The sequence below is a fragment of the Pezoporus occidentalis genome, unplaced genomic scaffold, assembly GCF_034315485.1.
Source record: "Pezoporus occidentalis ecotype Australia unplaced genomic scaffold, CSIRO_AGI_Poc_V1 ctg68, whole genome shotgun sequence".
In the NCBI taxonomy this organism is placed as follows: Eukaryota; Metazoa; Chordata; class Aves; order Psittaciformes; family Psittacidae; genus Pezoporus; species Pezoporus occidentalis.
This window is the reverse complement of record NW_026916030.1, coordinates 3628765-3689712: the sequence shown is the minus strand read 5'-3', so window position 1 is coordinate 3689712 and position 60948 is coordinate 3628765. Positions and strand designations below refer to the sequence as shown.

At 47.7% G+C, this 60948-nt stretch overlaps 2 long non-coding RNA genes across 3 annotated transcripts; one reads left to right on the top strand and one right to left on the bottom strand.

The window, feature by feature from the left end:
• Positions 1-13637: 13637 nt before the first annotated feature.
• Positions 13638-31916, bottom strand: LOC134175325 (uncharacterized). Of its 2 annotated transcripts, none has more exons than XR_009968974.1 (3): positions 31830-31916; positions 16970-17123; positions 13638-14538 (listed from the first exon to the last, which is right to left on the bottom strand). It is a non-coding gene; the product is annotated as an uncharacterized LOC134175325 (long non-coding RNA). The 2 variants fall into 2 exon arrangements; XR_009968973.1 differs by lacking the exons at positions 13638-14538; positions 16970-17123 and adding exons at positions 18833-19597; positions 24867-25136.
• A 133-nt stretch (positions 31917-32049) lies between these two features.
• Positions 32050-47896, top strand: LOC134175347 (uncharacterized). The gene is made up of 2 exons (XR_009968980.1): positions 32050-32087; positions 47522-47896. It is a non-coding gene; the product is annotated as an uncharacterized LOC134175347 (long non-coding RNA).
• The last annotated feature ends 13052 nt before the right edge of the window (positions 47897-60948 follow it).

Below are 60948 nucleotides of genomic sequence, written 5' to 3'. Positions count from 1 at the left end.
GAAAGCCATCAGACTATCCCTGATCTGGTGTGGCACCATCCTGGGACACGGTGACCGGCTGGGGCTGAGCAACTCTTCACGCACAGATGTTCTCAGAGATGTGTCATACCTGTGTGTCAGAGCAGCAGAAATAAAGCAAAGGATGTTTGGTGACGTGGAGGAGGTCTAGCGATGACTGCAGCTCTGCTATCAGCAGGGACAGAGGTCACAGCCGCTTCGGGTATTAGCTCATCATCTCTATTACTGTTGAGTTATTATACTGAAATGGTTAAGTACGTCATGGGACATAACTGTTGAAAAAGAGCAATTTAGTCCTTTGGTGGATGAAAAATAAGTTGAGGAAAACCATATTTAATCTGAGGAATTCTGGGGGTTTTATGAATCCAGAGACCAGGATTTATTTGCATACAGATTCGCACCCATTACATGAAAGCAGCCATTCCAACTGGATACTGGGAGCAGTTTGACATCCCTTCTTGGGGTAGTCCAAGAGCAGTTCAAGAGATTCAACCCTGGACTGGTTACACCCCCCTGAGCACAGGCACGTGGCTGCAGGCTGCTGCCAAAACGATGAGCTTTCCCAATAAGCCTTCCTTTTCCTCCACTGCCCATCCAGCACACTCTGGGATGCACGGCACAGCCCTGCCCAGTGCCAGGGAGGGAGGTGTGGGACCGGCCAGGCATGCACCAGAAGTGTTTTGGATTTGGCATGATGGAATGCCACCACCTTCCCTCCCTCCCTCCCTCCCTCAATCTGTTCCCTGGCTTCTCAGCTTCCTGCGCCGGTCCCTGATGTTCTGTCACAGGCTCCCAGTGGGAGCTGGAAGCAGTAATGCTGCTGCCACTCGCGACGGCTAAGCCTGCTCGTGTTCCAGCTGGTAAGTCATAAAGAAATGGTAAAACACAACCCCCTCAGGGCTGCTGGGAGCCGGATCGAGTTTTTCCATCTCTCCCCAGGGACGGCTCTTTATGCTCACACTGACAAAACTAACGGCCTCACCGGGTCCGACAGTGACAAAGCAGCCGATGGCATTGGCCCCACCAGTGCGGTATCACACGCGATGGGGCTGGACCCCCATCCTGGCCTGGGGTTGCTTCTCTGCCCGAGTCCCACTTGTGCTGATTGAGGCCCAGGCTTCTCACAGCTAAAGATCATGTTTCCAGATAAATATTTAATTTTAAAGAATTAAATCTTAATTACTACACCAGGTTTCACAGCGAGGCTGTAACACAGGCATCCTCCCCATGCTTGGGCATGCAGTTGGGTGCCCTGCACTCACCACAGCATCCCCACACCGCTCAGTGCTGTGTATTTGGGGTCTGCAGCGTGGAGGTCCAAGAAGAGCCAAGCATGTGCCTGTTGCTGCTAAGGGAGGCACTGCCACCACCATAACCATTGCCATCGCCACCACCACTGCCTTGCGTGTCACCTCTTGAGGTTTCCTGCACCCATCAGGTTCATGCCAGTGGCACTCAGTGAAGCTGGGCAGGTGGATGCCTGCACACGGAGGCTCCTCCATCATTTAGTCTGGAGTGATGCATATAGAAATTTAGATCAGGCAGCTTGACATTCCTGACTGCTGAGGCTGTGAATCGATGGCCTCTCTACTCCCTGCAGGGGAGATCGATTCCCCAAGCACAATGGATTGGTTTCATCACTTTGGTTTCACCTTGTCAAAGTCATGTCTGATTTACTTTAGTCTGGAGGGCAGATTTTAAGTATTTCATTGCATTTTGTAATCTCGCTGCGTGTCTTGCTAATTGCCCTGTCCTCTGTCTGGCCAGAGTGTGCCTGGCACCAGGGATGGACAACAAACACCCCCCAGATGGTGCTTCCAGAGGGTGCTTCCCCCTTTCCCACACAGCACACGCTTTCCCTGCACCTCTGTGATGCTCCTGGCTTAGGGCACTTGGCTGAGCCAGCGCTGTGGCTGCAGGACCTGCCTTACCTGTGGGCAGTGCTGGGGGTGCCCCACAGCTGCCCTACAGCACAGACCCCACTGCTCAGCTGTGAGGGCAGTGTTTGGTCCATGCATGGGTTCTGGCTGTGGTGGGGCAGATGCTCTGCTGCAAACTGGGCTTGATCTCAGAGTGCACTTCCCATATGGATGAGCAAGGAGCAAACATCTCGGTCCAGGTCAGAGCATCCCTGAGAGTCAGAAACATTACCAGGACTCAGAAGCAGCTGGGAAATGTCCCTGGAACTGGCATGAGGAGTCCTGGGGCTGTCCCGAATGGGAGGATGCTCAGTCCAGCCAGAGTGTTCAATCTGGTCAGAAACCCAAAGGTTCAGATCCTTCACCAGGAGGAATGACAATAAAAGCATTACTGCAGCGAGCATGGCTGTAAGCTCACCTGGGATGGATGGTGCCAGTCCTGCGAGCTTCCTGATGGCTTGTTGTTAGCAAAATTATTTTCCCAGTGCTCGGTTTGGCCCAAATTCTGCTTTGTCCAATTATACTCCTGGGTGAGTTTCCTGAATGTAAGTATTGATCACTCTTCAGACAGGTTTTCTGCCTGTTCTGTACATTACCTCTGCTCTTCTTCAGGTAATCAATTATATTTTTATAGCTACGGGTATTAGTCAATATACAGTAGCTGTCTTAATTGATTTGTCTAAGGCCTTCAATCTGCAGCCCATCCGTTACCCAGGGCTGCCTGTGCAAGCAGAGTGGGGTGATGTGAAGCGGGTGCAGGAGAGCGCCTGCCCCAGGCCGCTTCCGAACGCCTCCATCACATTCCTCCCGTGGTCCCTGCCGGCCATTGACGCTCTGACTCCTTCCCTGCTGCTCATTATCATTATTTATCTGTTACAGCTGTATCTGGAGGCCACAGGAAGGGTCAGGGAACATCCGTATGGAGAATTAGCAGTAATATTTCAGGGGGGAAATATATATCTCCTGCTTTAAAGGGAGCAAGGAGGGGAAAGTGGGCTGGGAGCGGAGCCTGAGCATCCTGATCCTCCCTCCACCTGGTCCATCTGTCACCCTGCGGCTGTCCCTGCACCATGCACTCCAGGTGACATGCACCTCATGCTGCTGGCGCTTGTATTGATGCCAGTGAAATGGATGGCTTAAAGTTTTGATGCCCACATGGACAGCAGTGAATATTTGTGCTGGGGAATGAGCCTCGTGGTGCTTCCATGTCCCAGGGTGACGGGAGAAGGCACCTTTTGGAAGCGCAGTAGTCCCGGCGTTCTGCCCACAGGGACCCCAGCCCCTAGAGCTGGGCATGAGCCCCATGGCACCGGCCTGGGCAAGAGGTGGGGCTGGACCCCACGGGCATGCGAGGGTTAATTTGGGAAGATCTGTGTTGATAATAAAGCTGCTTTTTTCCTGGCGATGATATGATCGGAGAGGGGTTGCTATGGCAACGGTGGCTCTAGAAACCCCCGACCGATGGCGGCGGCTGCCGGGTGCTCCCAGGCCGGGATGTGCCCATCCCACCATCCCCTGTCCACACCAACATCCCCTGCCTGTCCCACCCACCCCCTGCCCACTGCTCCATCCTCTGGGTGCTTCCCCATGTCACACCTACCCCCCCATCCTGCACCACTGACCCATCCCCTGCCCACCACCCTGGCCCATACTCACCACCCCAGGCTCATGGGATGGGCTCTGGGACCAAGCCCCGGGATGCTGCCTGGCTGCTCTGGGACAGGCAGCTCTACCCTGCTCCTGTCCCCCAGGCTGCTGTCAGGGCATGGCCATTCCCCATCCCCAGAGCATCCACGTCACTGTGTCACCCACCCCACAGACACTGCAGGCAGGGAGTCCACCGGGTCAGCCCTGGTTACCCTTTGCTTGGCAGATGGGAGCTGGCCATGACCCCTGATGCCACCACAGCACGATGCTCCTGCATGTGGATGGTGGCAGTGCCAAACCGCAGGACACCGTGGGCCAGGCTGTCCCCGTGGGATCTGTGCCCCACTCCTGCCTCAGTGGCTGTGGCCACCCCCGGGTCCGGCTGTTGCTGGTGCTGACACGGCACGTGATGCGCTGCTCACTAAATCACTCACCCTCCTCCCTCCCTCCCTCGCCCATTAATGAAATGAAATAAATTTTCCGTTTTTAAACATGAAGTTTTATCAAAAGAAAAAAAAAAAGCTGCAGTTCTGCGCACAAGCAATTCCCACCGGGAGGGGAGAGCGAGGAGCGCGGGGCCCGTGTGCTAAATACAGAACAAAGCCTTCTGTCTGAAAATACCTACGAGGAGCTAACAAATGCTAATGACAAAATAATGTATGGGGGGTTTAACGCTGGATGCTTTTTATCAGCAAATTAGCACAGTTATTATGCTGTAAATGCATTTAACAATAATTTGTTTCAATAACTGTAGAACTGGTATTTTAAAAAATATACACCATATTTAGAGCACTTCATCCATGAAGGACCATTATTGTTTTTTTCCTCCCAAGAGAGTTATAAAGGTCTCTCTTACAAGTGAAAGAAATACAATCATCACCCTTCACAGTTCAGTTATTCTCCTTTATTTTATTCAGAGCCATTTAAAGTTTGTGTTTTTAAAGGAAAAAGAGAGAATGTCTTTAAAGGGTCAAGGCTGGAGAGGGCCTGGGGACCTGTGCACTGTGCTTGGGTTTAAATGGCATTGCTGGGGCCAGTGAATGGGGTGAGCCAGCAGTACTGCATGAGCAGGATGCTGGCACGGGGTCTGGGTCAGCCAAACCTCACCAGGTCTCCAGGGCCCTGGAGCAGGACTGGAGCATGCAGAGGTTTCTGAGCAGGGCATATAGATACACACTGCTGCCCACACTTTGACATGCCGGGACTCACTGGCCATGGGTTCAAGGCAGGGCTCTAGCAGGACGTGTGGCCAGGTCCCCATTGAGGGGACATGTGCCTGAGGTCACTTCCTGCAGCCCCCAGAGGCAGGAGGCACATCCCCCAGAAGGAGTGCATGGAGGAGCAGAGCAGCTTGACTGCAGACATGAGGTTTTATGAACTCTTTGCTATAAAGAGCACTAAATCACAAAGTCAGCCCCTAGATCCCTTATTCCAGGGGTTGTGCAGGTAGGCAAGTCACCGGGATGATGCATATGGGATGCTGGGATGTTCCCTCTGCCAGCAGAAGAGCAGGATATCCCAGCTAATACAGCCCCTTACAGATCACTGAGGATGAAGAAGTGCCTTTTGTTATTGAGCCAGTGCCGATGGCCCAGCAGCCCTCACCTCAATCAGTGTGTCCCAACACCAGCCCTATCCCAGCGTGGATGCACTCAGCAGTCAGCCAGCCCTGGTACCCTGATGTGCCCTCTGCCCGCAGGGTGGTCCAGCAGTGCTGCTCTGCACTGGAGCTGCTTGTTTACAGCCCAGCTCTTCAGTCACAAGCCATTAAGGAAGAGAAACAGCTACATAGACACTCACGAGAAATAGATTCCTGTGTAAATCAGCTGCTTTTAAAATTTCACTGAGCATGAAAGTTCACCTTTAAAATCTACATAAACCACAGCTGTTCCCAGGGCATCCGAGGCATAACCCCGCGCGGGAGAGGAAGCATTTACATGCTTAACACAAGAACAGGGTTGTCAGAAAGCTGAGCCTGCATCCACATCTTTAAAACCTTTTCTTGCACCAGGTAGGTCAAGAGCCAGTGCTGGTCACAGCACCCAGCACCCAGCACTGGGCAGCCACTGCTCCACTGTGCTGGCTGGCAGAGCATGGGGAGACTGAACCGTGATATGGAAGCAGGTCAGAAAGGATGCAGAGTTTGGTTTTGGGGGAGATATGAGCAGCACCTTTGTCTCCGTTGCTGGCACCACTGGCAGAATGAATGCTCATTGAGGCTGTGCTGGGAATTCCCAAGAAACATGACCCTAGATATACATGGCACTTTCTGAGGCCTTGGGCTGAGCTTTGGCTGTGTTTTGGCTGCAGAGCCAGCTCACCCTCACAAACACTGCTGATTTACAAAACCAAACAATAACTTTTAGGACAGTCTACTCACACCATAAACATCTGAAAGAAAATCCATCTCTTCTCCATGCAAAACCACTGATGAGTTCACGAACTGCACTGTGCAATAAATCACTTTTGCTTGTGCAGGAGAGCTGAGGTTTTTTAGGTTCCTAATAGGCACTCTGACAATGTGATTGCTCCATATTTCTTTGTAGCTGTCACCTTTGCAGGCCTGTCAATGCTCCTAATCTTTTTTCATTGCGATGTCAAGTTTTGGTAAGTGAAGAGGTGGGAGGTGGGATGGGATGTGTGATACTGGGACCACTTCCCAGAGTCGCTCCTGAAGCCCTGTCCCTTCTGTCAGGAGCCCATCCATGTGGAAGGGCCTTGGGGCGGCTGCAGCACCCCGGCAAAGTGTCATCATGGGTCTGACATGTTGGGATGGACACCGGCTCCAAGCTCCCTTCCTGCTTCCCATCATCTTTCCTTCCTCCCTGTCCTTATCAAACCCATCCTCCTTCTTCTCCCCCTCCCACCAAACCCACAGAAGTGCTGTTCCCGTGACGAGACAGCCAGCACTGAGCTACTAATGCATACAAGAAAACATACTTTTAATATTCAGCATCTGGATAGACAATAAAAACTGGGACAAATAATCTAGTTGAGGCAATTACCTTAGCATAAATGTATATATTATTTATAAATGGCTTTGAATATATAAATAATATTGATCAAATTTGCATGAGTAAAAAAGAGACATAATTACCAAATGACGCCTCAGAGCAGTGGATCCTGCTGGCTGTTTGCTGCCCTCATTCTCACTGTGGGGGATTCTGCCCAACCCTCAGTACACAACATACACATCGAACTGAGCTAAAAAAACAGATCCTAATCCAAGTAAACCAGTGTAGAGGGCTGGGCAGCAGGAGCTATGGGCTCCTACCACTTCCCAGCCTTTGCCAAGACCCACGAGGAGCTTTAGTAAAGTTAAATCCACCAGCAAAGGGAGCAGAGGCACGAGCCCAGCCCTTGGCTGCTCTGCGAGCCGCCGCTAGATGAAGTTGTCTGCGCCTGGCGCGTCCCACACACCACACGCAGCTCTTTAATAAAACTGGCTGAGATTTGTTGATAAGCCTGAAGCAAAGTCAATGTGAAGTGTCAATCCCGCGTTCGCGGGAGCCTTCGGGGGTCAAGCTGCTTCCTCGGTATGATCGCCGTATCAAAGATATGTCAGCCGCGTGTTAACTGCTTTCTTATGAATCGCGCTCGAGATCAGACACGAGGCGCAGATAAACCAAAGCAAAGGGGCTGCAGATGAGTTGTGCTTTGCCAGCCAAAGCTCATGGTGGCCTATGGGGTCTCTGCAGTCCCCAGCCTGCACCCACACCGGACAGGCCAGGGCAGCAAGGGGCAGCTGGTGGCACAGGGGCATGCGGGGATGATGAAGCGTGGGGACACAGCCGCTACATCCCATTTAACCCCATGGGTGCCACTGTGTGTGCCAGGCTGCTCTTTGTGGGATGAGCACCTAATGGCTGTGCAGTCCTCACTAAGTGAAGCTGAAAGACAAGAAATCAAAAGAAGTGGGGTTTAATTAAGTATCAACCAAGATTTATGCAACTTTCTCTCCCCGCCATAAATATTAATAAGGACCAAGCAGTGGCTCCGTGTGGCAGGCACTGTCGAGCCATGAAGGGATGTTAATTCCAAGCTCTTTGAGATGGACTAAGCATGACACAGAGCCTCTTTGATTTGGAATATTCCTTGGGTTTAAAAGTTAAATAACATGAAGGGGGATTTAGTGGGTAGTAAACCATTAGTGAGCCCGGGATTTAAACTCCAGCACGCATGTAGTGTATTTCACGAGTGCCAAACTGATTAATGGAAGTGTTGCCGGAGCTCCCTCGCCGATGCCGGGCACATGCTGGTGGCAGGGCCTTCATTTCCAGGCTGGTGGCAGTGGGATATGAGCCACAGGGGTGCCTGTGCCATGGGGGGCAATGGATGGGATGGGGAGCAGGAGCTGAGGCACCCAGGGCCATCCCCATCCTTGTATGCCCTGCAGGCAGGCAGTTATTAAAGGTGACACAGCCAGCCGAAGTGAGGACTCGCAGAGCCCACTAAATCTCTAGCCATCCCTTAAATAAAACTTTATGCTGGCTAATAAATTTTAATGCCACTTGTCAGCACTTGATAACTGCAATCATTTAAAGGAGGAGGAGAAACCCCAGTGCTGGAATGAAGCGGCTGTGCCGTGCGCAGTGCCCGTGGTGCTGCCCCTCTGTGCTGCTGCTTGCCGTGTCCATCCTGCCAATCCATCCATCCCAGCAGCATCCCCATTCCTGGTGAGCACTGAGCAACAGGCATCTTCTAGGGCTGGAAAACAGCCACGGCCCGAGGAGAGGAGCAAAGGAGCAGGTGACGTTCACACTGAAGCTTAATGACAGCAACGCCAGTGTGACACAGCTCAGTGTTCCTCAATGCACCGCGTCTGCTCAGTTGATGTCTTGATTTCCTCATCCTCTGAATGTACTGCCTGGTTATGAAGCCTGCTGGCAGCCCTGACCATCACACAGCACAAACCCATGATTTCAACACCAGCTGAGATTAAGAAGTGTAAGAAGTGTGTCTGTGAGGGTGAAGTCTGTCCCCTGGCATAACATGCACAGTGGGGCTCTGGCCCTTGGCTGCAGCTGCTCAGCTACACTGCAATAATCAATAATGATAATAATTATTACAGGAGCAGCATGAATTTCCTATCAAATTAAATCACACAATGAATAATTTTCATGTTTTATTAAACAAAAGCCTCTCTCTGGAGAGGTTTGATGGTGCCGCAGTGTCTTGGGTTTGCTGCAGCAGGGTATCATGACAGAGCTGAACACAAGACTGCTCTGAAGGGATGGGGGCAAGTGCAATCCAGGTCTCAGCATGGCTTTAACCCAGTCAGAATTAGCACGGCTTTAATCCACTCATCCTCTGGCCAGCTATTCTTAGGAAATATATAAAGCTTGGAATACAAATACCCCTATGTGGCCTCCAAGCTCAGCCACCAACATGGGAGCGCCAGCTCCTCTCTGTGAAGGTCTCACAGCATGTGGCTGTGGGACAGGGGGATAAAGATCATGGATGGGTGGCTGGTAGTGACTTGCCCTGGTCCTGAGCTGTGCTAAATTGGTGCTTGAGCCCAGCCATTGACCTGGGCAAATAATTGTGCTATTTTCTAATTTGATGGTTGAAGAGGGAGTAAAGAGTGTGAAAAGCAGTTTATGCAACCTCAAACTGGGAATTTTCAGTGTGTTTGGGGACAGAAAATAAAAGCATTTCTTTTTGGAAGAATGGAATTTCATGTTTGGGATTTGGGGGGAAATTTAAAGAATAATCAAAAAAGTTTTCAATTTTCAGAAGACCGCTTTTGAGGCCAACAAATCTGTTGGATTCCACAGAAAAATGCACCAGTCCCAGAACAGTGTTTTTAATCACTAATTCAAAACACTCTCCCAGCTTTACTCAGGACCCTGGGCCTGGGTTAACGCTAGAGTTTATCCAACTGCAGCATCTCCCAGCTTCCTGCCATGGGTGCCAGAGACTGTCAGGACCTGGCTGCTTGGCCAAGGTGGCAACTGCTCCTGGGAATGGCAAGTCTGACCCCATCCCCATTCTAAATGGGTATTCTTGCTCACGGGGTATTTGATTTTTCTGTCCTTATGGTACAATACAGCAATGGTTATGGCTGCCCAGCAAAACCCAGTGAGAGGAATCACCTTGGAAGGTGGCATGTGTGAACAGATTAGATTTAACTTGCTGGACAGAGAAGCATCACACAGGCAGCAGATACATGTGGAAAGGATCAGCTCGCTTTGCATAATAGCATTTCCTTCCTCCGCTCGCCTCGCATGCTGCCTTGCAGCACGGCTGCACACTGAGATTTCATGTAATTTTGTTTTAGTGCAGAATTTAATGTTAAGTTTAAATATGTAATTATCTTTAATTGAAATTACATCCATGCTTTTCATTAACAAGATGCAAAGAGTGAGCAGTATAACGCAGAGAGATGTGAGATCCAGGCTGCACGGCGCACCCGGACCCGGCTGAGGAGAAGACATGGGTGAAGTCCCATTAACTCTCCTAAGAAGTTCCTCAGATGGGTCCTGGTGCAGGGGGCTGGTGGAGCCCCTCTCCCTGGCCACAGCCTTGGATATACCCCAGCACTAATCCCTGTGTGTACAGTGGCTTGTGCCCCCCTCCTGCTGCACCCACTGCAGCCACAGGGATCCCAGCTCGGTCTCTCCCTTTGCCCCACCAGAGGATGAAGCACAAGGACACACACTGCAGCTGCTCTGGGGGTTGGTGGGACACTGGTCCTTCCAGTGAACTCATTGGTCATGGCAAGGAAAAGCCCATGGGGACATTGCTTAGTGTTACTCTGCATGTGTACCCACACATCTCCAGTGCCTAAAGGGGCCAACAAGAAACCTGGAGAGGGGCTTTTGACAAGGGCCTGTAAGGATAGAACGAGGGGAAATGGCTTTAAACTGAAAGAGGGGAGATTGAGATGAGCTCTTAGGCAGAAGCTCTTCCCTGGGAGGGTGCTGAGGCACTGGCACAGGGTGCCCAGAGGACCTGTGGCTGCCCCATCCCTGGCAGTGTTCAAGGCCAGGTTGGACACAGGGGCTTGGAGCAAGCTGCTCCAGTGGAAGGTGTCCCTGCCCGTGGCAGGGGTTGGGACTGGATGAGCTTTAAGGTCTGTTCCAACTCAAACCATTCCATGGTTCTATGAAATGTCACAACTGAAAAGGAAATGCATTGCAGGATGTATTGCGTTTATTACACCTGCCCACCTGTAATCGCTATCCTCAAAATCCACCATAGAATCAGAGAATGGTTCGGGCTAGAAAGGACCTTAAAGCTCATCCAGTTCCAATCCATCTTCTCATGTGTAAGAGATTAAACCAAACCCAAACCCAAACTCTGGTTGCAGAAGCTGCTTTGCCACCCTCATCCACGCCATGTAAACCTCCTCGAGAAAAAATCCCTGCCGACTGAAGGGCTCCTCTGTGCCTATGGAGTTTGTTCACAAGTTCCTCGTGTTACCTGCAGAGCACGCACCCTTGAGCGGCAGGGCACAGCGAAGCCTGCTTCCCTTCGAGCTCTGCGACGAGCTCCGGGTCACCCCCCGGCTGCGAGGGAGCCTGCGGAGCGGCGCGGAGCAGCGCGGCGGCTGCGGTCACCAGGGGGTAGCATTGGTTCGGCGCTGCGCTCCTGCCGCGGCTGCGGCGGCTCCGGCGGCCCCTCTGGGAGCGGTGCGTTTGCGGAGCCGGTCCTTCCCAGACCTTGAGGTCAGCGATTCCAGCGGGCGCTGAACGAGCCCAGCCCGACGGCGCTGTTACAATCGTCTGGTGGCTCTTCTGCAAACCAGCGGGTCCTTTCAGAGCCTCGTACTTCCTTCAGAGCCGCGCTCCTGGAGGCTTTGCTCCCCCGGGGCATGCACCAGCGCACCTAAACCCGAGAGTGGTCCATGTTGTATTTATTCTGCACTTTTACAGGTCCAATGTGGTAATCCAGGTCCTCACCCTGGCGCTGGCTGAAGGGGGATGCAGGGGAACCAGTCTCTAGCCCAGTGCTGGCTGTTATCACTTGGGAGCCCTGGTTTCTGTGAAGAAAAGGCTTGTCAGAGTGTATCTCAGCAGCCAGTGCTTGCCACAGACCTTGGTTCAGGCTGGGAAAAGCATTCTACATTTTTGATGTAATGTTTCCTAATGTTTCACCCAACAACCCATAAATTTCCCAAGAACAAGCTATAAAGGGTTTGTTTGAGGAGAAAAGGACAGATTGCTACAGGCTGTAACTGCGGAGTGAAAGAGAGGCCTTTAAAGAAGCTCTTGACAAACAGCAAAAGAAGTGATGCACGCACACAGAACTGCTCATCCTCTCCCCACCCCTGCATCCAAACCTGTCCCCTCTCCCAGAGGCCATGGGGATTGACCCTGGGTCTGCGCCAGTCCCTCTGACAGCGACAGCGCTTGGACATATTCAAGGTACAAATCAGGGCATGAACACTTGAGAGTAGCTTCCTGAGCATAGAGCACAGCACCTTGCTGGGGCAGTGGAGCCAAGGACACTTCTTACTCCACCTAAGCAGCTACATTTAAATTCCCCTAAACAATTACTTTAAAAGCAAGGAGAAGGACCTTGCTGTGTGCGAATGATTGCATTGCTCGCTGACCGTGCTCCGTGAACTCAGGCCTTTGTTGCCACCAAAGCAGTTTCTATACCTTTTTGCACGCATAGTTCCTGTGGATTTATACTAAATGCTCTTCAGACTTGTTAGTAACAGTCAGCAAGACAATCAGCACATGCTAAAGTCCTGCTCTGACAGTGCAATCAATTAAATATCAATTAATCAGTTAATCAGTATAGAGGATACAGAGAACAATGCTGGTGATGGCTAGTTTCTAACACTGAGTATTTCATGCTAGTTCCACACATGTAGCTGACAGGTACATTATTTTGGGGGGATGGACTTTCAGGCAGTGGGATTTCCAGTCTGCAGGGCAAATGCTTCCCCAGACGTGCTCATTAGAACAGCTCAATAACTCCCTTCCTCCACATCCCCTGTGTTTGCATCTTCTGCCATGGTCATTTTCAGCCAATATCCTCGCAAGGGAAATTTAGTAATGCTCCTGAAAAGCACTTCTTAAACTCAAATGCTCAAATATCCCCAATAACTGCATAAAAGATCATCAGTATAAAGCTGATACTCAGATGTATAATTACTATGCTCTCTCCTTGTTGCTACCTATATGAGATAGGAGGAATGAGAAACAAACCATGCATCCCGCATAACTCAACACCAGTCAGGAATTCCCACTGCTGACCTCAGGCTTTCCTGCCCTGTAGAGCCAAGGCTTTATCAGAGCAGAACATCACAGAGAGAAAAAATATGTTCAAGAATTTAGGGATTTGCTTCTAAATAGGAAGAAACTAAATTAGCCGTGGAAGCTGTCAGAAATTCCTTTTCCAGCTGTGGAGATAGGAAAGATGCCAGGATCCTGGCGTACCAGAGGTCGGCAATCTCCAGGACTCTGGCTGATACGTGTTTCCCACATGCTCTGCAGAGCTGAAGGGATCCAGCAACCTCCATCACAGCCACCCCAGCATCCCGCTGCCCTTTTCCTCTTGGAGATGCACTCTGGCCCTGGGAGAAGCTACCCCAGGGGTCAGTGCTGCATCTCCCTCTGCCCTTGGGAGCCTGGTGCCAGTGGTTATGTGAAGCGGGTCCTTGGCACTGACATTTGCAGCACCGGTGCTTCGGCGCTGAGGAAGCTGCTTGAACAGTTCTATTTCTAGAGCGCTCCTTACTGCTCCTCCTTCCTTTCTCCTCTGGTCTGTTGCCCCATCTGCACCCTTTTGCCCTATGAATCCCCAATACTTCTCATGGTAAAGCCAGGATAGGTGGCCCCAGAGACCTTTTCACCTTGGGGACGTCCTGCCTATGCCTTAACCTGATTTGGATGTGTCTGTGATGTGAGTGATACACCTACCCAGAGCCCGAGACCTCCAGAAGCCACTGCTCGTTTCCATAGACCCCCATAAATGGATAACTGGCTCTTTTAATCTTGTTACTAAATTGTAATGGAATTATCCCTCTAATCCTTTGGAGCAAGAGCAGAACTCAGCCACCAATATAAAATTAAAAAAAACCCAACCCTGCAGTAAGCATAGATTTTAAAAGTATTTATTTTGTGCCGCTCTCAGATAGGCTGTGTATAAAATTTTATTTCAGAGGAATAATGCCACGTAGTGCACTTTGTGGCTGCTCTGTGATTAAGTCCTTTTTAATCTGCTGTGTAGGGTGAGGTGCAGCGCTTTCCCAGCACAGCTCCCTCCATGCCAGACTCTCTATTAATGGGGTTACCGGCTTATCGGAAAGAGGCGGAATTACCCAGCTACAGGAGGTTTTTACTCTGATCTGCTTAGAAACCCGGGCCATGTCAGGGCAGGGAGGGCTCAGGGGAGTTAAGCCTGTTTCTTCCTCGGGACCATGTGCCCCTCACTGCTCTATTTTTCTTGCAAGGAACTTTCTAGCTGGTAAATCTGTTTAGAGCAATTGGTTCCTGCTGCTGCTCTGTCTGTCTGCCTCACAATGGGCAGCAATGGGATGCTGCCAGGACGAGCAGCTCACCCTGCTGACTCTGGGATGGGAAGGCAAAGACAGAGCCAGCAGACAGGTCAGCAAGTGCCCAGTACCTGAGGCTGACAGGACACAGTTGTAGTGAGCACAGAAAAAGCATCTTTGATGGAATTAATCACTGGCAATAGGATGGGCAAATGCAGTTGGCTCTGGAGCCCCGGGTACCTGGTGCCATCAGGAAAAGGCAGCTGGTGCTGCCACGGTGCAGTGCACGAAGCCATCCTGCTTGTAACCCCGCTGCAGCATCCTCCTCCTAGCCAGCAGTTTGCAGTAACAGGTCCTGTTCCTTCCTTTTCAACCACAGCTCCCAACTCTTGACTCTCAGAGGTGGTGGTGTAGCAGGGATGGGGACTGGGGCAGCAGAGGCTGCGCCCAGGACAAGCAGAGCATGGCAAGATGGGCTTTTCTTCACGCAGGACAAGCCCAAAGCTGTGGGGGCACAAGGAAAATAATTTGGCTGATGCAAAAGCATCCTCTGGAAACAGATGGTGTTATGGACAGAAACAGGTCCCTGCCTGTGCAGGGGCTCGTAGCAGCGTTTGTATGATGTAAAGGAAGAAACGTCAGCACGAGGGACCTGAGGTCCTGGTTTGCTGCGCGCCTGGCGCGTGGGGTGAGGCAGGGAGCGGGTTAGGGATGCGCTAGCATCTTGTCACAAAGCATTTGCTGACCTTTCCGTAAATATTTCTCAGAAAAGGCTAAAAGCCCGGGTCAGTTCAGAGGGTGCTGTGCTGTGATCAGCACTTTGCCTGGGGCCGCGGCCACGGCTGCCTCTGACAAATAGCACTTGACCCGAGCCACTGCGGGCGCAGGCAGCCACACGGCGCGGGGCAAGCGCGGCTCCACAGCACATCGCCAGCTTCACCGTGCCTGCTGCTTAACGCCGTCCCTTCCTGCAGCAGGCAGATGATGGGTTAGGGAATAGAATGCAGTTTTCTCCTTAATAAAGTGAACGCTGCAGAACACAAGACATGTACAAAAGACTGCTTCTCACCTGATGACTTTGCCTGGAGTTTGTACCCCCAGATTAAAGTGGCTTCATCCATTCACTTCCAAATAGCAAATATGAAGTGGAAAGAGCTTCGCGTAAGGTTGTATCGTCTGACTTAAAGCAACATTACAGGAGGGCAAAAAGAGGAAGGGTTTCACAAGGATGTTTCTAAATGTGAAGCGTAGTCCTTTTGTTGTTTGATGGCAAAAACCACTGCATGGAAATTAAAGCAGTGAAGTCTCACAGACCAGACCCCTGCAAATACTGTACTGCTAAATACAAAAAACACCCCACAAACACCATTTGCTGAAGGAGGCACTGTGACTGGCAAGCTGCTTTATCAGTTCTACCAGTCCATGCCTGGTTTCTTACATTGATGTAATTCTGGATCACATTGGACCAGCTTGCACTGAGGAAAAGGAAACCGATGCGATGGAACCTGGTAGCAAATGTTCACAACAGCGCTTGAGCTGCACTAGACCAGTTGCGCCACGTCTGTGAGGGGGCAGTCCAGGGGCAAGGAGACGAGGGGAAGACTTGCTGCACATCCAGCCTTCAACATGCTTTCCTTTGCATGCCAAGTACCTGGCATGCCAGTGCTTTCCTGAGCTATCTTCTGTTCCCACTCTGACCCAAATGCTGCCTGCACTGTGCATGACTGCTCCCTGCTCGTGCCCACCTCCGGCACAATCACTGCCCGCTGACATCCTCCCCCTGCTTCCCAGAGACACAGAGAGGGAATCTGCTGAAGGTGATGTCAGACGTTCAACACCCCCGTGGCATCCAAACGCTTGGGAGGCTGGCATGAGCATCGAGGGCTCGGCATGCCCCCATGCACCGACACAGACAGCCCCGCGCGCGGCGCTTGTTCCATTACGCGTGTGCACAGGAATGTGTGTGCATGTGTGCGTGGGAATGCCTGAGGCCCCCAGCCTGCAAAGATTTATGTACATGCTTAACTCTTAGCAGATGAGAAATCCCACTGAGACTATGCATGTGCTACAGGTTAAAGACAGGCATAAAGCTTTGAAGAGTCTAAATCTTAGATTATAAAGATTATAAATTTTAGGAGGACGAGGACAGCCTGTGTCTGTGCAGCTTGCCCTGCAGTCAAGGGGTGAGCTTCTGCCTGCAGTTGCCCTACCTCACCTTAGTCCTGTTGGTTGGTATCAGCACAAAAGGAGTGGAATGGTGTGCAGCCCCTCTGAGTGCCGAGCATGGCTTGGGGAGGATCTGGCAGGCCAGTGGTCATGGTGTGGGCATCAGGGGAACACATTTCTCAATGCACTAGCTCCAACAGTTCAAAAGAAGAGAATGCGATGAGAAACAGATGATACATCCATTCTTCTTTCGGCACCAGAGCTCCTACACTCATCAACAGCACCATGGAGTGAGTCACAGGCTGCTGGCAATGCTTGCACAAGGAAACCAGCGGATCCAGGGGCTCCTCATGAGCATCAGCCCCTCTTCTGCCTTAGCAAGACCTTGAGGAGCTGATGCAGGAAGAGCCAAGTACAGAAAATGGGGATGTCTGAGCCTTGTCAGGGCATCCACACTGGTGATGGGCAGCAGAGCCTCTAGTGCAGGTCTAGGGGTCCGGGGGTCCTTGCTTACCCCATCACAGGGAACAATGCAGCACGCAGGTGGCACCAGCCATCCAGCTTTACTTGGTGTAATTGCAAAGGGACAGGGCAAGAGGAAGCTACTTCCTGCTACTCTGTATTTTTAATTCATATTTTCACAGCTCTGCCTGCCCTAAATCCCAAGCAGATGGTGCAGCTCAGCCCATCTCCTGCAGCAAGGATGATCCCCGGGGCCTCCCTGCAGAGAGTGTACATTTCAAAGGATAATTCCATGAGCACTTCTTACCCTGATCCGGAGCCTTCTGAGCATCCATATAGTTCATCACTCTTCACACAGGTCTGCCCCTGCCGCGTGCCAGCTCGCACTGGTGGTTCCTTTTCCCCATTGAAAGGTGAGCAGAGTCACAAGGACTCAGATGTGGCCTTGGAAGCAAAGGGAGCTGTGAAATGCAAAAGGCACAAGTGAGAAACGGGAAGGAAAACAAAGAGAAAATAAGGAAAATTTTGGTATTATTTCTTTGATTTACACTACAAAAATAGGAACCATCCCCACACCTTCCACATGTGGAGGCGACCCCAACTCGGCTGAAGCAGCAGCAAGGGAAACCCCTTTACAAAGCAGCCCCTTCCCTGCAGCACCTTTTTGTGCTCGGGAAGCATTTCTGCACTAACAAATCCCCTTTGATAATTGTGTTGCAAAAGCCTCACTCTGAATATTTAATAGAATTATTGCTAGTTATCAGCACAAGTAGGCGATAAATCACAGGCCGCCTTTACCCAACAGCAGGCAGAGCCATTAGGGGGTTTCGATCACAGTTCCCACCATGCCCCCTGTGTCAGAATGACCATGAATTAAAAGGGAAAACAAACAAACAACATCCCCCCCCAAAGGAAGGGTTCAATTCCTTCGACAGACACAGCAGCTCTTTCAAGCTGTGGCCTGAGCCCCACTGTCCCTATTGCCACAAGCCCAACTTTCGGGTGCCACCTCTGCAGCAGAACCCTCTGGCTCTGCCCCCCCCTTTGCCGTGTAGGAACGAGGTGATCTTTTAGCTGCCCTTTGTCTTGGAAAAAGAATTAATTCTCATTTGCATTACCTCAACTAAATGTCACCCACCGATATTTTGTTAGACATTAGCAGCGCTGGCAGAGAGGGGCACGGGATAATTGCGTTCTGCCTAGCGCTGGGATTTACATAATTTCAGACAGCAATTAAAGAATCCCTGGGAATTATTTTTTTCCCCCCCCTTCCTCCCTCTTCCAACCTCTCCTACAAAGAAAGTGTTCGTTTACATTAAGCACTCAGCTCCTCGCTGTTCATTTGCATAAAATTAAAGGTTTTTGTGCTCGGGAACAGCAGGGTAACATTTAAAATTCCCTTTCAAAAAGCTCACCTTAGAATAATAAAACGTTAATATCATTTCACGGGCTGGAGAAGGTTGCCAGCTGCCTTTCACTTCAAACTTTTACCCAATACTAACTGTTTGGGTGGGTAAAGCGAGGATGGTTTTGCTTGGTGGGGTTAAGATATAAACTTTGTTGAAGAAGTGCAGGGATGGAAATGTGCTCACCGATGGGTCTCTGCAGGGCTACTCCGGAGCAGAATGTTTGTTTACTCCATAGTTTTTTAATTAAAAAATCATGCAAAAGAGCAGCAGCGGAATATTACCGGCTTTAATGTGCCGACATACTCCAGGCTGCGAGAGGAAATGCAATTTGGATCACACCCCTTTCATTTGCTTTCATGGAGATGGAAGCAACGCTCCAGCACAAGTCTGCAACGTGAGATAACTTCCACTCTGAGACTGCATTTCCATGCCCAGAGCAGGGTATGGTGCAGGCAGGGAGGCAGGAGGAACAGGCAGCAAAGGTGGCATCACCCAAGGCTGAAGCTCTCCCAGCCATCAGCTGCCTTTATTCTGAGCTCTCTATCAGCACTGAATAATAAAAAATGACATTTCCATTTGAGGATGACACTGCTGAGGGTCCCTGAATGACCTTTCTTATATCACCAGGGTCCCTCGTGCTTGGGAAGAGTTGTCAGCAGCATTGTCCATCCCATGTGCTAAGGGCAGAGCCCCCAGGATGGGGAGGACAGGCTCTGCAGGTATCCGACACGGCTGCAGCCAGGTGAGGAACAACCCTCCTGGGATCCAAGCATCCTCCAGGTCACCAGGATAGGGTCCTGTGTGGCACTGGGGGGAGGCAAACTAACCCAGGGCAGAGATGCCCCCTGCTTGAAGGCAGGGCGTCCAAAGTACCCTCTTAGTCTCTGCCCGGACCCCTGGGTGCCAGCCTGAGTGCAGGACCACAGCAGACAGAGGGTGAGAGGCATGGGGCTGCCCTGTCCTCTGGCTTTTGTGGGGTCCTCACAGCACCCACCCTCTCCCTTCCTCAGCTTTATGTTGCTCACCAGTACTGACACTGCTCCTCTGCAGCCGCCACCAGCCCTCACCCCATCCCACAGCATCCCTCCCCACTGCCCCTATCACTATTGCACCTCACAGCCATGGTTAGGGGGCTCCCCTTACAGAGGGGTTCATGAAGCAGCCGAGGCAGGAGGAGCTCTTCCACCTGGCAGTCCTCTTATCTGCCACCATTTGGGGCTGCTGTAGGATTGTTGCAAAAAGTATGTCATTAAAAATGAATCTGGATCCCAGCCGTTGTGTTATCTGACTGGTTCACAGGCGGGAGAGCAGTGAGCACAGCCTACGGTCCCCAGTGCCCATGTCTGATCCCTGCTCTTGTCTCCAGGATACTGGAACCCCTACCTGCCAACAAGTGCCACGTTTCCCCAGTGATTCACCCAGGGAATCCGCACCTTTGCTGCTACATCAGGCACATGCACAGGACAGAGTCAGGCTTATAAGCATTCAGATCTCCAGCAGCCTGTTATGTCTTCCAAACTGTATCCCTGTAAAAATGAATATAAATTAGGCTCAGCAGGCTGTATAGCTCCCATGAGAAGCTCGCAACTAAAACATGTGCCAGTCTTGTGTCAGCCAGCGCCATCATCACCCGCATCACCTCTTTTGCCAGGGTGCATCCCTGTTCTCCATCATTTTCTACATCCTCCTCTGAGAAGTTTTCAAATCCAACACAAAAGCTGCCTATTGTGGGCCAGCAAAGCCACAAGCAGGCAGCAAAGCCCGAAATAAGGAATAAAATACTTTATGTGGGGGAAACGTGGAGTAACCCACCTCCTCCATGAATGCCTGGAGCAGGCAGCAGCAGAGCCGACAAGCACCAGGCAGATGCCCCCTAATAGGAGACCACTGCACCCCAGAGATGGGACCATGCACTCACTTCCCATTTAACGCCCCAACCCCTGTGACTGCAAGGACCAGATGCTTTGATTTATAAAGCAAAACCCATATTTTCTTTCCTTGTATTTTTGATACTCGGTGAATATTTGATCTTTCACATCTGCTCCATTGGGGCCAGCAGGACTGACATTTTCCTGCTCTGAATGACCCACTGTGGTTGCCATCCCACAGCACAGATGTGCCAGCACCCATCACACAACCCCTGCTCACGGGAGCCCAAAGCATCGCACACAAACGCAGTGCACGTGCAGAAGCAGACATGCCACCACATGCCAGGCTCACGGAGGCAGAGATCACAAGGGATGCTGAGGAGTGAGCTGTGTGTTCACAACCTGATGGAAACCCAGGGCTCCATCCTCACGGGAAGCACTAGCTCTTCAGAAGCCATTTGCCTTCCGGGTGAAAACGAAACAAACTTTGAAAAATGGAAATGAAGAGGATTTGCTTGGGAATTTCTCTCTGGGAAAGTCATTAATTCATTTCAAAATTTTTCATTTCAAAATTTGTTTTCATTATTTCCCATTATTTTATGACATCAGTAGTAGCGCATAATGTGACCTGTCATATCATGTCAAGTCATGTCATAATATGCATAATAGTAGTAGAAGTGCATAATATTACATGTCATATTGACATAATCAGAATATTCTATTATTATTGACTTTGTCAAACTAATTACAACACAGACAGGAAATACTTTGCTCTAGAAAATAAGATTAAAAAGGCACAAACTATAAAAAAAGTCAGTTCTTTCCCCTTGCAGCCACATTCTCAATGTATTTGTATAAAAACATTTAGACTAGTGTAGTACATCATGCTATGAATTGTTACATATAATTCCATGAAATAATGGAGTAAGAAAAATTGAGTCCAAGTAAAATTACCTGTTTGAAAGTATTTCAGTTTTTCGTAATAAACAATTCTCAACACAAAATTAGCAAATCCTCCTGTATATGAAATCTAAAAGTTCCCCCTATGAAACACCTACATGGAAACAGTCATAGAAACAAAACTTCATGTGCCCAAAGGCAATGAAGCTGGTGAAGGCTCTGAAGCACAAGTCCCGTGAGGAGCTGCTGAGGGAACTGGGGGTGTTCAATCTCTCCTCTTAGGGGAGACCTTCTCATACATTACATTACCTGGAAGGTGGGATTGGTCTCTTCTCCCAAATAACAAAAGAGGAAATGGCCTCATGTTGTGCCATGGGAGGTTTAGATTGGACATTAGGAATAATTTCTTCTGAGAAAGGCACTGGAACAGGATGCCCAGGGGAGTGATGGAATCACCATCCCTGGAGGCATTTAAAAGATGTGTAGATGTGACACTTAGGAACATGGTTTAGTGGTAGACTTGGCAGTACGGGGTTAATGGTTGGACTCAATCTTAAAGCTTTTTTCCAACCTGTTTCTGTACAGAACAATATTTCAGAGAAGATCCCCGACAGCTCTGCAGTGTTTGCAGAAGTGCTGTCCCACAGGGTTTGAGGTGCTGCATCACATCCGTGCTGCACCGGCATGCTCATACCCGTACCCTCCACACACATGGCCATACCCACCTCTTCAGAACCATCCCCCTCCATGCCTGGGCTCACATTGAGCCCACTGGGATTTCTAATTGACTTGACATGTTATAAATTGCCTAACTTGGCTGTGATTGCTGTGAAGAATGGTACTTTAAAGGACTCAATATCTGTATATCTGCCTTTGATAAACATTGGCTTGCTGAGCTTAGATCTTATTTATTTACCCTTGGAGCAGGTTCATTACTATGTATTAGGTAGATATGACATATTTATGGAAATATGGGGACTCTTTGTGGAATATATTAAGATTAAATAAATCGTTGACTAGGTGGTCAAGAACTACAGCAATCCTGATGAATGATTCCATGATTTTTTTTTGATCCTTGTATAATTTTAAAAGCCATCCCCCCTTTGTCTTCCTGGCCTGCAGAATTTCCCACACCATCATTAATGCACACAAATGCAAGGTGTGCACCTTTGCTTGGGAAGAAAACTCCAGGTCCTGTGTGGCCTACACCCTGTATGAAGGAAATGCACCTGGGTACCAAACCCCATTCCCTGGGAACCTGCTTAGCAAGGTGAGAAATGCTTCCAATTCCTTTATCCCTCATCATCCCATGCACTGTAAGCTGCCACGTGCATCCATTAGCCAATGGATTTACATATCTAATGGCACACTTTCACAAATTAGTGGTAATTACATTTAAAACAGCTATTTTGATACAAATCAATGAGAGCCACAGCTAATGACATAAATGCTATTTCACATGTCCCTTGGCCTCATTGCAAACACCGGAGGATACACACGCAGCACATACCGCAGTGTAGCAGTGCAATGCCACCAGCAGACTCAAAGCAAAGTAGTTTTCCTGGTGGGATGAAACCAGACTTAAACAGAACAGAGCTACTACAAAAGCTTCACAGCCACTCTCTGACCTGTGGTATTTGAGTTCTTTCCTCCTCTTTCTTCCCAGTCCTGCTCACGTTTTAATACTTGGTATTTGGTAATGGCAATGCTAGCTGCAAAATGAACATGGCATCAGCACATGCAACTATGTGACCCAAAGCATCCCCATCTCTGAGCAGGCAGGGTACCACATCAGCACCAACAGAGGCTGAGTCCCAGCACAAACACTTACCCCCATTAGCATCCACGCAGAGCTCACCAGGGCTGGTCCCCCATAATGTGGAGCACTGTGCCCATGCATGGCAGAACCTCAGACTCTTCCTCTTGCATCCCTTTCCTGGCATCTTTATTCCCATTCCATACCACTCCCCATGGTGCCCTTGGTCCCACAGAGGTTCCAGGCAGCAAACACAGGACTGAACACAGCAGCAACCAGAGGACCTCTGTAAAGTGTGCATCATGGCTCAGGACAGCAAGTAAAAGTCCATAAATATTGAGGAATTCTTAAGGATAGTTAAATAGCAAACTATCTGTTGATAATAAAATTTGCTTGCTTCTCACAAATATCCAATTTTCCTACTATCCAAAGAAAGGAATTGGGTGTCTGCTTCCTAAATTGTTTTAATCTCTGGCAAAGAGTGCTTCTGGCAGAGTCCCTCAGCTGGAAAATAGGAAATGAGTCTGAAACAATAGACAAAGTGAGTAATACAGAGCTTAAGATGTCTGATCTTGATCTTGAGAAGTGAAGTTTAAAGAGATTCCTCAATCCACCTGTATGTGGCCACCCTGGGAAGGAAAGTGCCCTTCCTGGGGAGGGCCAGGGGTGCTGTGTCAGGTCTGGCAGTGATACACACTCCCACCTGGCTGCCCAGTACAGTGGCAACCTGGAACATGTCTCCCCAGTGAGAGGAATGCAGTGCCTCCTTGTCAGGATGCCTGTGCCACTGGGGACTGACACAGTACCATCAGCTTTAGCAGCTTGCCCAGGCTTTAATACAAGTGATCTCTTTAATTCATCTTCCCACCCCTTATGTGCAGCCCACTGCTCTGACCCTTCAAATACAGACCCTACATGCCACTGCCAGCAATGGTCAGTGGGTGCTGCTGTACCTGTAACAAACCAACCTGGGTGCTGCGCACCTGCAGCCCTCACCTTCCCTCTGCACCTTCCTCCCCACCTGCACATCCATCAAACTGCATCTTTGCTTTACCTTTGTAAAGAGGTTTTCAAACATTTTTCCTCAATAGCCTTAAAGAACCAAGAAACCTTAAAAACCTGGAGGTGAAAATAGTAACCTTCTGCTCATCCCCCTGCAGAGAGACTTTTTGTAACCCTGTTAACAACATCCATGTCACTGTGACACTAATTGAACTTTTCCATGCAAAGAGGCCCCTGTACAAATGTCAGCCCCACACGTGGGGATAAATCCTGCAGCAGTCTTCTTCTGAGGCTGGTTTGTATAGAGCAAGGGTCCATAGAGAGACCCACTGGCGAACCACCCTGTGTCACAGGGCAGAGGGATCCTCTGGAGCCTGCATGTGATTTTTGGACTGGAAAATGCATTTCCAATGGATACCCATTGGATTTTTTCCAATGGATGCGGTATTTATCATCCAAATCTTTCCTGCCAGGACAGTGCTCTCAGCATCGCACACCAGTGCCGCGCTGAGCACTGAAGGAAACGCTCTTTTCCATCGCACTAAGTGAAACAATTCAGACCAGGAAAATCTTGATAAAAGTTTAATTAGGAAAACGGTCTCCATCTGTAACATATCCCCATTCTCCCCATGTATTAACCCTTTTGCCATAAATCTGCCACCCTTGAAGAAACCTGCCTTCCTTACAAAACCTACTCAGGGTTCACATTATTTTAATCAGTTAGAGGGGTTTAATACATTATTGATTTTTAGGAGAATTGAAAAAGCTCCCGTATTAAGTCCAGGTTGCTTATTCTTTCTGTATATGACATTCAGGTACTTGTGAAAAATTATACCAATTATGAAATCAGCCATTTACTGCTTCAAAGTGCAATCAGTTGTCACACTGGAAAGCACTTGCTCCTGAATATTATTAGTTGGGCTATGTGCACAGGAAAGTGCTGAGAGGAAAGACTTTAACCAAAGGGCAATTGCATGAAATTTACTTAGAAATAGCTATTTATCACCCTTGGATTTCCTACTGTTCAAATCCACTGCAGACACTTTATGGAATGAAACAGCCATCTCACCAACGTAACTCAGCCAACTGAGGGGGCTTTTTCCTCACTGACATTAAATGAAAAATTTAGAAGTCATTGTAACAGCTTAAAGATGCATTATCCTTTTTGATGTGCAATTTTAGCTTCATATCAAAAGCCATATAAAATAACCCCCGCACAAACACAAAAAAGGAACTTTAAAAAGTTTTATGACATGTAGTTCATCTTACCTTTTATGCATCTAACAGGCACCGCTTCTCCCGCTGTTCTCAGAGACCATTGCATGATTACCACTATGGGGGAGAAAATATTGCCATAGCAGCAGCAAAACCAGCCGAAGGAAGGATTAGTCTCTGGAGCTTGGGAAATGGAGGGGGAGAAGCTGAGCACCACAACGCCAAGCAAATTCCTCTGAAGCCAGAGCACAGTGGGATTGCGGGAGAGCTGCCCATTAGAGAAGCCTTCAGTTGTGTCACAAACTGCACCATTAATGGGTTTTGCTGCAGGCAGTGAAGTGAGAGGGAACATAAATTAAAGAGGGTACACTCAAAAGGGATTTCTAGCTCGGTAAGGATGTCTTGTCCACTTGGTTTCCAGAGCAGGCATGAACTTTAGAAGGCAAGGTCAGCTTCTCAACGTAGGAATGGAACTGGTCAGCCTGGGAGCACTGGCACAGCACCATTAATACGCAGGGCTAACGTATTTGATTACTGATAGATGTGACCACCTGGGCTGCAGGGAATATCACAGAGCGAGCACAGCCACCTCACACACCTTGTACACAAGGTGCCGCTTCTTCCTCTTCTAGTTTCCCCAGGTAGAATCCACAATGAGAATGGAACGTTGTGATTTACACGTTGGAAGCATGGTCAGGTGGACAGTAGGGAGTGTCAATACAGAGCCAGTCACCATGGGAATACAAACAGTGTTCCCACAGGAAAATGGGAAAGCAGCTCTTAACCCACCAGGTCTTGAAGACCTGAGTCAGGAGCACACTGAAAATCCCCATACCTTTGAGTATGCTTGGCTTGTACACAGCAAGAACACCCAAACCAGCCCAATGGTTAGCAGACAATACAAGATGCTTCCCCACTGCAGGCCTGTCCCAGCTCCTCTCTAGAGAGGGTCAAATCCAGGGATGAAGGAAATACCAAGCCAGAAATAGGCTCCTCTTCCTTCACCTTGCTCCTGCCATGCGGGTTAGAGACCTGCTGGTCCCACCAGTGAGGGCTGGGCATCCACCATTTGTTATCTGAGCTGTGCTGGATGAGCCAAGGGACCACAGGGATCACTTCAGCACACACATCACCGTGCTGCAGCTCACCAAGACAAATCCGAACACACTTCCCACAAGCATGCACACTCCTGGCTGGGGAATTCTCACTCTGAGCATTTCAAAAGCAGCTGAACCTGGTCCCCAAGCATTCAACCTCACTCCCTATGGGGCCTGGGCATGTACTGCCTTCAGTTAAGCAGCCAAACACAGCCACAGACAAGGCTTATGTTACTTGCCAGAGCCAAAATCTGTGCTCCAGAAAACAGGCAACTTCAAAATCATCTTATTCTAGAATTCCAGGTCCCGATGAAGAAAGGAGGTGCTGAAACGAGATACCTCTCCAATATCCTTCAGCATGGCATGGGTGCCTCAGGTGTCTCATAAGCACGTTACAAAATGCGCCAACAGTAGTCTTAACAAGTAACAACAACTGAGATCTAAACAGCCTGCTTTATAGCACAGAAACAGAACACTTGGTGTATTTTAACACAGCAAAAGGGTTGTTATACCACCATTTAATTTAATAAATAGTAAAGTATTTATAAATGAACCATTTCATAAAGTGTTACCAATTTCTCCATACACAATAATATGATTTGCACAAACGTTTGTCCTTGAGGCAATAGGAATTTTCTTTGCAAATCAATCCTTACAAGGATTGTAATTAGTATCCGTTAAGGCAGCTCACAGTACCTGTAGCTGTATTTCTCCCATAAAAGCCCTGATTGCTGCAAGCTCTCACACAAAGCTAATGACACAGAAGGAAAATGCACACATCGTCTAGACTATTCATTTTAATCAGGCAAGAGTGATTTTTTGTGGCCCATTTGATATGACTTTTACACAAGATACAACCTCGCTCCACAGGGGCTGGCGGAAAAGGTCAACACTGCTGTATAAAAATACATTTAAAGGAGTTTAAGAAAGCAAAAACTCCAGATAAGGACCAGCATTGTGTGGGCAGAGCTGCAGATGTTACATGCAGCCAGTGATTTCTGAGAAATGTGTAGATCTAGTTTTAGATGCTCAAAAATTAAAAAGGGGCTTATTTCGTCAGCATCTTGCCTTAGCAATGGGCTGCAGATGAGAATGTGTGATGGCACATGTGCGAGTTAAGGTGGGTTAGAGCAGATACCGTTCCTTTAGGAAAGGTTTTACACCCAAAAGCGAGCACCCAGCTGGAAACCAAGAACTGGCTTTGCCCAATACCCTGCGTTGAAGCACAACCACATTTATGAACAGCTTGTGGTGCCCAGAGGATCCGGATTGTGATGAGGAGCAGGACACAGGGCTCACCACACTTGGGGCTGGCAGCAGAAGAGCAACCCCAGCCCAGTGCTGCCTGCCCATTGGCACACAGCACACAGCCACACCAGCTCCCCTGTGCTTAAATCAGTGTTTTCCAGACTCAGTCATTATCACACACTGCTCCAAAGCGGTGCTTTGCTGGGTGCAGTTTAGCTAATACCGCTCTTGATGATGCATGCTAGTGCAAAACACAATTAGAGACCCTCCCGTGGCCAGCAGGAATAACACAAGCCATCCCCACGGAGCCAGAGCTGCTCTGAACAGCAGCACACAAAGGCAGCCGTACTGCCAGTCTCCTGGTTCTCCTGGTAATCACACTCCCATGCCAGGGAATCCCGCACACACAGCACCAAGAGACACAAAAGCCACCATCCAGGGGTGTCTACTCTGGGGCATCCCACCCATGGATGCTCCACACCTCTGCTGGTGGCTATCACAGGACACTGGCACTCCTCAGCACAGCCACATCCTCCTGGTAGCAGCTCTGATCCAAGCCACATATGGAACAGGAGCCTTTGGACCCCTTGAACACAGGCCTGAATCAGGGGGTTCACCTGGAGCACCCCAGTGCTTTCTGCTGCACTCTAAGTGCCACCAAACAACACAGCAGGACCAGGATTTTTCTGTGAACAGGGTCTAAAATTCCAGCTCTAGGTCCAAGTTCCTGCATTAACCATCCCATTCATCATCATTACCCACAGGCACTTCACCTGCTGCCCCAAAGACAGCGGCAGGGGGAGGGACTGATGCACTTTGTTCCTTCCTCCTTCCAAAGGAGGGGAGGCCAGGCATCAGTAAGATCATTGATCTGGAGCACTTGCCTGTCCTCCTGAACAAGGAGGAAGTTAATTCATCACAGGATGGAGAAAACCCAGTCTTTAAATTCCTTGGTTCCTTAATTAAAGGGAACTTCACAATGTTTGGCTAAACCTTGCTCCAAGGACCCAACTGCAGTGGTTCAAACACCCAGCTCAGTTGTTCAGGGTTCAGAGCAACCTCTGACACAGTGGTGCTGATGACAGATCACTCTGGCATCCTTGTGCAGCCCCTTTGGGAGCTGGACCTAACACCCACCATGGGGTGGAGAACCAGCCCCTGCACCCACATCCCACATCTGCAGATGCTGCTGTGCCGGGGAGCCCAGAGAGCAAGAACAGCCAAGTCCATCACAAACCTGGCTGCAAGGAGAGCTCCTTGGCACTCTCCAAGAGGCGCAAGGGGAAGATTAATCTTAATAATCACTGTTCTCAGCTTGCCCCATGCTCAGGCCTCCCCTGCACAGGTCTCCCACATCCCCATCTCCTCTCATGCAGGGCTGCACTGAGCCCAGCCTGCAGGGGAAACCCTGCATCCTGGCTGCCAGGCTCAGCAGCGCCTTGAGGCTTTTCCCCTCCTGTCCACAAAGTAAATGAAGTGGGGAGAGTAATACAGTGCGCTCTCAGCACGGCTGACAAGCCTGTGCCTCTCCCGGAGTCGCTGCGCTGGTATTAAACAGACAAGACAAGCTCGCAGTCAGTTATCGGCCAAAAATATAATGAAGGAACAGGGCGGCAGAGCAAAGCCGAGTCACCCCGACCAGCCAAGTGGAGAATTGAATTTCTCACCAGCTCCCCAGCAGCAAAGCATCTCCGCGCTGCGGCCTCGCACCGCACCAACAGCTCTGACCCAGCGGCCACAGCAGCTCACTCCATCGCCACAGGGCTGGGAAGGGGATGCCCCAATCTCATTTACTAGAGCAGGGTTTGGTCACCACAGCAAAGTGCTCAGCACAGCACAGGGCGTCAGAGGGGTGACATTTACCCATCGCTGCACAGCAGCAGCCTGGGCGAAGCACAAAGCAGTGTGCAGGAGACAGGGGCTTGGGAAGTGCTTTCGACCCAGCAGCAAAGCAGCCAAGGGTAGAGAGATCCCAGCCCTGGCAGCATGGGTCCAGCCAGAGCAGCCATGCAGCTACTGGGGTGCACCAGGGAGCTGGGGACCCTGTGCCCCCAGTGAGAAGTAGGCATCTTGGCCCTCAAGCCTCAGGCGCTCCTTGAGTTTGCCAAGAGGGGGAGAGTTTACAGGAAACTAAACTGTAAAGAGATCTTGATGCCAGCAGAGCTGCCTGGACCCATTTTGGGCTCCTTCCATTTGAGTCCTTTTCCATCCCTTTGTTTCCAAAAGAACACTTCTGGAACTCTTCCCTGGTGTTAGTGCTCTGCACTCAGTGTCACAGGCAACTCTGGAAGAACAGTCAGTGGTTTGGGACAGCCCCAAACCCAAAACACACACAGAAGCAGAGGGAATAAATCAGCTGCCAGAGAGAGCAAACATGGTGCAGGTTAATGTAAAGGTACCCAGCTCTTTAGCTACTCATCCTGAGCTGTAAAGCAGGAGGAACTGGCTTCAATCTCAGCCCCTGTTCCAGCACGTGCTACGGAACTTATTCTCTGAGGGCTTTTTTCATTCACATTATCACAAATGAGAAAACCTACAAAACCCCTTATCACACAGTGACCCTAGGGTACCACAGCTTGGCCGAATGCATGTATTTCTGGGCTGATGCACAAATTTCAGACCCTTTTTGGGAAGCATTTTGAAGTTCATTTCAGTGAAAGGGGAAGAGGCAGGACACTCCGAGCATGATAGATCCTTTAAAAGATATAGCTGAAGTCCATAACTTCAGCTAGCTAAGATTTGCATAGCCAGCAGCTCATCAGGACCGGGTCCCACTGCATCCACACCAGCAGCCCAAGAGCTGCAGCCAACATAGGGGTCTTCCTCCTTGCAGACCACAGAGCAATCCCCATGCTGACTGCCGGGGGTGCTGACACCAGGACACTGCTCCCCACACCACAGAGGAGCTTTGCTCCTTGCAGCGCTGTGACAGCACCTGAGCAAAGTGACACGGTAACAAATGGGCTGAACCAGCCAGTTTCTGCCTGCGAGAAATCATGCAACGATTTTCGGCTCCGCACAAACCTTTACAGCCAAGTTATAAACTCCTGTAAAGTGCTGACAGACCCTTCGCTCCAGCAGTGCTAGCAGGTGCCCCGTAATGAATGTGCTGAATGACCTACCAAGCAAAGTTATTGAGGCAAAAAGCACCACGGTCATTCAACAAACAATTAGAGAGTGTCCTGGTGGGGACAGCATACTAACAAGGGAAGGAGCCCAGAAAAGCTGAGTAAGCATCCTGCCTGTCCCCCCCAAATTCCTCCTCTTTTCCATCCTGGGCTCTGATCTATAGCATGACTCACCAGAGCTCCAATAAAGCTTTAGAGATTGTTATGCTAAATGAGAAAAAAAAGGAAGTAATTGCCTTTCCCCCATCTAGAACTCCCGATATATAACTTGGAGAAATATAATTAGCTGCTAACTTCAAAGATGCATTGGAGTTTTTTTGCAATGGGCATTGAGACCCTGTATTAAAGAAAGCTAAAAGAAAAATGATACACTCCTCCTTGTAAATGGAATAAGACTTAAAGGTTTTAATTAGGATTCACTATGCATCTACAGCCAGGAAAAGGGGAAAAACAGCCTCATAGTATCTTACTGTTTGAAAAACACATATTGGGGAAGAAGCTTTCTGCAAAAATAATTAAGGAGAGTGACGCATTTTTGTCTTTGAGCAGTAATTATCTATTATTAAAAATAAGCTGCTCTTTTTACTCCATTTAAAATTAAATTACTTCAAACAAAGGAAGATCTGTGCAAGGAGGACCAGAGGCACCCGCTTATTTGGGGTGGGGGAATCAGTCACACAGTGCACACAGGAAAGTTCTGAGGAAAATCTGGAACACATCCTGCACAAAGGGGAAGAGCACCTGCCTGCAGTGGTCCTTGGAGTCCCTGCAGGGTGGGTACTGGGGTTCTCAGAGCCTCTTGCTTAGCAATGGGGCTCCCACAATGTCTTCCCATGGGAATAGCCTTCTTTCCCTAGAGAATTACCTGCGTGTCAAAACCAGGCAGAGGAAGAGCTACAAGAGGCAGAGGAAGAGCTACAAGAGGCAGAGGAAGAGCTACAAGAGGCAGAGGAAGAGCTACAAGAGGCAGAGGAAGAGCTACAAGAGGCAGAGGAAGAGCTACAAGAGGCAGAGGAAGAGCTACAAGAGGCAGAGGAAGAGCTACAAGAGGCAGAGGAAGAGCTACAAGAGGCAGAGGAAGAGCTACAAGACAGTGCTATTTCAGCCAACTGGGACAGGAGGACAGAGACTCATTTTCCTTTGTAAGAAACCAGAATAAGCCTCATGCAGGGCTGCCCACATCCCAGGGCATGGCTCAACTGCTCATCAACAAGAGCAGAGCTGCAGGCTCAGCCCACACTTCCCTTGGTCTAGCACACCAGACATCCCTACTGGTTGGGTTACCTGCACCCTCCTCAAGGCCATAGCTAAGAGAAGACTTGTAATCTTTCGGGGTACACCGCAGCAGAGTAAGGTGAAACCCATGCTAGAGAACTACCAGACAGAAACAAGATTAAGTATTGCTTAGTATTTAAGCCTCCAGTCACCAGAAAGCATCCTATACCTGGTTCAAAGCAGTCCCTCCACATCCAGAAAGTTTCATAACTGGAAAAAGGGCTTCCCAAAACAACAGACAACATTTAAGAAGCTGATTTCCAACTTACCTTTTCCTAGTGCTACAGACACTGAGCAGGAACCCAAAGCAAGGAGCCCAACAACTCCAATCCCACACCCAGCATCCCACCCAAAGGTGAGAGTTACTCATCATTAACTTCAGGTGAGGGTGTCCTGGGGCCTCTTATCTCAGAGGCCCCGCCCCACTGCAGGGGTGGAGGGGAACCTGCTGCCCATAAATGTGGGGCTCAGAGCATCATATATTTTCTTTGTGCAGTTGGGACTGTGCTGGAGGCTGCTCTGCACTGGTATGTAATGCAGGAAGCCTGCAGTGTCTCCTGGGTTTGTGTCTTGTTTCTGGGGGTCGTGATGTCTATCTGATGCTTTGTAGATGGTCTTTTTGTCTTTCTGTTCTCTGTGCTGTGTGGAAAAAGCTCAATTAATCTCCTGTAGAACATCAAAGTTTGTCTAACCTGGATTTTTTGACTGCTCTGTGGATCTGAGTGAAGTTGTTGAAAAACATTCCTATAAAAGGTGGATGTATTCCTATAAAAGGTGGATGTGATTGGGATTTCAGGAGTTGTGTTCGGAGCAATTTTCAGGAGAGCTCAAACACACCTGTGTTTAGGAGGGAAAAGACTCGGGGTTTTGTATGGGAATTATTCACTCTCTGAGCTCCTGTACTACTGTAGTCTTGCTCCTCCTTTCACTGTGCACAGACAAAGCTATAGAGCAAAACTTGTTTTCTTCCTGCTGCCTGGCTTTTAATAAATCCTTTCCCTTTTAGACTCTGTGTAGGCTAATTCTTGATTTACTGCCTAGGCTTTAATAGCTGGAGCACATCAGTCATCTGAGCACTAGCAGGCTTGACTCAAGGAGCAGAGAAGCACTGATGCTTTCCCTGAGCCAGGCATGATGCTTTGAACCACTGACTTGCAGAGATTTTCTGTGTCTACATCAGGAGAAGCAGAAAATGCTTCTGTTGCTTGGCTTCCTCATGACTAAGCTGGGAGTGCTGAAGTGTTACTTATGGTTTCTATTCAGACCTGGAAAGGGGACTCAATTTTAGGGAGCAGCTAAGCTTGTTTGCTGGGGAGGGAGAGGGTGCTTGTGAGAACTCACCTGTGTGTGGCCAATGACAAAGCTGCCAACTCAATAATGAATTGGTATTGGGAAGCCTAAGCCAAAGTGTTCTCAATGTGAGGAGCTTGGAAGAGGTGGGCAGGCTCTCCCTGTGTCCTCCTGCCCTGGGACAGCCCCAGTGTCCACATGGAAGAGGCTGAGCTGTGTCGGGCAGGGTCACAGGAGTTCTGGTGCTAATGGATGGTTTATTCTTGGATGCTGTGGATTATAATTTGTTGTATGTTTGGCCACTTGTTGGACTGGGCCTTGATGAGTTGTTGATAAATTGTGATACAGGATGTTCTCTGTAATGAATTTCTGTGGTGCAAACTGACCATCTGAGCCCCTGCAGGCAGGGGTGAGGCCATGCTGGGAGAAAGGAGGGCTGGGAATATTTGTGGGGAGGAGGAAAGTTGCTGGCTTTTAGCAATCCTTTTCAAAGAGAATTCCAGGTACGCATTTTTGACTGTGGGATAATGAATTCCTGCTTGATGTGTTCATTGTGTAATGCTAACCACGAGCTCATCTCTAATCTGAGCTACGCAGGAGCTCATCACCGCATAGCTTGAGAAATCCTTTATTGTATATGCATGGGCAAGCACATTATAAATACAGGACTTGGCAATAACTCCCAGCCTGCCTGACAGCCTGCAGAGGGGCTGGGTGCTGTGCTGTGTGAAGGCAGCTCCTCACCATGGGGTGGAGTTGTGGGAGCTGGTGGGGGGGAGCTTCTGATGCCTTTACCTATCCTAATGCAGCACAGACCGTTTTCTGCACAAACCTGGTTTTGTTCGGGGTTCTGTTACAGAGCAAAATGAAGAGGAGGGTTTATTTAATAAGAAATCCTCGTATTAGCTTTTAAATGCCATTCTCCTGCTTGCTCATGTGCATCTCAAACTTGGGATTTCTCTGGTCTGGCTCCTTGGCTGCTGTGGTTCTATGGAGTGGTGCTGTCTGGAGCACCTGTACCTCATGCTGCTTTGCTCTTTGTGCTGCTCACCCCTGGGGAGCAATGTGTTGTCACAACTCAGCACTGCCTATGAAAGACCTTCAGACATCCCAAATCCACTCTGGTTCCCACTGTTTCCAGCAGAACTGTTCAGAGCCATTTAGCACTGTGGAATGAGCTGCTGGAAACACAGGGGCTGACTGCTGAGTGCTTGTAGAATCAAGCTTAATTGCAAGCCCAAATGCATTCATTAGGCTTGCTCTCCACCACCACAATGCCTGTGCAAGGTGTCAAGCTTGTGTTAGCTGTTGGAGATGCAGTGGGGTTGTGGAGGTGTGCAGGGCCTGTGTGTGGTGGTGTGACAGGCTCTCAGAAGTGCTCTGTGCATCTGCTTTATCCCCACTAACCAGGGTATGACAACACAAGCAGATGCTGAAGTGCAAGGGGGTGGTTAGGAGGGACAGACTGGCACAAGGGCTCTGCTACCCAGCTCCAGCAGAGCTTCCCATGCCAGCCTCTGCTTTTAACACTTCTATGGTTCTGCTTGGTGTTAAGTGATTTTATTTGTTTCTCTTAATTGCACTTGATTAACACCATGACCTCTTTTCTCATGATTCCTATCTCATTACCTGGGTGGAGATGGGGTGGAGCAAGGCAGGAGTCAATGGCTGCAGTGCTCATGTGTCTGATACTCTTCTAGTGGCTATTAGGCCCCTTTGATCAACATGAAAACAAGAGCAGGAGAAATGCTCAGGTTGTTCCACCTTGTCCACATCACGTCCTATAGCTGACCCTGAAACTGGAATGGTGGATCCATACCAGATGTGGGTGAGGCAAGTAACAGCATGCAAGGGTGGCTGGTGATGCTGCAGGGCAGCAGTGCCTCAGGCTGGTCCTTGGCTGGTAGATGGGCACCAAGCCCCATCAGCCATGGCTTGGGATCCTTTCACAGCACCTCCAGAAATAACTCGTGGACATGGCAGTGTGGCTGAGTGGCTCCCTGAAGGAGACCTTGCACCCGTGCAGTGGGAAACTGGTCCCCAGCAGCACTGGTGAGGAGCTGTGGCCCATTTACGTGCCTGGTGTGGAGGACACAACGCTGAGCACTGGTAACACAATTTATTTCCACTAGTGAGTGAATTGCCCATAATTCATGACAAGCAGAGCCTCGAGTGATGATGAAGGTCAGCCCATCAGATCTGGAAATAAATTGTATCCTATTACAGCCTCCTATTAGGGCTCTATTTATAGCAGGGCTTGCAAACTCCTGGAAGTTTGGAGGGTTTTTTTGGTGGGGTTTTTGCTTTTAGCTTGGCTGGTGAGGGTATAAGGACATGAAAAATTTGGATGCAGAACAAACACTTATGCTGCTGATGTAAACCAGTTCTACTGCAGAGAGATGCTGGGTCTTGGGCTGACAGGGGGGATTTCTGGGGTCTCAGGGCTGGAGGCAGTGCTTGGGCAGCCAAGGGACAGGGGTAAGTGGACAGAAACCTGGCTGTTTTGGTGATGTTTGCTATCTGTTCTAAGGAATACTTTTATGCTTTTACACTGTCAGCACAGTTATTTCTGCAGACAGAAAAGCAGTGCCTTTCTCCTGTATTTACCCCTTCTATTTACCATGCCACTGTAATCCCCAATTGATAGATAATGTGCAGGATGTGGTTTGCCATGGAAACGGAGCCCTAGTTCTTTACATTTTTTAAAAAGATTAATATTTCTTAGCTTGGTTTCATTATTCTGATATTAAAAATCATTAGTTATGTACCATTTTATGGCCTTCCCAGGCCATAATATGCCCTTTTGTGCACAAGCTTTCCCATAGGCGAAATAAAGCAACCCACCTGGGACTGGCAGAGCACAGTGGTGGTACCTTGGCTGCAAAGTCTTTGCTTTCCAGCATCTCTGGCTATCACATCAGATCACTATCTGCCACGTTGGTGTTTCTGATAACACTCTGGACGAATTAAAAATGGAGCTGCTTCTAAAACCCTGTGTATGAGTATGCAAGTTCCCTTGCCTCCCAATTTGAATCCCAGTTCTAGAGGCAGTAAGATCTTCTTTCAAAGCCCATCAGATACGAGGGAACCTCACCACTGGCAAATGGGTGAAGTTACAGATTTTCATGTCCTCTATTTCCTTGAAAAAATATTTGAACTTCCAAAGGATTTGTGACAGAGGGAAACTGCTGTGAATTAAATTGCCTTATTCTATTGAAGAGCATGGTTTTAGGTGAAGTGGGGCTGCTTGCTAGGAAGTGAAGCTGTTGCTTTCAACAAATGACTGCTCTAATCTGGATGCCTATGGAGGGGAAGTGTGCTTAATTGTGCAATAGTCCCAGCTCTGTGCTCAGGGGTAGATGCAGAGCTGGATGTAATTGCTTGCTCAGGTTAAGAGGGGTGATTCACTCATGGTGGAAGCTTAGTTCCTTATAGGTGAAATAAGAAAAACAGCTGTCTTTTAAAAGTCATAAATCTGTACAGTAAAAGGGTTGGGCAAACCCCATATTTTACTGGTTTTGCTGTCAGAAACACAAAGAATTAAGGGCCATGTGACTTGGTAATTGCTGTGGACTTTTTTCTGACAATAAACATTAAACTTAAAACTGTATTAAAATCATTTGACAATTTTTATGCTTTAACAGCTGAGAGTGAATAATGTTTTTTGCATATAAAATACTTTCTCTTGTCAGCCTATAAAACTGTCAGAAATAAATTCATCAAAAAAAGGTTCTATAATTAAAAGTCACTTCTTTTCTATCTCTAGTTTAGTTGGAATTATTTGTTTGTCACTTTTCCAGGGCTAAATTACTGCATTCAGAGACAACTTTCTTCAAGACTATTATGAACTGTATGATTCTTACAAAAGGAGCCCAACTTTCTCTTCTAATGTATCAACTCAATATCGCTTTTCAGCACGTACTTTTAGATGGTACTGTTTCTAAAGAGCTATTTTCCTCTGAAGATGAACAGGAGCGGTAATGGAAAGTATCCAAATGTAGAAATGGTATTTTTATTATTGAGCTGCAGATAATTTATGGAAAACTGCTGAATTAATTTTTTAGCGAAGTAAATTGTTAGCATTTCAGATTGTAAATTCTCTCAAAGTCGGAGCTCTACAGGTGTGTTAAAGCTAAAGGAGCAATATTGATCTTTATGGTAATCAAAGGAGGGTGTCAGCCTCCTGAGGGAGAGCTGAGGATGATTTGGTCCTGACCCCTGCCAGGTGACAATGGTGGAGGAGCCCCATTGCCTTTGGGGTGGGGAAAAGGGTAACTTGTGGGCACAGGGCTTCGTGGAGCGATGTCTTTGTCATCCCGTTCCAGTTGAGTGTAGGGAATGCTTTTACCTGGCCCATCATCTTGGGAGACTTGTCTCTTGGGGGGATGCTGGTGTCGGTGGGGAGAGCCCCTTTTCCACCCTCCACTGCAGGAAGGGGTGTTTTGACAGCACAGACTCTTCTAACAAATTGCCTTGGCTCTTTAGTGATGAGAAACTGTGAACTCATCAGAGCTGGGTGGATTTGGGGGTGACTGGATTTTCAAGGCTGGAGGGTGATAATGGTTTATTGATCTGTTGTTAAGTTATTGGAGCCTTAATGGAGGCAATAAACCAATAGAGCACATAGCTGTCACATGGCTGCATAAGCTGGGAGAGTAATTAAGCAAGCCTGCCTTGGCATGCAGAGGAGGAGGCTTGTGGTGGCTGCTTCTACGGTGAACCCTGGGGTGATGGAGCTTTTTTCCTTGCTGGCCCTGTGCCTGTGCAGGGATGCTTCATGAGGGTTGCAGTATAAACATCAGGATCCCTTTTCCCTGGGGCTCTGCTGATGGCACCTGGGCACCAATGGGTGCAGAGGTGCATGTGCATGGGGGTCCTGTCTTGCACTGCAGTGATGCTTCCTGCTGGGAATTGTGGCTCATTAGGTGTGAAATACCATGCTGCTGGTCAGACGTGTTCTGCTGGTCCTGTTACTGCCTCCTAAAGAGTATTTGTCTGCAGTTTGTAAGGTTTTGGAGCTCAGTAAATAAAATGGGCCCTTGCTCAGAAGTCCTTGGTAAGTGCAAGCAGATGTGAGGGTGCAGATCTGAGTGGGACCAGAAGGTTAAAGGGATACAGCATTGCGTAAGGCTGAGGATTTGCTGGCTTGGTGCTGTGTTTCTGATCTGATACATCATGTAATCTGGATTCACTGATTTAATAAATGGTGGGGGGTTCATGCTAAGATGAACTGCTGCTTCCCCTGGTTTCCATAGGTCCCCTTTGCCTGGGAGCTAGGAGGCAAGGCTGATCTGCTGGAAGCATTATCTCTTGGTATGGCAATTATCATCTGTGATTAATCCTGCTCCTACTGGAGGGTTCATCTTCCTGTTTGCTTCTGTTGTTCATGTGTAATACAAGTTGATGTGAGCTGTTGTTGAAAGGAGATAGATGGAGATGTCTGTACCAAAGAAGTTTTTAATGCTAGGATGGATAGAGACGTCCTGGCAGAAGAGGCTGTGGGTCAGGGTGTGTTAAGGCTGGGTGATTCAGCTGCTCTTCAGGGTGCCTGTGCCACCACTTGTGGCACGTTTGGGGTCCTGGCTCCAGCACAGCCAAGATGCTGGAAGCATCTACCTGCAACCCTCAATGATCAGCCAGGAAATCCTTCTCATGGCAAGACATGAATATTCATTTGTGAAAAGCCAGAAATACCTATGAAATCCTCCTGACCCTCAACAGCTCCACAGTCATTATTTAAGCAAGTTCATGCTCCATTAAAAACAGTTATTTAATACAATAATCATTCAATTAAAAACCTCTTGAAGCGGCTGCCAGCGCCTATTTGTATCAATACAATATTTTAATTGTAAATAGCAAAGTATGGACCTGCCAACTGTGATTGTCAAGAGAATGTTACTGAAAGGAGTGTTCTGTCTCAGTCAGTGGAGCAAGAGCTGGGGGCACTGCACTGGACAAGGAGCATCCTTCCAGCCCTGCAAGCTGGGGCCGTGCTGGCCGTGGCAGATCCTGCCCCCAGGGACCAGAGGACTGGGGAGAGCATCTCATGGGGGTTAAACACAGGGCTTTATGTGGAGGTTGCATTATGCTGGAACAGCCTGGGATGGTGATGGGTGGGAGAAGCAAGTCAGGTTAACAGTGTTGTCACCATACAGTCAAATCACGGTGGAGCTGGGGTGTTTGGTGAATATGTCTCCAAACACTTGATGCCCAGAGAAGTGAAGGGGTATTCTCCAGTATCCCTGTTGTGAGGGCATTACAGGGAAGAAACAAAGCCCTTGAGCAGAACGTGGCTGTGGCCAGCTCTGTGCTTGGTCCAAAGAAGCAGTGATGCTGTTTCCAGGTGTGGAATCAGCTCCATGATTCAAAATAACTATGCTGTGATAAAGACTTAGCAAAGGGAAAGAAGGAAAGGAGGGAGAATCTGTCCAAATGTCTGCTGTAGGGCTCTCTGTGCTTGATAGGCTTTGGTAAAGCTCCCTCATGATGAAGACCACAGCCTCAGCTGGTCAGGGATCTTGGTGCAGTGGGGGAAGAAAGCTGGAAATCTCTGCCTGGAATTCCTGCTGGCACATTCATAGTCCCACACTCTGCCTTTTGCCTCACTGCATAGGTGCCATCACATAAATATTCCAGTCACTATTGCTTACTGTCAGACCCAATTTAGAAAAGTACCTGTCTGTTACAAATATTTTATAGTACTTGAATATGCAATTTATGTAACATGCCCAACGAAAGAAATCCATTACCTGGGTTTGTCTGATTGAAATTCTGGCATCGTAACAGTAGGAAAAAAATTAAATTATTCTAAGAAGTTGCAGTCCATTATGAAGGCCTAACTGCTCCTCTCTGAAAAAGAGCCAGGGCTCCCTCAGCGGTGCCATGGAAAACTGGGCTTCCCCTGTTCCAAGCAGTTGGAATTAAGGGCAGCTAAGTGTTCTGCTGCTCTTACAGGCTGCCATTGAATTCCCATTACTTGTATCTCTGGCTTCAAGTTCATTTACATTTTGCAAAGTTGCCTCTCTCTTACCTTGCTCTGATTAGGTTGGTCTGAAGTAAATTACTGAGCTCATTGATCTGAGCAGTTCTGTTTCAATTGGGATGCAGCACACCCAGCGTGGGGCCTTGGCAGTAACCATATAGCCAGTGCCCTCGCCAGGGATGTACCCACCAAGCCCTGATTCTGAGCTGCTGGTGGAAGGTGGCTGAACAGCATCCTCTGCGTTGCTGTCAGATGCTGTGGTGTTGGGTTGCTCAGGAACATGGTGTGGCTTATGTGCCTGACTTACCAACACCCATACCAGCTCAGAAAGGGTCTTTAGGTCTCGTCTCTGAGCTGAGAGCAAGCTGCTTAAATTGAGTGAGGCTTAAACCTTTCCATAACACCAGAATAACTTGTGTGGTAAGAAGAGGTTGACTTTGTTTAGGAGGGACTTTGGGAGATCTCTAGTCCAATCTTCTGCTGAGAGCAGGGCTGGTGTGGGGCAGAGCAAGTTGTTCAGGTCTTTGTCCTGGCCCAAGGATGCTGTAAGAACAAGGCACCACCAAGGGAACCTGATAGCAGGCACACATCAGTGCTCTGTTGTTGGCCTGGGAGCACTTCTGGGGTGGGCAGCTGCAAGGGTTAGCTGTCAGAAACCTTTGTTTTCATCTGAGCTAAAAAGCTGTGTGTCTCCTGCAGAATGGGGCTTAATGATGGGAATGCATTCCCACCGGGAGCTACAGCCCTGCAGCTTTAGGCTGGGAGCGCCTCCTCAGCAGTGAGAAGGTGCAGTGCTGCAGGAAGGTATTTGCGATTTGAAATTGATGTCCATGCCTGTACTGAAACATGTCCTCCGGTGTGTTTTGGGAGGAAAAACCGGGTCAGGGTATGGCAGAGAGTATTTATTTCCTCTGGGACTTTGTGTGTTACTTGTGGTATATTTTATGGATGGAGTCGGTCCCATATGTCTTGGGGAAGGCGTTTGGCTAAGCAATGTGTTAACAGTTAGTGTGCTAAGGAGCTGTTGTTTGGGTACTTTAGTTTTGACATTTAAATGCATTTTTCAAATACAGTGAGATGAATGTGATGTCACCGGGGAGTCACGAAGGACTCTCAAGCATAAAAGCAGACGGCTGGGTTTTAATCTTTAACAGTGCACTAGCTTCCTGTCCCTGAAGGTCCCTTCAGTAGAAGCTGTATTGTGCTTTAGGTACCCAGAGCATCGGGGGTTTATTCACTTCTGACACTCTACGTGAAAAAAAAATGTGTGCAGTGCAGAAGTGATATTTAATGCCACTCGGACCTCGTCTTGTTTGACCATGGGAAATCTGGAGGCTGAAGTCTTTGTGGGCTTTGGCAACAGGCTGTGGCTCAAACAGAAAATGGGTCTGGACTCAAATCTTTGTTTTCACTGGTGTATGACCTCTATAGAACATGAGGGGTTTGTGGCCTGACTCTGCAAAACATGAACTAGTAGAAGGTGAGTACCCTAGGAGGAAACCTGTGAGGAAGCAGTGTGTTAAGAGTGCAGGGATGGAGATTCCACATTTGGAAATAACATGGAACAGTCCTAAAGGTATTTGTCTAATTGCACAAACACTAGAGCATGCTTCCCTTTCAACAAGAACAAAGTGACTGCTGGATCCAAATGACTCCATTCATTATACTGTGCCTTTGGAATACATTTCTTAAAGCTAAGGCAGACCATTTTTAATCTTAGCTCCACCTTTTTAGATTCATGACACATCATTCAGTTTATAAGAACTGGAGTGAGCAATATCATGTGTTTAAGAGCTGGAGAGAACACTGCCCTGATTTTCCTTATGGGTTCGATAACACCCTCTGAGCCTTTGCCCCCTTGGTGGTGGTTGCCCATACAGTGAGGTCTCAAAGACATTTGTGAGCCAAGGGTAACTTGTACCCGAGGAAAAACAGAGGAACACCCCCCCCCAAGGGCTTTTTCACAGGTATGCGAATGCATGAGAGCAGAGTAACACATCTAAGTATATAAAAAAAACATAGGATTAGATTTATAAATAGATAGGAAGTATTTGCTGCTAACATTTAAACACATTGGAGTTTTCATTCACACACTTCAGTGTCAGACTTCAGTGGGGGTTTCTCTGGCTGTCCCCAGCTTGCAGAGGTGGGAACTGGGGCTAAGGGGATGGACAGGAGGATGGTCACAGGTCCTTTACCTGCTAAGGGCTCGCGTTTATTCTCCAATAGGTAAATAAGACCCCTACAACTGGCCCAGGCTTGACGGCAGATCAGAGACTGACCCCCCTGCTGGGCAGAGAGAGCAGGCATGCTTGCCTAATACTTGTGAGCTAGCAAGAGATCCCTTGGGGAGTCCCAGGTGAGGAAAATGCCAGGGATGGGCTCATAAGTCTGGTCTTTACCCTCACTTTTAATCAGCAGAAGAAGCCTCAGAATCATGTCTTTGGTGTAACTCAGCGGAGTTCAATGGCTACCCCAGAGACCAATTTGTCCTCATGTCTCATATTCTACCGAGAATTCCCTGTGCTTTCCTTTTTAACTATTAATGAAGATCAGGAATTTTTCCACTGGGGGAAATTCACTGTAGAAATGTAGAAGGCTCTCCTAAAGTTTACCCTTTGAAAGCTGCGAGTGCAGCTGTTTGTATACTCAGCAGGGCACGGATGTATTTGCAAATGTTCAGGGATTTACCTGCGTGAACAGAGCTCGTGATAACATTGTGCTGGATGTGTACCCAAGAGGGAGTGAGCATTCACTGGGGAGACCCATTCCTGGACAGGCTGGGAGCAATAAAGTCACTGCAGTGTATGAGGTAACTGCAGCATGTACCTCCAGTAACCTGCCCAATACCAACACTTGCTCCTCTCAGTCTGCATTCCAAAGGCTTAAAGGTGAGCATGAGGTTAGTTGGATTGTTCTGACGCATCCCATACATGATGACAGTGTTTTACTCATTTCAATGAGTTTCTTTACACTGACATTTTCCCATTTTGGAATCATCTGTAAACTGGTTTTCAGAGGGCTTTATCTTCGGGGAAAGATTACAGATAAACATGAACAGGCTTTTAATTACAAGATACTGATTGTTGGTTTACACAGCAATATTTATTCAGTAAATTGCTAATTAATGCAAAGAAAGCACCATGTGACTTCAAATATTTGCTTCCATTTAGACTACAAAAGTAGTTTTTCACAATGATGACAAGAAATGAGGTATGTGAGGACAGTCATTAAATCTTTCAGGTTGGAGAAGGCTCTTTAAGATAGAGTCCAACCGTTAACTCAGCACTGCCAAGTTCCCTGCTAACCCATGTTCCAAGTGCTGCATGTACCTGTCTTTTAAACACCCCCAGGGATGGTGATTCCAACACTTCCCTGGGCAGCCTGTTCCAGTGCTTGATGACTCTTTGGGTGAAGAGATATTCCCTACTCTCCAAGTTTTTCTGCTTTCCTTTAGTTTTCTTGAGATGCTTCTGTGGGGAAAAATGGGATAATCCTGGCGGCATCATGGCAGCAATAACCTGTCTTCTGTGTGTGCAGGCAACTGCTGCCTCTGTTTTGAGAGAACAGAATTAACAGATTGGATTCCACAAGTGCTTTTTAAAGCTCCAAGTAACCCATTGTCACCTTGGTCCCAAATAGCAGCACATGGCTGTGGCAGACCCTATTTCCATGCAGGCTGCCACCAGTTAGCTAAAAAGCACTGGTAAATAATCAGAAGTAAGAAAACTTCCTAATGACTATAGAGAAGATGTGTTTGACTGTGAGGACAGACCACAGAGTGGTCCCAGAGTGTGTGAGAAGTTTATGGTAAGGATAGCCACAGCAAGAAGTTATAAGAGGTTTATCTGGCTTTGCTTAGTTGACCTGCAGCTGCCCTGTTGGTACAGAGTAATTTATAGACATGCTGAAAAAGCTGGATTTATGCCCTGATCATAGGAGAGAAATGCTAGTACATAAAATTGGTAGTACCTTTTGTAGGTTATACCTAAATCTTTAATTTTTATAGCAGCTAAGAGAAAAATAAGCTTGCATACGGTACACATGGCATAAACTGACTGTAAATCCTTGCCCTGCAGAGAGGAGCCTGTTGATCCTGTCCAGGCTGTTTGCAAGCGTGCTATAGCTGATGGCTCTCAGTGTGGCAGAGCTGCAGTCACTGGGTTTCTCCCCATTCCCTTGACAAAACTGGAAATACTGGTGTTGGTTGTGCAAATATGGGAAACAAACCTCTGGCTTGGGATCAACCCATTAATGTCACATTCGGCTGAGCAGGAGCCTTTGGGTCTCTGAGGATTTACAGAGTGCTTTTATCTCATCCTTTTGTAGGAGAAACTGTAAATGAAAATACCCATTTCCAAACAAAGTCCCATTTAATTCTCAAGATGAATTCAACTTTTTCAGTGCCTTAGCTTCTTAAGGCAGAAGTCATTCACTGAGTTCAGTTCCTCCTGACCAGCATCAATCCCTCTGATTCATCAGTAAATTCCTTGTTTGTTGAAGAAATTAATGAAATTGATTCTCTGAAAATCAAGTAAATTTCCAGGCCATCTGGCTGGCTCCTCATCCTCATGGCATCTTGAGCCTGGCAGCACAATATGATCTCGCTGCTCTTTCAAGAGGCTTCAGAATTGGGGATGGGGCAGTAGTGACTTGTACAGATTGCGTCAGACCTTAAGCACTTCCAAACCCCCCAAAGAGTAAAGATAACTCTTTAAGGTCCCCAAAGAGCTGATGAATGGATGTGAGGAATTGGATGAGGAATGGGAAAGATGGGAATTAATTCAAAATATGGCAAACGTGTCAAAGAGATTTGGGTTCTTTTTTCTTTCCTGCAATTTTTCCTATTTCCCAGCTATTGCAAGGAGCTGCTGCCAGGCTAAATTACCTCCAAGACATGTGGTAGATGTGGCTCTTAGTGCTCTCAGAGTGGTGCTGCAATGGAGCCACCTCCCTGTGCGGGGTGTGAACCAGACCAGCGCTGAGCCCTTGGCTTCAGGAAAGCACTTTCCAAGGAAATTTGAGAAACACTTGGAATGCCTCTGTCTATTAAAGAATGACATTTAGTGTTGTACTTTGAAATATGTTTAAAGTACCACACAGCATAAAGACCCTAAGGGGACCCATGAGCCAAATGAGATTTCCATGTCAGCACCAGTCACGACCTTTCCTTTACTGCATCTGCTTAAATACAGAAAACATGGTTTTGTTATAAAGTCAAGTCAAAACAGGGATTCAGAGTAAAATATAATATATACTTAGGGCTGCCCTCAGGGACCTTTTTAATGGTTTCATATAAAACAATATTCTGTTTACTGTTAGATATTTCTCTGCTGAGTGCACCCTGCCCTCTCCTCGATGCTCTGAGGTTCCCGAGGTCTCTGGCAGCCCCTCCACCCCTGCAGTGGGCTCAATGTGCAGGAAGCCACCTTGGCCGCATCTGGTGGCAGCCCTGGGTCTGTGCCTTTTGTCTTTAAATTTCTATCAGTCACGGGGTGAGCAGGACGTGCCATGGTGGAAGGATGGTAGCTTGCTACCAGCAGGTTGTGATGGCCTCCATGCAATTCCCACCCTGGCAGAAGCATGGGAATGGGTGTGATTCCAGCCCTGGCTCATGGAAAACATCTGCAAACCTAATGTGGGAAGCTGCCTGATGCACAAGCTGCTGCCCCGAGGGTCCTGCAGGTGGTTTCCTGATGTTTTGGGAGCAAAGAGGCTTAGCAGCAGCCTCAGGTGTGATGCAACCTCTGCCCTTGGGTCTCTTCCCTGCCTAAGGGGAGGATTTGCCACCCCCCTGCACCTGCAGCAATTTCCTCTGCTCAGATCCAGCTTGCTCCCCAGGGTTAATACAGGGAAAAACATTTTTGGGGAGAAAGGCAGGTTTTCTGGAGCTGAAGTTTGTCAGCCACTGTGGGAGAGGTAAGGCCCTGCCTTTTACAAACTAAGGCAAACAAAGTGCTAGCAGTAAAATGCTTGAGCTTGGTATCCATAAAATTACTTAGTAAGCACTTTGCCTCAGGCATGAAAGACTGGCACAAAGTCTGTTCCAGGCCATTGAATTCCTGTCAAAAGAAATCCCACACCCATTAATTACCATATGACAGGTACAGGGCTTAAAACCAGAAGCACCAGGGCACTGAGGCTCCTCTGTGACTAACGCCACCGTGGCTGTCGCATCCTGGGTACCACGGGATGGAGGCAAACCCTCCTGTGCAGCATTCCCTGCCAGCCTGTGTGGGAATCTTGACAGAACTTGTGCTGTTGGGAGGTGAGACCCCAGAGCGTGGAGGCTTTGGTCAGTGAAGGCTGTCTAATGGCTCTAGGCCATTGCATAGCAGCAGAGCTGCGTCTTTGCCTCCCAAACACCTGTATCCTCCTCCTGGATTGTGTATGTGAGCAGCAGCGCTGAACCCATCCTGAGCTGTCCATGTGTGAAGCTTGCTTGTGAGCATGGTAGCAGAAGTCTTTTGTATTTCTAGTGCTGGCAAGTCAACACAAGGTATAGAAAGAAAAGCCATGTGTGTTAAAAGACAGGCAAACTAGATTTTCTGATGTTGCAGGGGTTGCTGCTGCCTACCCCAGCATTAGGTATTCCAGCAGCTTCTGGGCACTTGGAAATATCTGTGATGCTTCCCAATTAAAAAACACTTTAGTGGAATGACTCTTTGTCAAAAAGTATGTACCTGCTATGCATTATTCAGCATTATCTCGTTTAAAAACAGACATGCAGCTAGGGAGAAGTGACACTGTGTCAGAGGAGAGCACAGGAGATGCCTGCGCATCATGCATAATGAAGGGTGAGCCCCTCCATGGGTGCAGCTGCAAGGCAGCAGATACCCTCTTCAGAGGCAGCACAGCTCATGGTCTTCAGCAGGGAAGCCTTAATTCAGACTTTTAAACTCAACCACTTCTGTAAGAATCATCTGTCCCTGGACTTGACACCTCTTGCTGGTCTTTGCTGATGGGCTGAGGGTGACTCTGCCCTGCCCGGAGCCTGGGTTGCTCCTGTTGAGTGCAGGGGTGCCAGCTCCTTCAGGTCCAGTCCCCTCTCAGGAACTGCCTGGGAAATCAGGGGATGCTGCCCCATGGGGTTTTACAAAGATGCTAATACTGAAAATTGCCATAGATGTGCTGTTTCTGTTGTTGATGCTGCAGTGAATGAGTCTTGCCAATCTCTGTAATACACGGATCAACTGATGTTTCCATGAAGATGCGTGCCTGCTCTAAAAACCAGCTAGTTAGAGGTGGGTATGTTGTGAAATGCATTGGAGTTTAGTAAATGATGCATTTAGCTACATGAAGTTTATAAATCATGAATGATTTATTCATTTATAAATAGTCCAAACTCCATGTACATATTCTTCTGGTTGTTTAGCTCCTTGTAATTTATTGGTTCATTATTATTTCATATGGAAGTTATGCCATCCAAGAAGTAAGAAAAATATTTGCTCCATGTGCTTTGTTCACACTCCTTAAAGAGCAGAGGAAGCAGAGATTTGAGGTGAATCCTCCCCTGCCTCTGCCCAGGCTGACAGAGCTGACTTTAGCTGAGATGGAGCCAGAGGCACTCATCCTCCTTAGGGGTGAAATTCACCCTTTGGAGCTGGGTGGGAGAACAGGAATTCTTTGCGAGAGGATTTATTCTTATGCTTCCTTTTCCTAATAAACCTCTGCTTTATGTCCACTCAGAAATAGTCAGGAGCACCCAGAACCATCTAAGCACAATGTAGGTGGTAAAAGCACCATGAAAAGTGCTCTCGATAGGAAGGGTGGAAGGGATAAGGCAGAAGTTGGACCTTGTGCCCCCTGGACCAGGCTGTGCTGCTGGGAGGGGACTGTGCTGCTGTTGCTGTTGCAGCCAAGTGGAGGGGAACTGACACTGGCAATTCTTTCATGTACTGTTAGTGAACAGCCATCAGAAGACATTGACACTAACTGTGGGCCTTTTAAGAGTGTAATGTATTAGCAACTTGTCTCCTTGAAAGCTAATGACAAATGCCTTGTTTAAAAGGAAGATCAAAACATCAAGAAAAATTAGATTAAATGGTTATGAAACTCCCAGTGGAGGACGCATTTCTCAGAAGTATTCCCTGTTGAACCTTGGAAATCTGTAATTATTTCCCCTGCTTACTGCATTAGGGCTGGGGAAGTGTTTGCATTGCTTCAGTATGTAGCTGCAACCGTGCTCTGTATGGCACAGCAAGCCTTGCTTGAATGGTACCTTGGTGATGGTGGTGTCTTGGTTGTTTGTAGAGGCCAAGAGCAGTGCCCATGGTGGGAGGGTTGGCAGAATGGAGGCCAAAGCTGCAGTGGAGGCACAGGCTGCTGCAGGACAGTGATGCACAGCCACAGAGGGGCATGGTCCCTGCTACATCTCAGCTGCTCCTATGGGAGCAAAACCCTAAGCCTCTTGAGTAGCCCATCCATGAAAACTGTTTTATGTCCAACTCTGTGTGAAGGGACCTTTGAGCAGCACTGGTGCTGCTCCATCAGCAGAAGTTGCTGTGGCTGCTGCTTCTGAGCAGAGACTGCATTGCCCTGTAGCATTGGGTAAGGGGTTTTCAATAAGTAGCGAGAGAGCAAGGGCCTGTTTGGACCGGGTTTGTGGGATTTGCAGAGGTTTAGGCTGCTCCTCACTGGAGTTGCCTGGGTTTCTGCTCGCTGTGGTGCAGCACTTGAATCCACAGTAATGTCTGTGGATATAAACGTGGTCAGGGCTGCAAAAGCCTCTATCTCAAAATAGAGCCCAATCAAAGCTTGTCAGATTCTCCCCTTTGCTGGAGCAATGGCAGTTAAAATGGAACATTCCAGACCTCGGCCAAAGAAGAAAATGTACATCTTTTTAATGAATTTCACTACTAATGTGCAGACACTGGATCTCATTTCTTGTAGCATGCAGTAGAGTCCCCAGCCAAACCTCAGAGGACTGCCCTATCATCTTTCCCAGGTACAAATTGGTTTAATAGCAAAGAAAATGTCACAACTTTCCTTCTATTTTTTTGTTAAATATCCAGTTCTGTAGTTGTCTGCTGTAAGTAACTGCTGTGGCTGTGTAGTTTGATGCTGAGGTTTTGCACAGAAGTTTGGTGGTGTAACATGATGGCAAAGTCCTTTCCATTGTAGAGGACAGTGGGATGAGGGATGAATCTGTCCTTCTGAGCACTATCAGTCTGCTCTGGGCAAAGGATGGAGATCCACACTAGCTCTGTTATGTTTATAATCAAAGGCAGCTGAATTAGGCTCTTTCTCTCCTATTTCTATGTACCAGTTTGAAGGGCTCAGATGAAAAGTGTTGCATTACACCAGCACCAATAAGTCACACTATCTATGTTGTGACACACAGAATGTTATTAATTGTCAATCACAAACCACCAGGCTTGTCAAGATGTTCTCTTCTGAACAGGCTGCTTTAGACCTGAAGTGATTTTTAATCAAATGTTAATAACACAGCATCTGTCAGTGGACCATTGGCATCATACAATAATAAAAAGTTAACATATGACATGGCAAATTCTAATGTTTTCATTTTTACTTCTTTCCAATTATCTGTGGAATTTCTGCCAGAATGAGAAGTGTGCTGACATTATTACATGCAAAACACACTGCTGAAAGATGAACATGTCTATTAAAGTCTGCGTTCCCCATCACGTGAGCTCCCAAAAGCACCTTTTAATCTCCACTCTCGAGGCCTTGCTGCCAGAGTTATCCTGTGCCCAGGAATCACCAGTCGCTGCTCCTCTGGTCCTTGCCTTGCCAGAGCCATGGAGAGGACTCCTTACATCCTTTCCCCTGTCTGCTTTGCCACCTCTGAACATGATCAGCCTTCACTGGTCATAAAGCCAGAGATCTTGGCTATGGGAGCATCCTGGCAAGCCCACAGGGAGCAGGGAAGAGCCTTCTCTATCTCTTTGCTGTGGCTAGGGATGTTCTGAGATGTCATGGCAGCACCTCTGCCTCCCCTTGCCATGCTCCCCACCCATGTACACCCCAGTCCATGGGGTGGGTATTTGGGCAGGACTGTTGGGGGGGGGGGCATGGGCAGCCTCCCCCTGCCCTCAGCCACAGAACGAGATGGGGCAGGAATGTCTGTGTTCTAGTGCCCGTGCTCACTTCTTACAGGGTGTTATTAGCACTAATAACCCTCAGCAGCGTGTTAATGCAGCTCAAGAAGGGCTGTACTTCTATCAAATATCTATAAGACATTGTGGCTTACAGTGTTCTGGCTGTGCTTGTTAGTGTGCTCCCTCTGGGATGGAGGATGGAGGCACAAAGTGTCTGGCATTTGGGAAAGTTTGGCTGCAGGAAAGCAAGGGAGGAAAAAGCTGCTCCAGAGGGCTGGGATGCAGGTAGAGAATGGAGATCACAGAATCATAGAATGATGCTGGAGTGCAGGGCTGAGAGCGCACACAGAGCCACGGACCTGCATGGGGATGGTGACAGTGTGTGTCCCCAGGGCTGGGCTGGCCCTCATGGTCCTTGCCTGCAGCAGCATCCTTCTGGGGTGTGTGGAGTTGCAAAAGCTTTGAAACCCTAACGAGAGAGCTCGGTACAGTGGGGAGTGTGATTATTATTAATGGTTTGTGTTACAGGATAAGCGGTGCATAACAGATCTGCTGCAATATCAAGTCTTCCATCAGAAATTCATCATTTTGAGGACTTTGTCAAAAGTAGGCTGTGTATGCAGTGTATACAAATCTGTATGAACATAATGCTATATGGAAGTTCCAAGCACCTGTATATTTAAAATATACGCAATTTCCTTTTCTAAATGCATTGTTTTCACTTGAATACTTCATAACATTCAATGGATTGCAGTTGCTTCGTCTATAGATTCAATTTGTGTCTCTGGACAGAGTTTGAATGGATTTATTATATTGAAATGCAATTTTGCAGACATAACCTTATATCTGACCCGCCATTACTTATAATGCTAAACTTTGATATGTTAATTCTGCCTTATGTTTTTATATATTTTACGACACTTGGCTTAAACATTTTTAATCTACATATTGGTTTATGTCCACCTAAATTATTGTTGCTTCCGGGGACAATGTGCACACAAGATCTGGCAATTCATTACGCTAGCCCCGCTTAAATGAATTTCAAAAATTTAATAAAGTTCTCCCCCTCCTTCCATTGTGTTCAAAAGCTTCAGCATAAACACCAGTCCAGTGTTATCAAATCACAGAAGAAGAATAAGGTTAACCTCAAACAGCCCAGCCATACCGCAGACCTAGAGGAACGTCGCCTTTGATTAACGCTCCCCTCTAAAGTGCCACGTGCCTTGCTGCCGCTGCTCCTGCTCGCAGGGGTATTGATTTCCTCCAAACCATCCCTTCTGCCAGCATCTTCCCTCCACTGGTTCATCCCCAGGGTGTCAGTGCTGGGCTGATGCTGAGGGCTGAGTCAGCCCAGGGGGGACGCTGGGATGCACCGATTCCCCCGGTTAGGGTTATCCCTGTGGTGGCACTGCGGGTAATGATCCTATGCCATGACTCGGCCCAAGAGTGGAGGGAGGATGCTGCTGCCTTTGCTGCCTGCAGACTGTTGCTGATGGAGGCAACCCCTTGCCTATCTCCAGCTCTGAATATTCAGCAGTTTTGAAAGAGGAGCCAGGGAGCACCTGTGAGAGCTGGATGTGGGAGAGCATCTGATCGTGGGCTCAGCCTTAGGATGTCCCACAGCCCAGGCAGAGCCTATGGAAAGGCCATCTCCTGTCCCGCTGCTGTGCCCAGTCGCGTCCCTCCATCCTTTGGCCTTTTCCCTGCAGCAATGTCATGAATTTTTCATCTTTGATGAACTTCAAAGTCTTTTAACGACTCTTCATGAAAAAACAGAGGGGCCAAAAGTTGAGCAAAGGGAGATGATTAAAGGACCTTATTAAAAGCAACCTTGTAGAATTCTCCACATGAAAGAGAGCGCCATTATGAGGGCTTATCCTTATAAATGACACTTCGCTTTTGCGAACATGCCGAAACCTGATTAGAGTGACAAGCACTGAGTGATACTGCAAACCTGTTAATAACATGAAAATTAGAAGAGGCTCATGCAAAGAAGGGAGATTAATTTAGCCCGAGTACATCTCGCGCAAATTGCAAAGTTGTGAATATGTTCTCAGATAATGAGCCTTCGCAGTCATCAGCTCACTTGTCATTTTCTGTAATTAATGTTAAGGAAGACTCCTTCCTGATGGTTCGTATTACTCATATACCAAGAAAATTTCTTCAGAGAAATAATTTACATTTATTATCATCGGTCTGTTTGTGTGGTTTATTTCGCTGTGGAGTAATTTATTGCAGCACCGTTTCACTTGCCTTGATTAGTCGCTCGTCAGCCTGAAATGTAATTTTTTTTTCCTGATGGCAACGTCTGAAAATTGACAGTGGTGCAATACTCTTTTTTAATCTGAGGATGTGTTTTCTTAACTTGAATAAACTTTTGGGCTGGAAACAGAAGCTGCTTCACAAGTTGAATTACTGTTAGAAACTCAAAGCACTTGGCTAATTCAGGTTCTCAGCCTGCATGCTAGACTCACCAGCGCTCTCCTGTGTGCTTGTCTGTGTGTATGCACCGTATACAAAGTAGTTTATTCCAGGAGCAAGCTAGTTATTGGTTTATTGCTTCAACAAACCTGAAGTCATGTGTAACATGCTCATTACCCGTACTCTCAGACTTCAGTTAGCGTCTGAAGCCAGCAAAAGCAGTATCAGATCTTATTGTTGTTTTCCTTGGATTTCAGCTCTTATGTTTTATTTGGTTTATTACCAGCATCTTAGTTTTTCCTTATCTTTAAAAAAACAGTTTAGTTTTCTGACAGATGCAGCAGTTCTTGTTCTTCTTGGTGCCTTCGCAGTGCAGATGCTCCTGTCAGAGCCCCTGTTCCTTATAAACCTAGGACTGGCTGAGCACACATGATGCTAAGCAGCAAGCACGGCTCTTCCAGAAGCTGCCTGCCACTGCTGGGACACTCGGGGAGCTGGAGGAGCTCTGCTGCCATCTCGGGTGCCAGAGGATGTCCCTTCATTGATGCTGCATCTGCTGCCATTCCTGTCACAGGCTGCCCATGTTTCCCATGGAAGGGACCTGGATCCTCCTGGCACTATGTGGTTCACTCACCTTGCTAACCACAGCTTGTGAGACCCTGCAGAGCACCACATAGAGGAGGTTTTTGGCACAGACCAGGTGAATATCAAGCATTTCATTGAATTTAAGCCACTGCCGATGGTCTTCCCCATGCCTGCCGGAAGCAGGAGCAGCTTCTAGGTCTGAGGAGCAAAACTACAAACTCCTTTTCTTCCCACACAACACAAACACATAAGCAGTTAAAGTGAATTACTGACCTCTGAGCTGCAAATGAACCAAATGTTACTGATTAGGGTTTTTAGGCAGAGATAATGATTTCTTTTTATTGGAGGCCTTCATTCCGAACAAGCCTCACAGAACACTATCTGTAGGCAGCGACTGCCTGTGCCAGTTAACGGTAATCCATATTTATAAAACTATAGTCCATCAAAGTGGTATGAATATTTTAAAAGCCATGGACAAATCAAATTGTCTTTGTCAAATTGCGCACTCTCAACATTGAATATGTTTTATGATTCTTCCTAGAACAAGAAGCAATGGGCTTCCTGAACTAGCTGAAAGCTGCCTGCCTAATTTTTGCTTCTGTAAACAGGCAAGTCTCTCTGCTGTTTTAAAGGACTCAATGAGCTGTGGAGATTGACATTTAAGCCATAAAATTGTACTTTATTTGATGAAGTTAACAAATAATGTATGAAGTAGATTTATTTGATGTCTCTGCGAGAACTAGTTGGCTCATCCTTATAGAAACAAATTGACTGGTTTTGAAGGACTTTTTAAAGATGCGGGCAACACACTTGGGAAGCACCATGTGGTGCCAGCACAATGCATGGAAGGGAGCAAGACTAGACAAGTGAAAGAGGACATTAGCTGGGTTGTAATTCATAGTGAGCATCCACCAAGCTCCTCTCATCCTCCATGTGGTCCATACCTTGTATGACAACAGTAGACACAAGCTGTTCCAGCCCAGAAGCCCCAGCCAAGGGGGAGCATTGTGAGCATCCCTGAGATCAGCCCCAGAATCTGGTGAGGGTCTCTGAGCAGCTCCTTCTCCTACCAACAGCCAGTGAAATCAGAAGCCTGCTCTGAAACTTGTCACATGTGCATTTTAACCTAGGTCAGCTCTAATACAGGTGACCCCAAAACATTCATGACCATGCAAAACTTAAGGTCCTTTCCAACCCTAACTATTCTATGATTCTAAAACCTGGGGTGACTGAGGGCTACCGCTATGTGGTTTGTGGCCAGCAGGACATGCACTTCCCCACTGTCCCCAGCCCTTCAAGAGGAGATGAAGGGTAGGGTAGGGAGATGCCATGGACCATGCTGAGGGATCCAGCACTGCTCCTCACTGGTAGTTCAGGACCACACCATCACCTCTTACCGGAGAAACACTCCAAGCTGTATATCTCTAAGAAGAATGTGCACAGTGCTACCTGGGACTTGTACCTTCAGATATGTGTTTTAAATGCTACTAGATGGGGAACATCTAAAAACTCAGAAACATTTCTAAACCACTTCACTGATATTGATGCTCATGGCAGCCTTGCAGATGTGCAAGATGGACAGATCCCTTCTCGTGAACAAATAAAGACCTTTGCAGGCTTGGGGCTGGCAGCATATGTGAGGTGGGGAGGTTGTTCCCCAACCCCTCTGCCTTAATATGCATCAGAGCAGCAACGCCGATGGCAGCCACAAATCACGCTGCAGACAGAAGCAAGTGTCGCACGCGGTGCACAGTAACAAATCAAGCAGGGAGCAGCAAGGTAAAGCAGGAGTGCACGAGTGGGGACCCAACGATGAAATCCTGGTAGTGATCGCATTGCAAGTGTCATCCCAGGAAATAAAATGCTGGCGTCGAGGCAGGCCTCACCTCTTCTGTCTGAATTTAACAGCAAAAAAAGTTTTGCCACATCTATCTTGTGATGTCAGCGAGACGGGCTGATAGCACAGAGACAGCTGAGACAGCACGAGGTTTAGCAGACAAATAAATTTGAGAATCATCTGCATAGAAATGGAAAGCTACTCCATGCTGATGAATAATACAACCCAGTGGCAGCATATAAACACAAAATAACAACGGGCCCAATATAGAGCCCTGGGGAACCTTGGAAACAACTTTACTAATGGAAGATGAAAAATCACCCATCGAAACAAAATGCTGTCTATTTGATAAATAAGATTTGAGCCGACTGAGAGCTGTATCAGATAAGCCAAGCGAGCTGCTCGTGTGGCTATCTAAGGGGATACCTTGAATAGCAGCATCAAGTGACAAAGACCTAACGTGTGAGAACAGATCCCAAATTAAGGCTAAAATATGGCTCTGTTGGGGTTCCTCATGATGAAGGAGGCTTGGCCAATTCCCACTCTGGTTGCCCTGCTGAGTGCGTGTGCAGGGCTGGGTGGCTGCCTGTGCTGGGAGCACCATGGCCATGGGAGCTCTGCTGACTTTTGGCTTCAAGAGGTGAGGAGGAAGCCCTGGACTGTGACCAGACCATCACTGCCTGTCCAAACAGCAGACAGGAACTCTTGTGCTGAGAAAGATAAACTTCCTCTTATCAAAGATACCTCTGCTTTTCTATAGTTTGGCTGCTCCTATGTTATAGGTAAAAATATGGTGCTGGATGGTGGAGTCTCTCCTTTACTTATTTCTCTTTGAATTTGTTCTCTCCAATTTTGTGGCAATAATGTGAAACACAGCTGAGAGCCCTGGAACTGCAAAAGCAGCAAACGAAAAGCCCTGAGAAGCCTTCACAGGCACGTTTTACGCAGCGATGCAGAGTATGTCACTGCAAGAATGAAGCATTCGGGTGAACAGTTAAGGAGAAAAGAAAATGAGTCACTCTGAGCTCCCCCAGTTCCTGCTGTCATGAGGGGTTGAAAGCTCCCTGCTTGCAGGTGCTGTCCCACTTGATGCCTTGCTGCTGCTCTGTTCTGCTTACACCACCCTTGCAGCATGTGTCATCCAGTCTATCCTAAGCCAGGACTGGTCCCAGTGTTGATTTTCATGGTCTACAATGGAAATTATTCTGTCATAATTCCTGCGGAAAAGAAAACATATGTAAATAAAAAAAGGAATTTACAAGAGGACAATTCTGTCTGTTCACATGCAAACCAGTGACTGTGGTTGGTGATCTTCTCACCAGCGCAACAACACAGGTAACATCCTCACACCACTGTGGTGTTTCCTGAACCTCCAGACCCTACTCTGTACAGAACCCCATCACACCCATCGTGGCTTTGGGATTACTTTTAGTGTTTGCTGTAAAAAACAAGAGTCACCAATTCAAAGCAGAAAGTCTCTTGGATGAGTCAAGCCCTTGGTGTTTTCCATAGCATCCCCACCACCATGGTCCCTGGCCCAGCGAGGTGGGCTGCTTATAAACAATTACATTGTTTGAAAACATATTAATAATTCTGCCAGATGCATTAACATCGCCCATTGGTTTCTAACAAATTGACACCTTTTTAGCTGAAAGGAATCCTCATTAGTTTTCATTTTGATGGCTTTTCCTGGAATAACTATAAATTGTGTTTATTTCACATAATTCCTCCTGTCAGTAGTTATAAATAACTAGTTCATATGGAAATTATGATTCTGGCTTGTATAGGCATGTACCTTAAACATAGCATGCAGCAGGGTAATAAATTGCCAGAGTTTTCACTGATGGACTTTTCTAATTTTAAGTGCGACTAAAAATGTATTTGCCGACAGTCTTCCTATCTTGCTTTTTGCCACCTTAAATATCAACAGCTCTATTGTATCAGTCTTTTTCATATAGCATTTTTCATACAGTGTATCTCAAAGCACTTTACAGGGCAATTAATTACCTGGATGAGAGTGACAGGATGCAGGCAGCGATGACGGCCATTATGCAGTCAGCAGCGTTCCCCATGCCGCGCTCCGCATTTGCATTGCTGTCATTTAATTTGTGGTGGTATTAATGGGAAGAGAGAAAGGGAGTGGGGTTGTGGAAGTGCTCCTGTCTCCACTCCTCCATGATGGGCTGCACAACGCAGCTTGGCACAAGGAAGGACCAGCCCAGCACAGGATGGAGTCAGAGGAGGAGGATGCTCAGTGCTGTGGTCCCACCCCATCCCTGACACCTCAGGGCAAAGCCACCAAAAGGATGCTGCCCGTCATCAGGACTCAGATTCCTCCATTGCTGGAGGAAATTCGAATGGTTCCCATTTTTCTTCTCAAAATCAGAACAAAGCAAAACATTTTAAACCTCCTGTACAATGAAAATGCCTCTTTGGTTTTGCTGAAATCGTAGAATAGTTTGGTTGGAAGGAACCTTCAGTGCTGAAACTCTTCCATTTTTCTTTCAGAGTATAGCTTTCCCATTATTATTATAAGCATATAAAATATAAATCTGTTTTTTTTTTTATGGTAGTAGAGAAGCATTAACATCAAGATCCGTAATTTCAATGTAAATACATTTGTTTTCAGTCTTAGTGAGCTCATTTTCAATGACTTTCCTTCAGGGTTTCAAAACTAAAACAAAGAAAAAGAGTATTTGAGCAACAAATTTAATCTTTGCAGGAACACTGCATAGTGGCATTTAAGTACAGGCATAATAGAACTAAAAATCATGTTTTAAGAATAATTCTTTACATTCTCAACCACCTTCAGAACAAGTATTTCACTTAAAAACAATAAGTCAATAACTTTGCGTTCTCACAAACATAAGCTCAATCAAAACTGTTTCTGGTATGTAAAAAACGCACACTGAAATTTGTGCATCCCCAGTTCTTTCAAGTGCCCTTTCCTGCCACCGAAGCACCATTTAGCCGAGCTGTGTAAAATACACCCAATCAATAGCAACATCACTCATATTTTAAAACAGTGGAGGAGTTTCTTGAGACTTTTGTCCATATGTTTTCATTACAGTTGACTGGATAATTCATAACAAATTATTTAGACAACACGATTCATCTGGTTCCTTCCCCCCCCACATCTCCTGTCTACAAGTAGGCAATGTGATCCTTCACTGGCTTTTTTAACTCCAGGATTTCTCCACAAAATAATTCCCTCTGAACTAAAAATGTCATTGTCCTGCTGATCAAGGCAAAGGATAACCTATCTTTTATTAACTAGCTGGCTAGTCATTAAAAGTGAACTTGCTTTTGGCCACATATTGACCTGACAAAGACACCTCATCTCTGGAGTTTATTTGCTTTGTGAACAAATCATTTGGTTTACGGCGTTTCCCTTCAGGCTTCCCTTTTTAGGATTAAAAATGGCATTTTTTTGCAAAGAAGTTCATAATTCAACGTTTAATTTCAGTAAATATTTCATCGGTCAAGCTTAAATTATTCTTTTTGAGCAAAGAGAACTCAAGCGGTATCAAAGCAAACTTTTGGGTTGAGCCCAAGAAACTTTTCGTACTGCGTTTGTCCAGGGGCCTTCTGTCCTCTGAACTTTGCTGACTTCTCCAGGCTGGTTGTGGTGAGGTGCTGAGATCTTTCCAAGCATAAAAACTCCAGCAACTGACTGGTGGAGGGCAAATCTGATTGTCTGCTGAGTCCAGAAATGAGTTCATACCATGACAAGGCTTCTGCTATTGTAGCTGCAAAAGATGCTGGTTGCCCAGGAAAGCTAAAGACAGAAGGAAGGGGAGACGTGCCATGCTGAAGGTCACTGGTGACCTGGCTTACAGCAGCAGTCAATCAGGGTAGGGTGGTTGGGAGCTCTGTGGAGAGCCTGGCACCGTGGAGTCTCCAGCAATGGCTCAAATGGATGAGTTAATAGTAGCTTGCTGGTACGGATGATTAGGCAAAGGGTCTAATGCCATGCTGCAGCAGTTAATTAAGTACTCATAATGATGGGAGAGCAGTGGGGCACCCCAGCCATGCTTGGATGCCTGAGCAGAGGTTGGTGTGTCTGTGGGATCCCAGCAAAGTGAGCACCCAGAGCTCTTGGGTTTGCTGAGCTCCTGCATGTAAGTTGGCCGCTGACAACTGAGGTTGTGGGCTCAGCACGCAGCCGCTATGCCACTGTCCTGATCTCTCGCAGAAGCACCAGCTGTTGCTTCATCTATCTTTGTGGCCAGCAATCTGCTACCTGATTTGATAGATATCACCCTTCTCAAAACTGCAGCAGCAATTTCAACCTGTCCATGGAAAGAAAATGGTAGGGGTAATGAAAGTGTCCCACCTGCCTGAAGAGCGGGAGCACAGACCCCATTGCTCACACCCCAGGGCAGCAGTGACCATCCCATCACCTCTCTGCTGTGAGAGGAGCCCTAAAACAATCCCCTTGTTTGCTTGGGATTCATCTGGGCCCTTGGCTGATATAGACCTGCCCATCTTCAGCCTCCATTTCCCTGGTGCTCCCCAGCCAGTGTGCTGTGCTGGTTGTGCATCAGAAAGCATAAGTGGAAAGAGCTCAGAGTTTGGAAAGCTGTCACTGTTCAGCTTGTGCAGATCAGGGGTCTGCATGGAAATCCAGCAGGGATGGATGGGCTAACTCAGTGCAATCGATACCCTTCACACACGCAGTAGTCCCTGTCACACACACCAGCCTGGCTTCTCACAGCCATTTAAGCAGTGGGAGATGTGTGAGAGATGCTCCAAATACAAGTTTGGGCAGTCCCAATGTGCCTCTAGGGACCTGCCTTCCCTTGCCCACGTCACAAACTGCTCTCTCAAAGCAATGGTTTATTTAGCAGCCAGCAAAGCCCAGGTCAGACAGAAACTCAACCCTGCTCTCAACAGGCTATGCCACCCTCTGTGCCCCCACAAGCACCCGTGCCCTCGGGACAGGCTCCTGCAGGTTACATGATCTCAACCTACTCCCCCCACCCCAGCTTTGCATGGAGAATGCACATGGAAATCTGCAGCGGGTGGAAAACAAAGAGATCCTGCACTTGGAGCCATATGGATCACGCATATATACAATACACAATAAACAACACATCTTTCAGTCTGGGTCTGTTTGAAACCTTCCGACATATGTTCTGCTAACAGTTTAACAAATTGATTGCTAATGTTATCCTCCTCTGAAATCTGGCATAATGCGCAGGAGGGGGAAAGAAAAGCCCAAACAAAAGCGTTCCTACCTCAACTGAAATTCACAAGAAAAGCTATTAGAAAAGGGTTCAGGATGCCTGACAGGAGAGAATTTCATGCCAATTTGTGTGCTCGTTGGAAAAATCATTTGTTAAAAAGAAGATACACCTTCATGTTAGTGAGATGAGGGTGTAAAACTGAGCTGGGTCTCCCACTGCTTCAGCTCTATAACTCAAGTTATATTCATCAGAGGCATATATTTAAATCATAGCTTACTTTGCTTTGTGTTCTGAAATTTATTAGCCTACTACTTAAATGTTTTATTCATTAGGCCATGTAAATAATGCATGGTTGTTTCCATGGCAATTTAACCCCTTCTCTCCGGGACGCCCGCAGATTTCCCATCTCATGAGCCTGCTTAATTGCCACGATCAGATTTGCCATTTTCTCCGCATTGAGGCCATGGCCGTTTTTCTCCTTTTTGTGGCAAATTCATTAGCAGGAAACTTTTCCGTTGACAAATAAGATGTGTTTAGGGATGAAGAGGGGAGGGGAAGGGAAGGAACCGTTTGCCAGGCCATTTAGCAGAGTTTGGGCATAGCTAATGTTTCCAGTTTCTGCTCTTTTCGGGGGTCTTGCTGTAGCATCAATCCCTGTGCTGTGGCAGTGGTGGGTCCAGGTATGATGCAGGTCCTCCTTCTCCTCCATCACCTGGACACCCTGGAAGTCATGGTCCTACATGGACTCCCAGGGACCTCCTCCTGCAGTGATGAGGCATCACTCTGTTCCAAGTGCACACAGAGAGGACAGAGCTGATGATGAGGTTATTTGGCAGCGCCCAGAACCTGGCTCACTGGGGCTGTCGGCATGGGTCTCCCTGGGAATGTTTCCCACTGGGTAAGGCAAATGGCAACAGCACTGCAGGATACAGCTCTCAGGCCCTGGATCTCTGGCCATGTGGATGCCTGCAATGGAGATGCTGGTAGTTGGTGGGAGAGTTTGGTGGCCACTTACCAGCTCAC